Genomic DNA, 72089 nt, shown 5'->3' with positions numbered 1-72089 from the left:
GCCTATGCCCCAACCTCTAGTCACGATGATGAAGAAATAGAACAGTTTTATGAAGATGTTGAACTAGCAATGAGAAAGGTGCAAACTCAGTATACTTTAGTCATGGGCGACTTCAATGCAAAAGTGGGGAAAAAGCAGGTTGGTGAGCAAGCCATTGGCAACTACGGCATCGATTCTAGAAATGCAAGAGGAGAGATGTTAGTAGAATTCGCGGAAAGGAATAGGCTCCGAATAATGAATACCTTCTTCAGGAAGCGCAGCAACAGGAAGTGGACCTGGAAAAGCCCTAATGGAGAGACAAGGAATGAAATAGATTTCATACTCTCTGCCGATCCAAGCATAGTGCAGGATGTAAAAGTGTTAGGTAAGGTTAAGTGCAGTGACCATAGGTTAGTGAGGTCTAGGATTTCTCTCAATTTGAAGAGAGAGAGAGTGAAATTAGTCAAGAGGAAACAGGCCAACCTAGAGGCAGTAATGGTAAAAGCAGACCAATTCAGGCTGGTGCTCGCAAACAAATATGCAGCTTTAGAACAGGAAGATGAAGATAACATAGAGCTAATGAATGAAACCGTAACTAGGCTGATCTCAGAAGCAGCGATTGAAGTGGGAGGTAAGGCACCAAAGCAACCTGTAGGGAAGCTCTCCCAAGAAACAAAGGACCTAATAAAGAAACGACAAAACATGAAAGTGTCCAACTCAAGAGATCAGATAGAATTCGCTGAACTGTCAAAACTAATCAACAAGAAGAAAGTAAGGGATATTCGAAATTATAACGTGGGAAAAATTGAGCAAGCGGTAAAATATGGACGCAGCATGAAATCAGTAAGAAGAAAACTAGGCATAGGACAAGGCAAGATGTATGCACTGAAAGATAAGCATGGTAATATCATCAGCAATTTCGATGACATAGTAAAAGCAGCAGAAGAATTCTATACTGACCTGTACCGTAGCCAAAACAGCCAAGCTTCTTCCATTCGAAATAGTGATGAACCGGATACAGAAGCTCCTTCTATAACTAGCGATGAAGTTAGAAGGGCCTTGAAAGACATGACCAGGGGAAAAGCGCCAGGAGAAGATGGAATAACAGTAGATTTAATCAAAGATGGAGGAGATATCATGCTTGAAAAGCTTTTGGCCCTTTATACGCAATGCCTCACAACTTCAAGTGTACCAGAGAGCTGGAAGAACGCCAACATTATACTTATCCATAAGAAGGGAGACGTTAAAGAATTGAAGAATTACAGACCCATTAGCTTGCTTTCAGTATTGTATAAAATATTCACCAAGATAATTTCCAATAGAATCAGGACAACACTTGATTTAAGTCAACCAAGAGAACAGGCTGACTTCAGGAAGGGATATTCTACGATGGACCATATCCATGCCATCAATCAGGTAATCGAGAAATCTGCGGAGTACAATCAACCTCTCTATATGGCTTTCATAGATTATGAAAAGGCATTCGATTCAATAGAGATATCAGCAGTCATAGAGGCATTGCGTAATCAAGGAGTGGAGGAGGCATACGTGAATATCTTGGCAAATATCTACAAGGATTCCACAGCTACCTTGGTTCTCCACAAGAAAAGTAGAAAGATACCTATCAAGAAAGGGGTCAGGCTAGGAGACACAATCTCTCCAATGCTATTCACTGCATGCTTAGAAGAAGTATTCAAGCTCTTAGAATGGGAAGGATTAGGAGTGAGGATCGATGGCGAATATCTCAGCAACCTTCGGTTTGCAGATGACATTGTCCTATTGAGCAACAAGGGAGAGGAATTACAACAAATGATTGAGGACCTTCATCGAGAAAGTGCAAGAATTGGGTTGAAGATGAATATGCAGAAGACAAAGATAATGTTCAATAGCCTGGCAAAGGAACAAGAATTCAGGATCGCCAGTCAGCCTCTAGAATCTGTAAAGGAATATGTTTATCTAGGTCAATTACTCACAGGGGACCCTGATCATGAGAAAGAAATTTACAGAAGAATAAAATTAGGTTGGAGTGCATACGGGAGGCATTGCCAAATCCTGACTGGGAGCTTACCACTGTCGTTGAAAAGAAAAGTGTACAATCATTGTATTCTACCGGTGCTAACATACGGGGCAGAAACTTGGAGGTTAACAAAGAAGCTCGAGAACAAGTTAAGGACCGCACAAAGAGCAATGGAACGAAAAATCTTAGGAGTAACGTTAAGAGACAGGAAGAGAGCGGTGTGGATCAGAGAACAAACGGGGGTAGACGATATTCTAGTTGACATTAAGCGGAAGAAATGGAGCTGGGCAGGCCATGTAATGCGTAGGATGGATAATCGGTGGACCATTAGGGTTACAGAATGGATACCAAGAGAAGGGAAGCGCAGTCGAGGACGGCAGAAAGTCAGGTGGGATGATGAGGTTAGGAAATTCGCAGGCGCAAGTTGGAATACGCTAGCGCAAGACAGGGGTAATTGGAGATCGCAGGGAGAGGCCTTCGTCCTGCAGTGGACATAAATATAGGCTGATGATGATGATGATGATGTATGTATAAATAAACTAATTCGCGCAGGAAACCCAGTTTCTGAGCTCTTTACTGCCATCGCAGTAAATATAACGTGGTAGTAGAGGCGAGGCACACGTTATAACTTTAACAACCTGTGTTATCATAACGTGTGCCTCGGTTTCTATCCCGGAAGAAGATAAGGCGGTCGAATCGCTCTGCATGGTCCGAGTCACCTTGCAACCTAAGGGTCGGCCCTTGGCACAACAGCGTGCGACGCTGAGCTAAAGTTTGCTCAACGTGACTTTTTACGGCTCAAGAAACGAAAGCGGACAGGAGAAATGAGCACGCACCCCAAACGCTTTGTGGTGTGCGTTCGTTCATTCTGTGCGGCTAAGTTTCCTGCGCCGTTTTGCTGTCAAAAAGGCATGGCGCTATAGTTAAACTCGCGCGTATGAGAGTCGCCCTGGAAGAGTCAAAGCGTCCGCATGCGCATATACTACACTATAAATACAGTTAGGGTTGTTCGTTTTCGGGTAAAACCCGATTTTACCCTATTTTTACGCCCCGAACATGTTTCAGGAGAATCGGGTTCAACCCGATTTCGCCCCGAATTCCATTTTTTTTTTTTTTTTTTTACGCTGCACCGAGCCTGCGGTGCACACGCGCTAGCTACCCTGCCTCGGAACAACGAAGTATTAGATCCTGTTGGCTTAAGTGAACTCCAGTGGCCTATAGTTCACTTCACAAGTTGCGTGCAGCACTGAGGACGCCACACGGCTCTCAACCAACCACCCAACGAGCGCGCCTAACTATGAGTTAGTAACTCACCCTGACAGTATACGGAGGCCGGCTGAAGAAAGGAGACAATAGCCATTTGGGGCGGAATCGCCTCAGCTCGCCACGTGGCTTCGGCCCTGCTGCACGCAACTTGTGATATGCACTATCAATCCCCCTTCGACCGCGCACAATAGAAGGGAGACGGGGCGACTGCACCATTTACGTGCAGATTAATGCATGCGATAAGATAAGAGGTTAGTCTCTTAGGGGAGAGGGAACTGACGATGACGCGAATCATGCGTCTGATTGGTTTAGACGCATGATCTTCATTGTCACTTCACACTCCCCAGGGGGTTAGTGAGTGCAAAGCCGAACATAGGGCCCCCGTAGGCGGCACGGAAAAGTTCAACGCTGGAGATGGGAAGAAAACGAAGGTTACTGGATGACTGGTGTAAAGAGAATGAAGATCTCCAGATCGCAAAGAAAGACAATGAAGGCAGCCGCACGTTAGTGTGCAAATATTGCAAAGCCGAGATGGACACCGATCCAGCGAAGAAGCCCTACGAGCGAATACGCGAGCATCTAGCGCCATCCCGTCATAAGAAGTTCAGGATGTCGACCCAGGAAGCTGAGAAGGCGGGAACATCTCAGCAGACGCTCCTTGATGTATCCTGTAGGCAACGTGCGAAAGAAACTGAAGTGAATGGCGTAATCCATGACTTCGTTCGTGCCCTAGCGTACAGTGGAATCAGTGTATACACCAGGTGAACGGACCTCTGGGAACTTCGTACGCAAATACTGCAAGACCGCGAAGACCATGGCAACAGGACAAAGACTTAGGCTGAAATACCTGGGGAAAAAATGGGGGCAGCTTGTACTAGTGGTGCAAGGCTGAAGAAACAGCATAGTTGGAGGTCGACCAATGTTTACGAAGTTTGCTATGTATTACTGTTATGCTAAGATTTTAACGAAGTTTTGCAATGTAATGCTTCCCGTCGACCATCTTCTTCCTCGGGGGTTACGTACTTCTACGGCCGGCCCATGTTTGTTGGCGGCGCAAACGATGTGCTCGGCGCAGAGACATTAGGCAATGTGCCGCCGTCGCGGCGTCACGGAGCTTTATACGAAGGCCGCGAACGAAGCGGCGCGCAGTGACGTCATGACTTTTTTTTTCTCCGCCTACACGACTATGAAAGCTTGGCGATGTACGGGAAGCAGCGGTGCAGCGTGGCGCGGCCGGGCGCAGACATGCCAGGTGATTGCTAGGCGACGAATAGTGACGTCAGAGCTAGGCGCAGCGCGGCGCGGCTAGGAGAAGCGATGCGGAAGTCGGAGCGGTGACGTCACGACACCTCTTGGAAGCTCCGCGAAGCCAGGCGCAGCTGTTCCAAGTGGTTGCTAGGCAACGCAGTGACGTCATAGCTCAGCGGAGTTTCTGCGAACGATTTGTAGCCGAACCTGGAGCTTAAACAGCTACGCTGTTAAAATCTTTTGACAAGGGCACGGTGAACATCCGCGATGATATGTGAGCTGTGAAAAGTGAGTGTCATCGTCGACGAATCCCCAGACACCACTCGAGTACCTACCATCAACACTCTCCTGTGCTACTGTAGCCAAAAAAATATAAAGAAGGGAGATTATTTTGGTAAATGTCGACAGAGTAAGTGCTTCGAACAGCTACATGGTGACCAGGGTAGTTAGCAAGGCTTTCCTGACTGTTGTTTGTTGGCTGTAGCCACAGACTGAGAGGAGTACATGCGAAAAATGGCGAGAAATCTGACAAGCTGGAGAAATCCACTTCCTGCTAGTGAAAGATTTAGCACATATGATTCATGTTAGTGTTTACTATGCCAGTTCTGCACCATGCATGTCTGATGTTCGGTTTGTAGTGATCAAGCTTGGAGCGTTATTTAGGCACGCTATCAAGCTCTACCAAAAGTACACCCAAATGTCTGCTTCTAATTAAAGGCCTCTTTGGGTGGATGTATCCTGATCTAAAGAAGCCACCTTCTGTTGTCCCGAATACATGGCAAAGCTTCTACGAAGCGCCAGTTGTTGCAGAAAGGTATCGTTAACAGAACTAGCTGAAAGCTCGCATGATAGCAGCAAAGCAGAAACTATTCGAGTGATACTTTCTGAAAACGTTTATGCGACGGCAATCCTGATGAGAGACGGTCCACGTTGAGACGCCCAGAAAACGCTTGAAAGCGGGAAAACTTCTGATGTCCCGCTTTGATGCATTGGTAAACGTCAAGCTGCAGCAGATTGTCAGCGAGCTTTTAACTGCGATCGGTAAAAGCAGTCAGGCAAGAGCTGTTTTGTCTATGTTACCCAAGAGCAACGCCACATTAGTGAAAACATGTTCCGAAGAGTTTTGCACGAAACTCGCCACAAAATGGTACTGCACTCTTAACGGAATGTTTCATAAAAAGACAAGAACCAGCTGAGGTTAGGGAAATTGGGAGCCGTCATGGATACATTCCAGAAGCGTCTGCTGAGCCAGTCATTTTATGACTGCCGACCTCTCTTCATTTCCGTCACCGATGACATGGATTCGCTTTACGAGGATTTGAACCAGTACTTGCTGGAAGCAAGCCACACTAACACTGCTGTCGAACTCATTGAGTATTTGCATGACTCTAACGCTCGATACACCAGGCTGGCAAATGCTGCACTGACGTTGTTTTGCCTAACTAATGGAAGCTGTGTTGTCGAGAGAACTTTTTCTCAGCTTAGAGAAAGTTCGGACAGGTCTCGGATGGAGACCGACATGTTGCGCATGCAGATGGTAATGCACATTAACAAGGACGTGTAAAACATCGTTGACTAGTTTCTCGTGAATTCTCTTTACTGTCAATATTACTTATTAATTTCCACAAAAACGCCGAACTTCGGAGTATTTGCTAGAAATCCCTGATGTCCCCCCGATTACCAGCTTGAAACAGACCCCAAGTTTTAACGCGTGAGCGTTAAGGAGCTCGTGATACCCTCCGATAAAAAGAAACCCCGAGTGCAAAGTAATACTTTGCACATTCGTAAACTTAACCCGACAAAACGCGAATTTCGGAATGGTTCCATAAAAAGCCGATTTCTGCCCGATTATCAGCTTGAGAAATAGCACCCGATTTCCCTCCCCCTCACCCCCCCCCCCTTTATGAACAATAGAAAACCCGAAAACGAACAACCCTATACATATTACACGATGCAGATCACTAAATTCTTAATTGGCGCGATAAATTTCATGCATATACAGAAAAAATATACGAATATTACGTCTTCAGACGCGGACGAGACGATGGGTTGGGTGTCCATGGCACGGCGACTGAAGGCAATCTTGCCGCCGTAGTCAAAGCGATGGCTGGCGGCAAGAAACAGCCGTCTTGATCCCATGGGATTAGAAACTTCCCGGCTCAAGATAGAGTAGCTCGGCTCGAGTCCTTACGATCGCGGAGGGCAACGACAACCACGATTTGATCTTGGCTCTCGCTGGGGCACCAGGTGGCGGGGGCGTATAGCAACGAAAGGGTTGAGCCTGCGGTGTTTGGCCCGCAATCGCTCTACCATCACACGGTTATAAATATGTCTCGGTGGAAGGATAGCCATAGGCATAGAACTTTTTTTTTCTTTCCTGTCGCACTATCGGTCCTTAAATGCTCACTCCTTTGGCTGTCGTCAAGATTCTGTCTTTTCTCGACGTACTGTGGAAACATATGGGCACCCTGCTCACCGGAGAAGCGACACTTGCGCTAATCGTCTCAGTCCTTGTTATCGATGACTGACCGACAATTGGGGAAATGCAAGCTAACGGCTGGATACTTCTTGGTTTAATCAATGAATTCATCCGACCTCCATGCTTTAAAGCAAGAGCAGAAGCTAAGGTTTAGATACCTGACGAAGCCTTCCGCTGCTGTAACAGTTCGGCACGGCGGCCGCATGTAACATATACGAGCGCGATCGTGCAGAAAGGTCACAACGCAAGATAATTCAGAAGTCATACGCACGCACAAACAGGTTGAGGATGGCATCTGCAGAACCGTTCAATACAGCTCGTTTGCAACGCATTACACATAAAAATCTTAAGTAACTGACAGACAAAGAACTCAGGCGCACCACGGCTAGCTAAGGGTTATCTACAATCAAATGTTGTTGGTTTTTTTTTTTTTTCATTGTTACGTGCACACAATGACAATAGCAAAACAGTATAAGCTGTCAAATGAAGGTATACGTATTATCCTAGCTATTAACCATTTCCAGTGCTTTCTCCTAGTTTTTAACATTGCCAAACCATTTCACAGAAACCTTCGTTTGGTACAAAATGGCCGCCTATACTATCTACGTCGGCACTCTACGCTTGCTGACAACTGGAGGGGCACGTAGCTGGCGGCAATTATCGGCCGACTGCTGGTGGTTTCGGCCAAGTCCACATAGCGCTAAATTCTTATCGCCGAACTTCCACTGATTGGTAGTTCTTAGCGATGTTAAGTGGCAGTCCGTGCAGTCGTCTGCAAACAAGGCGCGGCTCCTTTTGCTCTTGTTAAGGCCTGCAGCAACGTTTTGCGAATGCTGGCTTCAGCACCATTGTCAAACAGAAAGCAATGGTGCTCAGTGGAATGAATTCGTTCAAGGATTTTCCCCGTACTGTTGATATTTTATTGGTCGTGCTGCGGTTGCGTGCGCGTATACCCGTGAGAAAATGGTGTAGAAAACGTGACGCAGGTGAAGCAACACCGGCCACACTTTACTTGCTTGCTTAATTATTTCCTTACTTATTTGACTTACTCACTTTACTCACTCAACTAACCCACGCACTAACTTGCTTACTTTTACGGGGTTTAAAGTCCCGCACTGCACAGTGGTTATGCGGGACACCATAATTGGGGGCTCTGGATTATTTTGACCACCTGGCGTTTTTTTTTTTTTTTTTTTTTTTCACGCGTGGCGCCCAAAGAACGGATCGCGAGCATTTTTTTTTTTTTTTTGCATCTGTCCCCTTGTCGGAAGTCGGCCGCCGCGGAGGGAAATCGAACCCGCATCCTGGTGACCTGGAGCGAGAAGAAACAGAGGTATTATTCGGGATGGATTGAGTTCTGACGTGTCGGAATTTTGAGCCAATCAGAGAGGCCGTAGCCGCCAGACGAGTCAATCAGAAGTAGATGACAAGATGGCGGATGTGACAACATAGTGGAATTAAACGGTACGGAGTAACACAACAGGACAACCGACGCGTCTCTATTTTTTCTTTCTTTTTTGTAGTAACCATACGAAGCCAACAAGCAACGACGCCAAGGGAAGCATGGGAACACTGAAATCTTACTGAGCTATAGCAAAAAAGCCGGCCAACAAACAGTGACAAAAAGGACAACATAGGGGAAATAACTTGTACTTACTAATTGAATTAAATGAATAAATTTATGAAAATGGATGAAAAAACAACTGGCCGCAGGTAGGGAACGAACCCACGTCTTCGCATTACGCGTGCGATGCTCTCACCATTGAGCTACCGCGGCGCCGTTTTCCCATCCACTTTCTCGGGTATTTATGTTTTACAACTAGAACTAACCTTGGGAGTGTTAGCCAGCGCCACCACTCATAAACCTAGGCGGCGGATGTGGAACATCCTTTCTGCCGCAGGCGTCACGAGTACGTGATCTTTTTTGGGGTGAAGGCAACTGGTCAATAAACCCACATATGCTACCTGAAGGCATCAATGTTGCCAAGGGGTAATCAATGGGTACAGGAAGCATACGTGAATATCTTAGCAAACACCTACAAGGATTCCACAGCTACCTCGGTTCTCCACAAGAAAAGTAGGAAGATACCTACCAAGAAAGGGGTGAGGCATGGAGACACAATCTCTCCAATGCTATTCACTGCATGCTTAGAAGAAGTATTCAAGCTCTTAGACTGGGAAGGCTTAGGAGTGAGGATCAACGGCGATCTCTAAGCAACCTTCGGTTTGCAGATGACATTGTCCTATTGATCAGCAACAATGGAGACGAATTACAACAAATCATTGAGGACCTTAATCGAGAAAGTGTAAGAATTGGGTTGAAGATGAATATGCAGAAGACAAAGACAATGTTCAATAGCCTGGCAAGGGGACAAGAATTCAGGATCGCCTGTCAGCCTCTAGAGTCTGTAAAGGAGTACGTTTATCTAGGTCAATTACTCACAGGGGACCCTGATCATGAGAAAGAAATTTGCAGAATAATAAAATTGGGTTGGAGCGCATACGGCAGGCATTGCCAAATCCTGACTGGGAGCTTACCAATGTCGATGAAAAGAAGAGTGTACAATCATTGCATTCTACCGGTGCTAACATATGGGGCAGAAACTTGGAGGTTAACAAAGATGCTCGAGAACAAGTTAAGGACCGCACAAAGAGCGATGGAACGAAAAATCTTAGGAGTAACGTTAAGAGACAGGAAGAGAGCGGTGTGGATCAGAGAACAAACGGGGGTAGACGATATTCTATAGTTGACATTAAGCGGAAGAAATGGAGCTGGGCAGGCCATGTAATGCGTAGGATGGATAACCGGTGGACCATTAGGGTTACATAATGGATACCAAGAGAAGGGAAGCGCAGTCGAGGACGGCAGAAAACCAAGTGGGATGATGAAGTTAGGAAATTTGCGGGCGCAATTTGGAATACGCTAGCGCAAGACAGGGGTAATTGGAGATCGCAGCGAGAGGCCTTCGTCCTGCAGTGGACTTAAATATAGGCTGGCGATGATGGTGATGGTGATGCTACCTGAAGGCATCAATGTGGCCGGATTCGAGCCCTCGTTATGTAATGAACGAGAAGAAAGGGAACCGAGGGGCCCGATTTTTATATTTTTATTATTCCTATCATAAAAAGCCAACAAACAGTGACACCAAGGTCAACATAAGGGAAATAACTTGCACTTACTAATTGAATTACAGAAATAGTGTCACTGTTTGTTGGTTCTTATGATATATATATATACAAAATTGCTGTAATCTTATTTCTATCGCCCTCCTAATTATTTATCAATCGCTCATAGCGGGTACGATCCATGACAGAGGCTCATCATCGTCATCAGGACCACGGTCGGCACTCGCGGAGTGTTAAGGTAGGTTTCATAATGTGTTGCTTTGCATGTTACTGAGTGCTTTCTTTTCATTTCCTTTTTGTTACACGCCATGGTTGCCGAGTGGCTTGGGCGTTGCGTTGCGACGCAGGAGGTCACGGGATCAGATCCCACGGCCGCGGCGGCCGCATATCGATGAGGGCGAAATGCAAGAACGTCCGTATATCGTGCATGTGGTGCCCGTCAAAGAGCCTCAGGTGGTATAAATTAACACTTAGTCCCCCACTACGGCGTGCCTCATAATCAGATGGTGGTTTTGGCGTTAAACCTCAGAATTTTTTTTTTTCTTCATGACCGTGGCGATGAAAGCGAGTTTGTGTTCAATGTCGAAAGCCTTACACGCTTTGGAAAAATTGCCACAGCGCGGAAGACGTGGACACGAAAAAAAAAAAGGAAACTCAGACATAGCGAGCTCGAAAGCTCCATTTTACGAGCTTCGTGACTGACGGGTTGGCGTTACCTCACCGTGAGCCTCCATGCGTGTAGATATACACTCATATATCCTTCCTCCTCCTTTGTCACCACTGCGCGATCTTTCGTTTGGTAGCCAGTGTTTGCGTTGTCCTTCTAGTTATCCTCGTTTCTGCGTACTTTGTGCGCCTACCTTTCCGTGCCGCGAATCTCTACTAAAATGCGCATCTTATTATCGTATACATGACGTTACATAAGACCATGGAGGAAGGAAACCCAGGAGAGGCCCCAGCCAGCACAGACGTATTGGAGAGAGTGTGGCGGAAGTCACGTGCTATTTTTCGCAAAGGAGCACTAGGACGGGTACCCCAAATGTCAACGTTGCCATAGCAACCGCGCTCCTGAAGCTTTCGCTGCTGCTCTCGGTCTCTGAAAAATAAGATTCTTCCTCCGGTGTCTTTCTCGCAGCAAATTTTGTTCGCGAGAAAAGCTGACTTCGGAGTGTGCTGTGTAAACTTGAAAGTTGTGTTTGAGGCCTGTGAGTGTGAGTGTCCGCCAGCAACAGATACACTCAAGCAATCACGGCGCGGGTCTTCGTTGTCGTCTTTAACATGCCACGGAAAAACACGGGAGCGCGTCTGCTTCGCTAGTACTGCTACAGTAGGCTTTGTTTTGGCGCACGTCGGCAGCACACACTTCCGGCGGCTCGTAACAATGCCAGTTCAATGTTCGCGCCCATCTGCTCCGGTGAACTGCAGAACCCCTGATTGGAAGAACAAAGAGAGATGGAACACCAACATGGCTGCACTTCCGGTTTCAAAAATGTGACGTCAGGGCCTCTCCTGTTTTGTTTCTTTCCTCCATGCATAAGACGGAAATAAATAAAATGATAGCACAAAAAAAAATGCCGCTTTGATCGTGTGGTTACGAGGGACGTCATGAGCTTGCGATAAAGAAGAGGCTTAGAAGCCATGGAAACCTCTACGTGTTCCAGTTAGTCCGAGCAGTCCTACGGCAAAAAAAAAAAAAAAAAAAACATACAAAATGGAGGATTATCTGGCAGGCCAAAGCATGGCTTAGCGCTATCACGACGCGGCCACTGAAATGCGATAGCACTGATTGCGGCCATTGCGCCATGCCTCTCGCGTTGAAACCTCTAGCAGCTTAACATATATCTAGAGGGGTTTAGGGCTTAGTGTACCGCATAGACTCGTGTAAGGGCCGCACTTTTTTCTCACTATTTTGACGAGGTGCGAAGCCTCTATAGTAGGTTTAGCGACATCTGGAGGTGTTTGGGCTCAGTGTACCGTATAGACTCGTGTAAGGACCGCACTTCTTTTTTTTTTTTTTTTTCACTACTTTCACGAAGTGCAGCCCTTGCACGGGACCGAATGTCTTGGGGAAAAAATGTGCCGCCGCAGCCGGCGGCTTGTGCACATCGAATCTTGTGCGCACCCTGGGTCTAGCCATGTATAGTAGCGGCACGAGGAAGTACGGAGCGCGTGCGCGGTATCGGGGTACCGAACGCGATTGCTTCTCCGCTGGAATTTTTTTTCCACCAAATCTTGGGTTGCCAAGTTAGGGGTGCAACCCTTACACGGGTGCGGCTCTTACACGAGTCTATGCAGTATACACTACAGCGCCAGGAGCATTCTGCGCATGGGCCATATTTTTGTTGCTCTAGCATTCAAATGTCCTCACAGCCCTCTCAGGTTGATTGATGTAAAGCTGAACCGATTGACACAGAATCACGAGCCTAATTACGGAGACCCCTGCAATCAGAGAAAAATAATTTTGTCGCAGCGTGACCGTACAGCCTAGAATAAGAGCTTGTTCGGCTTTGGTCGAACACTGGCACACGTGCGGTCACTCGATGTCATGCCGCATGCCTAGGTGTTAATGTTTTTTTTTCTTTTTTTCTTTTTTTTTTCTTTTTTTTTTTCGGCAGACCGCCGTCTACGGACTTGTACTTGCCATTGCACGTTGATTGATGTAACGTAAGGGGGAGTCAAAATAACCAGAACGTTAATAACCACGGAACTATAATTTGGATGTGGAAGTCAACATACAAGAAAAATAGATACAACGTACCATGCGTAATGAGATTGTATAAATTTAAAAAGAACCACTAGACCGTACGGAGACAGGATCAGCGGTTTGAAATGTATAATATATTTGACCTGCGGGGACGGCTCTTTTTACGGAAATTATAGATACCAACTATTCTGTGTTTAGGTTTGAACATCAAACTCATTGATATCTTCTCCACTAAGTCCCTAAATCTTCTTTTATTATTATTGTTAATTTCGACACGCTGTTCGCACAACGGGGTGTAATCTTTCTCTTATCTGCTGATGTGTTCGTTGCATGCCTTATAAGGAATGGCAGTCTCGTCCGGGTGATAGTTTCGTACACCTTGATGATTTATTCTCGGTGGTAATGTTTTTACCCTGGCAATTTGTTCAACATTACTATTTTTCAACTCTTGACCCTAAGGTACATTTCCTTACAGTTTCTTTAACATGCTTCAGAATGTTAAGAACGTTTCACTGTTTGCATGTGGATTGCGTTACTTAAATAGTTGTAGATATTTGAATGCTACTGTTACTGACTATTGTGATTTTTGACAGTATCCAGTATGATCTGTTAGAATGTATTCTACGCGCGTGTATGTACACTGTCTGAGTGTTTACAAAAATTGAGCGTTGTAAATAGTTCCACGATACTGCCCTGTAAGATCTTTTCGGGCCAGTCAAGCTACTTGTGTGACTTTTAGCCCTAAATGACCTTTCAATGTTTTACTGGGAAACAAAATCTGATTTGATTGATTTGATTTCATTGATACAGAACCACACAAGGGATGAAAATACCCTTAAAGGCAGCGTTATGTCAGCAAAAAAAAAAAAATTTTCGACTATCTTCGTATTTTGTCACAACTTTCCAAATCAAAACAAAGCATCTGTCTGTTCTACTCTAGTTCAATAACCATCATTCTCAAATAAATTACACCTCAACTCAAGCTAAGGGACACGCGTATTGAAAATCACTGGTCTCGCGCTTAGTTCTTTTTCTTCAAAACTTTCCTTGCTTGGTTACCCCCCGTTGGGTCTTTTTTTTTTTTTTTTTTTAAGGATTCGTTTCAGTCCCCCTTCTTTTCGTCCTGTGTGCTTGGCTCGAACGTAGCGCTGACGACGCCTTGCTGCCGTTGTCCCTGGAATTGACCACTCAGCGCAAAAGGTGATAAGAAGAAAAGAATATGCAATTACATGGAACATTTCAAAATACAAGCAAAGCTTCGACTTTGCTTCACCTTGCCTTTCAAAGTTTTCGGAATAATTCGGGCCTTCAACAGATATTTCTACTTTGAGAATACCGTCAACATTGTTTCTTTTGCTTCCTACACGTCTCATACCCCAGTCACGCGGGTTATTTTAGATCGCAATCGAGCCTGATCCATATCAACTTTCACAATCATGATTGGCTCCTTTCCCCAGCTTGCGCTAACGAGCCAGTCGCGATCGAGAACTTTGATCCGGATCGGGCTCTATAACGATCGAAAGTGGCCCGGTATTATATGTTTGTTTCAAGCGATGATTTCGCGAAATTGCCACAGTTAGTTGCAGCGTTTGTATGAAAACTTCCAGGTACCTGACGTTCACAAGTTACCCCTCCCATCGTGAGACCGCGGAAGAAAGATGCATACGTTGGCGACGGGCGAAGGGTTTTTGAGCCCCGAGGTAAGACAGGAGGCAGCCGACTCTCCAAACTACCGGTTAGAGCACGTTAGGTTAGTTTAGGCTGTGTTTTGTTGTGTTACATTAACCTAGGTCAAGTTAGGCTAAGTTAGGCTGAGTTATCATTCGAGGTTTACTCTGTATATAGCTTTTTTGTGGCAGTAAAACACGGCAAACCGCATAAAGTCCCATGTCGAAAAGTAACTTTACCACTTGTCCCACATATTGGCCAAACTGCTTGAGCTCCGTCCTCTTAAGCCTACAGTGAAAGAGGGTTAATGCGTAAGTGCGGAAAGAGTACATTACTTGGCAGGCATCGGTTGACGAACTAGAGTTGACGTCGTTGTGCATATTTCAAACAACCTTTGACGTAACTGGCCGCTGAACCTCTAATTGCTCAGCGCGAATGTCCTCGCTTGCCTAATTACGGCTTACTGATCCTCTCAGTCATTGCATCAAAGGCAAGTACGCTCAGAAAACGGAAGGTATAGATTTCGGGTATAGCGCGTAATACGAAATAAACGAATGATGTACAGTGCACAGGAACAGAACAGGGAGGACAAAGAATAAGGAATAAAAAAGAACACATCGCCTATTACATTTCTAGGAATTTCAGCTTAGTTCTAATAGCTAAAAATTTCAAAGTAAATCATTCAATATTGAAAATGTATCCTTCTTCACGGCCTTATTTCAGAGAGGCAACGGTATGTGGAAGAACGCAGTTAGGTAATAGAACTAGAGTTTGAAACCTTTGGAAATTATTACTTTTTACTAAACCTTTAAAAGCTAGAAGGAAGAACAGTTTAACGATGGCAACTTAGATAACGTCATGATAATCTAACATAACTTAAGGATAATCTTTATTACAAATAACGTTCATATGTACGCACGCTTAGGCACTCGGACATGCTCCGAGTGAATTAAGGCACAATTTCCCAAAAGCAATCAATTATGCACATCGATAATATGAAATTCACTTTCCCTGAGCAGCAATGAGGTGCCACCAACACTCATTTCATCACCGCTCCGGCGAAGAAAGTACACCCTTCTGTATTATAGTAGCTATCGTAAGACAACGTTTTTTACTATTTCCGGCGCCTTGTACTACATTCACTCCTCGCAGTGCGAAGCGTGTGAGCAAGCATACTATCGCGCCCTATTATTATATTATTTATATCGTCTATTCGCAAACAAATAAGAGGCATCTGTAGATCACTTGAAGTTCACATCTTACCGAGACCCGCTCGCCTTGTTTATATGTCTCTCTCAACATACGTTAATAAAGTTCTGGCTACAAAGCTGCGGTTCAGTTGCACTGGAGGTTTAGAACAACAATTACATGTGCAGGACTCGGTAGGCACTAACACAGTGGCGGGAGGGGGGCGGAGCACACGTGGCCCCACCCCGGTAATATCTGCGTTGGTATGCGGCTCCTACCCTCCCTCACCCTCCCCGGTGAAATGAGAGCCTTCCCACACCCCGAAAAAAAAAAAAAAAAAGCAATAGTGCTGCACTACTACTACTACTACTATAGTTGGACGCATGTCCATGAGTAAAAAATTGGAATATCGGGCGAGAGTACAATCTTTCCAAAAAAACATAACATGTTTACACATACACAAAAATGTATTGCACAAGTAAAAAAATGGGCTAAAGGAAATACACAACCGTAAACAATAACGAATGAAAAATGCATAATGAAAAAGCAGCAAATTAAAGTAGCGCAAAATAAGAACATCAATTTAGTTTCCGTTGTAAGGAAAAACACAATTCAGTTGAGAAAATAGGCGTATTGGTATCCTGCGTGCTGCAAGACAAGTCCATTCTCCGTAAGGCTGTCCAATATTCTAGGCAGCGTGTTATTCACACGTTTATTTTACCGTAGCTCGTTTCAGTTTTTATATCAATGAACTAATGGAAAGTATTATGCCTAGTCCATAAAAGTGTCGAAATTTACATAATATCGGGGTTACCGGAGCCTCGAACGGCAGCAGAAATGCTGGCCGTCGTACAACCGTCGTCGTCGTAACGCCCCCACGCTGTCGTCGTCACGGCGCCTTCGGCTGCGTCAAAGCCAGCGAGCATTCGGGCATTCGAGAGCAGCGTAGTACTTCAATCGTGAAGGCTTTGAAAGACCATTTGCACTGAAATGTCATGGAGAAAGCAGGGCCGTCAGACCCCAATTAAGCGATTCGCCGAGCTCGAGAGCGAGTCGCGATACACAGTACTCGTAACCGTCCTGCGAGTATTATTATTTTTAACAGCGGAGCTGTTTAAGCCGGCCGTTATTTCGTACGTTAGTCGTCCACAAAAAATGTGGGCCGATCCTGGCGGTAGTGCAGAAAGGGTCCAAGCGCAATGATGGCACATACCCCTGTGAACTAGCGAAGCTGAGTCTAGCTAAGCGTGGTTGGGACTACTTAATCTTAGTCATGTCATTGATAGCCAATTGATAGCCAATCAAGAGCTAATCGATCAATAATCAAAAAATTCCGGAAAATGCTGGGGATGACTTGGTAGTACTTGGCCTAGCCAAAATACGTAGCCAATACCTTGCGCTAGACAATCAATAGCTAATCAGTAATCGGTAAATAATCAATAAATTTCGGAAAATGCTGGGGATATGACTTGGTAGTGCTTAGCCTAGCCCAAATACGTAGCCAATACCTTGCGATAGCTAAGCAATAGCTAATCGATCAATAATCCATAAATTCCGGAAAATGCTGGGGATGACTTGGTAGTGCTTAGCCTAGCCCACAAGCCAGGACTAGCTAGGTGTCCCATCAGCTCCGCTGTCTCTTTAGCATTGCGCTTCCAGTGCAAGCTACGCTAGTTCTTTTTTTATTTAAGCTGCCACGCACACTCAACAGAATTCCAGCGTATTTCATAGAAGCTAGCTCTGTGTTTGGCAATCACTATCGATGCTTTCCGTCGGATTCTTTTTTCCTGTCATTACCGTTGCTACCGTACGTCGCAGATGTACGGCGCGCGGGTCGTCGTGTCGCCCAGCAGCCAGTCGGCGGGCGGCGGCCGCAAGCTCGTCTACTTCATCGAGGAAGCCCCGAGGCCACCGCCGGGAGCCCTTGTTCCGCGCGTGGCGCTCTTCCTCATACTCGTCCTCTGGTTCGGCACCATCTTCGCGTCGGTGGCCACGTTCTGGCTCTACCTGTACCCCAAGGACAAGACAAGCCACGTCGCGCGCGCCGTGACGTCCACGGCCAAGGCTCTGTCCTCGCTCGCGAGCACTGCCGCCAGCGGGCGCCTCTGATCTCCTGTACAAGCGCTGCCTCGCCGCCTCCTTTGCGGTGTGAATAAAACTTTCGGTCGTTATGTCGATCTTTTCAAGGCGAAAGCCTTATATGTCTCATCGTTCAGTCGACCTTCAACGACCTTGAGCGAAAACCATGTCCTCGGACGCGAAATCGCACACGTACAATGCCGAATTGGTGTAGTAATTTAGTTACTACACCAACCCGTCATCCTGTCTTACCTATAATGCAAACGCTCACGCAAGAATTCTGATATTGCGCGGGTCACCGTCGTCATCGTGTTAATCACGATAGAGTTAATTCACGGACTCCAACGCACGAGCTTCGGTGGGAATCGAACCCTCGAGTTTATGAAAAAGTCGAACCCACCACCTTTGGCGTTAAGGCGAGAATAGTTGGGTTAAGGCGAACTTAATTAAGGCACAGTTAATTAACATAGATTGCGCTGCTGAGCACGAGATCGCGGGGATCGAATCCCGGCCGCGGCCGCCGCATTTCGATGGAGGCGAAATGCAAAAACGCCCGTGTGCTTGCGTTGTAGTGCACGTTACAGAACCCCAGGTGGTCAAGATTAATCCGGAGCCCTCCACTACGGCGTGCCTCATAATCATAACTGGTTTTGGCACGTAAAATCCCACAAAGAAGAATAATTAAGATAGAGTTAATTAAGACACTCGTACCCACGACTCTTGGTGGGAGTCGCGCCCTCGAACTTTGGTTCTAATTAGGGCGAGCTTAATTAGGGCACAGTTAATTAAGGTAGCGTCAATTAAGGCACTCGAACCCACGATTTTCGGTGGTAAAAAAAGTAATAAGTATCAACGTACTCAAATGAGAATGTCAAGTAATTTAATTAATGTCTCTTGAGCGCGCAGGCTTTCGCTTTCACCCTTCTTGGCGTATGCTAAAGTGACTCATTTTTTTTTTTTTTTTTTTTTGAAGGATGTTGGAACTATTTGATGCATGCTTGGGAGTAAACGCTGGGGCTACGAGTGACGGCGTGCATGGTGCAGGACCTCGGGTTATTTAGATCGCCCGGCGGGGTTCTTTAACGCGCTTTAAAAAAAAAAAAAAACTTTTGGCTGTCACTGACTTAACGGTACTTTTCCGCGTTTCTGCCCCGCCATGTCACTGACGTCAGATAGGAATATGAGCACCATACCGCAAGAGCATTCGCCATTATCCGTGCTATTTTCTTCCGTTTTCACAACCAAAAAATAAACCGTTGTGTTCGTTTTACAATATCCCAGAAGAAAAAAAAGAAAAAAAAAACTGACGCTGCAGGTGGGTCACGTCCGGAAAGGTCTCACACTGAAAAGGTTAACAGGGTTCAATAAGTTGCATTTCGCTCCCATTGAAATGCGATCGCCGCGACCGGCTGGGAATCGAGCATACGTCTGCTTAGGAGAAATCCTGAAAGTAGCACCACTTTGGAAATATATGCAAACTTAAAATGTGCTACGAAGTACATTCGCGTTCCAGTGAACAGTCTCCCAAAAAGTGTGCATCTCTCAGTTCGGGACAATCTTGACTGGTACGCCCGTAATTTTTTAGTGGATTTGTAAAACGACTATCTCCGATGCGGTGCTACAGTCTTGAGATTTATGCTAAGCAGACAAGACGTCACTATTCACTGACTGGCGCGCTCGCGTACGCTAAACACACCTCGAGTTTGGCTGTTCACCATACGTCATTATACGCTTCAATTTTAGTTAATTAGCGAAATTATCACTGAATGCTTTCGTGCTGCTAATATTCGCCTCCACGTAGCCTATCTGCAAAAAAAAAAAGAAAAAAGGCAGCGGACTATATATATGACAGATTTTTTAAGTGTTCCGCATAAAAAGAAGCACCTGATAGAGCGCATGTGCTCTCTGTCATGTAAAGAAATAATGAGGTGTTGAAGTGGAGAAGCGAGCGCAGCCGGCACCGTGCTTTTGTTATCTTCCGCTGCTTTCTACACGCGAGAAATTAGAGCGCGACTAAGACCCTTAACGGCACTCCTCTGTACACAGTGGCACGGAATCACTACCCACAGCGACAGCTGTCAAGCACACTGTACCAACCAAAGTGAATGCGCCAGCCTGAGTAATGTGATACCGCACTGACATGTGGCGATTTTCGTTGCTTGAATACCGACGCTTAGCGGTGCTTTATAGAGTTGTTGACCTGCATAAACTGCATTGTGATGGTTAAGAACGCGGTCTGACTGTTTACAGTCTTTGCGTGGGTACTTGGCGAAATAGCCTCTCTTTAGCACGACATTTGTGTGCGCGCGTGTGTGTTGTGTGTGTGCGTTTCACGTATATAATAGGTGGCACCACGATCCTTCCATGAACGTCACCTCATTGGCTCCGCCGATAAAACGGCACAAACGCGCCAATTTTTTTTTTTTTAATTCCGTAAATTCATTACAATGTACAGTCCCAGGCTCCCAGCGGAAAAAGATTAGCCCAAGTGGCTGTCGGCTGGAGCGGCAAAATCACGACACGCGGCACAAGTACAGCACAAGTGACTGGTGGCCGGAGCGGCACATTCCATCTTCCAAAGAAGGGGTGGCCGTCAAAAAGCGTGTCGTGAATTTGCCGCTCCGGCCGACAGCCACCTGGGCGAATCTTTTCCAGCTGTACTGTACCACGAGTGCGGCTCGTACGCGAAATTCGAAAGAAGGAAACCTTGCCCTTCCTGTTAACAACCCGTCATTTGCTCCACCTGCAACCACATTTTCTTCCCGACAAATGAACGCAAATCGAGACTCGAAGAAATGCTTCACCAAACTGAAACAACTTAGCGCTGTTCTTTGGTGCTCCTTTAAGCAGGCAAGTACCATTATACCGGGCTACAGTTACCAAAAACCGACTCCGTGTTTGAGTTGTTGTCAGTGCTTTTATTTACATTCTCTCGGTGGCTGCCGAAAGGACTGGAAACCGACGTCTATTTAGGCTCCCTGCCTTCACGGCTTTATTGTTCCCGGGTACTTTCGGCTGCTGGTTCCGAGGTATCGGGTTCGTAGCTACACGAAGGCACTGGACAGCAGGCCGGAAACGGAGCTTTCCTTCCGGGCTCTGTTTTGCATTGTGGCCCTCGTGTTTTGAGTGGAACGCACCTGCGTTTGAGATTTGAGTCAGCCTGCAACCGACACAATCTCCGACGACGTTTTCTACTTTGTTGTAGCGTAGGCAGAACGACAGACACATAGAAAGGCACAGTATAGACAACACATTCTTTGCATCAGCGCGGAAAACGACGGCAACACTAAAGAAGTCACAGTTTCGCCCGAAAGGCGAAGCATTGATTGCGATAACAAATTATAACCACATATATTAATTAAGATTAGTAGTTTTATTAACCGTGTGAACTGCTTACTTTCCCTTAATAACATTCGCTCACTAACTAAATTAACGAGCCCGGTGTCACGCACCCACAGGCAAAGCATGAACACATCTAACTCTCTGCCGGAACGCTGGCGTTATGAAGAGCGGCAGCAGCGGCGAGCGAATTCCAATTCGTGCTGCCTCTTGCTTCAACGCAAACTAGGCGCCCGAGACCACAGCGCACACGAAGTCATCAGCTATCTCGAGTCGGCTAGCCTTAGAAACCACCGCAGATTAACTTTCAAGACGTGCGCGGCCGGGCCGCGCCATGCGCAGCCGCGGGCGGAGTAGAAGCGGAGACGCACGCTACTCCCTCCCCCTCCCCCGCCTCGCGCGCACATCTCCCCGCGTTCCTCCTGTGCGCGCGCCACCATCCTTCTCGGCTCACCCTTGCACGCTCTTCCTCGCACCTACATGATATATACGGCGTGCGGCCGCGACCTCATCGTACTCAGACTTTATACGGAACCTCATGGCGACGACGACCGCGGAAATTCGCCTGAAGTGTCTATATAATTGCTATCGCAATAAAAGGAACACAGGACGAGCACTGTTCCCAACTGAAGTTTATTAAGAAAAACGCACAAAAGGCAGCCACCATCTGGGTGCGTGTGCTATTAACTCACATGGAATAGATCACCAAGCATTTTCGTCTCATAATCTATCAAAGAGATATACGGTTTCGATACGCAATCATCATGCATCTTTTATATATGAAAGGCTTCGGTAAGTTTCGCAGAGCCTCTGTAGAGTGAGTGTCCCGTTCTGGTGAATTTGTTGACTTCTTGCTTACTGTTAATCCGGGTTCTTGTAATGTTATAAGTCTAGACGTATCAGATGTATTGTATTCTCTCCCACATGACCAGTCGGTGACGTCTGCAAAGGAGTGCGTCACTGAACACAATGATGAGGATGACTTGTAGACAGTTGCTTAGTAAGAGTTGATACCCTTTTAGATGATTATTTGGTTATGTTTTGGAGGGATTGTGTCACTTTTCATTGTGTCAACCTTTCCCGTGAGCAGCCCAAAATTTCCCATGTGAGCTGCCCAAAGCAAATTCTTTTCAGTTTATGGAATTACGCTTTGTTTTTTTAACCAGAACATCTGGGCTGGTCATTTGCTCCTAGGTTAAAAAAAAAAACGCTTCACCTTGCACTCGGCCGCGCAACGCTTGAAACAGCGAAGCTGGGCGATCGTAGCACCGCATTTTCCGGAAGTGCTCGCGAACTTTACATCTCATTACTCATGATGATAATAATTTCTTTTCGCGCGTCTCGGACTTACGACCGTCACTACGCGCTGCATAGCGCAGCTTGCAACACCGACACCGCGTTCCACCGCGTTGCAGTGCCGACAACCATTCCAGCAGATCCGCTCCGTGAATGCGTCTCTCTCTCATTTTCTGTGATCTCTGTCCCGAGCAAAGCACGCAAAACTCCTTTTTCACCTCGCAGAGCACGAGCGTGCGAACGCGCCAGCTGTGGACGAAGACGACGACGCTCGAACGTAATCATATGGTTCGCATAAAAGCATGCTCTGCAAGCGTGGCTGTATATAGCCTAGTGGTTACGCGGGTTCGAATACTGCCTCGGCCAGTTTATTTTAACGCGACAGCGATTAGGGCCCCGTGTCACAGAAAATCCGGCGTCGGCAAGCGGCGTGTGGTGGAGAAAATATCCAACCACATTGACCGCGCAGGCCCTCCACGTGGTGCAATAGCGCACCGTGTCGCAAAAAATCCGGCGTCGGCAACCGGCGTGTGATCGCAGGTGGCGGAGAAAATCATCCAACCACATTGACCGCGCAGGCCCTCCACGTGGTGCAAGTCTTTGGTGAATCAAAAGTGAATTTCTCGCAGTGAAATCTGTCAGAAAAATGGTAAAGTACGACTTTACCAATCGGCGTCGGATTGCAATTTGAATGTACAAGAAAACCTCCTAATTATGCTACGAGGAAACTCAAACACAAACCACTTTCCCAGCATTTCTACCAGACCTGTGCGCGTCGGGGCAATAGTAAACAATTGTTTGTTTTATTTCTTGGTACTTTCTTGATATCAACCTCGAATTACGGCTGGCTTAAAAAGCTTCGCTGTTAAAATACATATTTTTTTGTGCAAGTTTTTTTATTTTTTCTTCACATGAACATGATTACACAGATATCTGGACCGATAGCCAGGGAAGGCTAGATTCCGGTCCAGTGTTAAAATATAACAGACAGGTCAGGTGCAGGTGCAGACAGGTCAGGCGCAGTCAGGTGCCATTGAATTCAATTACCCTTTCGCCATATATATACATTATAACACTTTGGTAAATTGAGCGTCATAAGTCATTCGCTGGGTCATTCTAAGAATATGAAGAATGACATTGCTTATCTACATTCAGCCTTCACGAAGTCGCTTGCCCACACAGTTTACGACAGTTTTCAAGAGCAGTTCGGCCGTCTCAAAGACGCAGGTTGTCCTGTGCTTGTGCTGGCGTAGCTAGGCGTCTGAGAGACTTATCAAAACGTGAAATCCCGTCCATCAAGCGAAACTGACGTAACTGGCGAAAATAAAAGAACGCAGAAGATTTGCAGTCAAGTCATATGTCCACGGACTATTTCATCGCTTCAAGAAAATTGCGGAAGTTTTAAATGTGGACATCGTTTTTTTTTTTTTTTTTTTTTCTGCCAACCAAAACGTAAGACAACCGTACACCGCGATTGAGAGGATGGCAGATTAGGAAAACTGCTGTTAGTTGCTCTGTAAAGCATCGAAACCCTTTTGTTTCTTGGGCCGTTGGCGTCGCTTGCGAGTTCCCACTCTCTTGTGAAAAAGCCTACTTTGGGCAGAGTGGCAACTGCGTGAACGAGCACCTGCGTCCGCACAATCATTGAATTGAAGTATCGGCATTTACGTGCCAAAACCACGATCTGCATGATTACGAGGCACGCCGTAGTGGCGGACTGCGGAATAATTTTGACCACCTGGGGTTCTTTAACGTGCACCTAAAGCTAAGTGCACGGGCGTTCTTGCACTCGTATAAAGGCACACGCACAGCTGTCAACCAATACGAACAGAAAAATAAACAATATTTACACGTTCAGCATCTTTTGCGTAAAAACAAAGGCCAAGCACGTTGTAAACACAGCGTAAAAAGGACATACACGGTTACAACTAGTGATGTCAAATGAAACTCGTTTTCTTATCACGAGATGATAAAAAAAAATTATAAAGAAAGATAGGAAAGCGCCACATGTCGGATGTTTCTTTCGTGAACTGCCAACAACTCAAAGTGTTCAAGGAAGCCTATGCGGTTCTTCGAGCTTCTTAATTCACAATCATAATGGTGCGAAATGGCCACAGATTATTTGAACATTCTTGTGCTACTTAAGGCATGTCATACGCTTTAGGTAGCAGCCTCCAACGATACGTGGCCCAGAGGACTAACCCCAGCATGATCCGCGCATGGACTTTCGCGAAGTATCACAGCAAACTGCTTATACCTACTGCAGTTTGCGCTGTATCTTTAATCCTATTGGGTTCTCCGAACGGATTTCCGCAAGTGCCACTCACGCGCCCTTAAAAAGGTTGCTCACCCTTCAGAGACGACCTCCTTTTTCACAGCCAAGCACACGTAGGACATGCAAGGGTCAATGCCGTCAAAGAATTCTCTGTCCTTTATCTTCACGACTCCGTTCTTGCTCGCTGTCTGCAGTAGGCAGTATCCTTCGAAAAGAGTGATATGCACCGGAAACTGTCATGCATTTGCAGTACTGCGGACAACAAAAACTTTTCCTTTGAAACGTAATGATGAATGATTGGATATATAAAGACCTTGTGTGTATCTCATTCGAATAGACGACAACTTTAGGTGCGCGGTCTTTGAACCAGTACAATCCGGTAATCATATGCGTATTTACCGGACGGGAAGGGTGCCCCTTCCCTTCTCCCCCTCCGTGCAGTCGAAATACATATATACATAACTTGCAACTACGTCACACCGCGGAACTCTGGGATACGATCTCGCAAGGCGCCGCCATTACCGAGCACACTGCGGCAGACGACACAGCGCCAAGCTGTGCGGATTTCTCATTTCCCGTCGACGCCGTACGTCGCAATGGCGATTTGTGAAATATTTGGCTGCAGTACGAGAAGTAAGTGCAAATCGCATGAAAAGGGACCAGACTCGGCGATGTACTGTTTGCCTGAGGTAATAACAAATCAGTGCGACCGCACAAAGGCGCTGGCCGAGAATCGGAGAGGTACTTGGCTTGCGCGCATCAACAGGAAGGACCTCAAGAATGGTTACCTGCAGAGAAACAGTCAAAACAAAATATCCGTCACAGCCTCCTTCATTTTCTGTCAGCAATCACATGAAATCGTTTTTTTTTCTTTTTTCTTTTTTTTTGCTATTCCTCACAACAGTTGTTCATTCTTGTGTTCGGCTGCAAAGCAAAGAAAAAAAAAATGTGGTGACTGAGCACCACAATTGCTGTTTGCAGTGTTGTTGGCTGACACGAAGCTGGTAATGATCATGCACAAGTCTTGAAAGCAGCTGTCGTGCTCCCGTTGCAGGTAATCCCAAGTAATTTAAGGAAAAGAACAGGGACTCAGGGGCAGTAAAAAATACAGTTCGGCAGTAGACACACTAAAGCTGCTTTCCTGTAACGGATAGCAGGGAAACAGGAGTGTTTTTTTTTTTTCTTTTGCTTTCACTCTGCGTTGGCTCATTTCTGATCCAGATTGTGAAATTCGGTGTACGTTATCCCCGCTCGGCGACATCGCCGCGAGGCCGACGCGAGTTGAAGCTTCAATTTCACTTAGGCTGATGTATGTCGATCCTTTATGTGGTTATTGCTGTTTTTTTTATCACAGCTATGAAATGACGAGTGCATTCAGCTCACCTGGCTAAGCAAGACAACTCGCTTAGACGGCAACTTCTTCGCAATGAGGTTCCGGACCCATCCGCTCGTAAATACGTAGTTGTGCGAGTCGAGCGACTTGTAGCCTTCATCTGATCTAATGAAACATAACACTAGATAATTTATAATGTATTTTGTTGATAACACGAGATAATTTATAATGTCAACATGGGTAACCGGTGGTAGCAGGCTTGCATTAACAGCGGCTTGCGCTCCAACTGGTAGCCGATATGGATCCACGCCATCACATAGGGCGATTTTTTCTTTGTACCTGGCCCGCGTTGGTCCCACAAGTTCATCAAAGTATGCAGGACAAAGTCCTGCACAATTCTCCTTCACCATGCGCGCAAGGCAATTGATTAAAGCATACGCACAAAGCAAAACGATCCGCCGCACGGACGTAAACACAGCTCCGCTGCTCCGGCACCACGACGTATGTGCTCGGTAATGGCGGACGCAAAACCGGAAGGCAGGAACTGACGTCACGTGCAACTTATGTATAGGGGGGGGGGGGGGGGGGGGGGGAAGCAAAGTTTCTTATCACGCGAACAAAAATACAAAGGAAATCCTCGTAGCCCGAACCACTCATTGCGTAACACGAACCACAAATTTATAAACTTGCGCGAGAATTTCGAAGTGCGTGTCACCGACCGCCTTCCTCCCTTATCAAGGCAACGCTGACAGCAAGATCGACCGGCCTGCTTGACATTACAGAGATGTAATCTAGTACTTGTATTCATGGTTACGAAAATTCAGCGCGAACACAAGGGACAAAATGCACGACACGAGCGCTGTCTCACAACAGAATTTTTTTTTTATTGTGATCTTTTATAGATTATTTATTTTCTTGGCCTACGTCATTTTGTGCACTGTTTAACCGTCGAATTACAGGCACAAAGGCCTCTAATCTGTACTAAAGTAGAGATCAGTGATAAAAGCAGCGCTAAAGGTTTCTTAATGTGGCCAAGGCGGACCGGGAACTGAAGTGAGAACTGCGTTTTTCGTTGTGCGTGGCGTTAATCTTCAAACCTTAGACTTTGCCGGCTTGCACTCTAAATCATTCGTGTTTTAAGCAATCTCCATGTTATCTGTAATGAGCTAGCATTTCGCCAAAACGGAATGGAATCATTCGGCTTGCCTTCCTCCACGCTCACAGGTATGATGCCATTTGTTCCGTTACTGGGCATGGCGTAAGCGGCCACCAGCGTCAGTGCGAAGCGGTAGGCGGACACCGGCAGCATCTCCGTCGAGTACGCGTGTTAGCAATACGAGCGAGGTCTCGTATATCTGTATGCGAGGCTTTCCACGGTAGCCACTGCAGCGCAGGCAGCTACCTTTCAGTCTGTGAATAGAACATATGGGAGCATCGCTATGGAAGGAAGGGCCGCGCACTATTCAGTGAAAGAGACGAGTTCGATAGGATATTTAGCTGCCGCTTCGCCACCGCTTGCGTTTTTCTATTCACGTACAGGGCGATACGCAGAAATGCTCTCAATATTTACAATATTGGTAATATAGCCACTCGGGTATTGACAGAGAAACGTATTGTCCGCCCAATTCTTTGAAAGTAAGCAAGTGTTACACGATTGTAAAATTATTACAGATAGCACGAGTTAAGTCGTAGGCTCGGTTTGAGCGTTGAATTAAATTTTATGCGTAAGTGTCAAATGACCCATTGAGCGAAATGCAGCTCCGCTAATGTGAAACCTGCGGGTGCGAAGCATGCAATGATGCACCGCTAATGGGCTCATGCTGCCTTAAGCAATGGCTCATGACCACGTAAACGCGGCCTCCCCATTACGACGACAGAAGAGAAGTGAAATTCTACGCTGGAATGAGCGGCAACGCAGACAGCTGCGGAAGACGACGACGAACGCGGGAGCGCTCGGCAGCGCCTTTGCAGAGGGAGGCGTAGTATGGGAACGCTGGAATGATGAGCGGCGTCCGAGCCACCTATGGAAGACGATGACGACGAACGCGCGAGCGGTGGCACGAGCGCGTCTCTGCGACCACGTGACGTGTGCAATCACGCACGCACTAGGTACACCCTTACTAAGCCAGAATCGGGGAGCAGCCGTGGCCTCAGGGAAGCGTGCTCGTCTACCACCCAGAGGCCTGGGCTCGATTCCCGCCCATACCAAAATGTACCAAATTTTCTATTTAAAGCCATTAATTTACTTTGCTTACAGGAAATATGTGACATCACTCCTAGCATTTGTTGACGTGATTTTATTCTTTGCGGCATCGGCCATTTTTCGGCACAGCGCGGTTTCGCCAAAGGCACCACCAACATAGACACCTAAGGCTTTCGCCTTAATGCACTTCTATTCCGGGATTTTACGTGCCAAACATAATGGTTATATGCGGCCCGCCCGAGCCCCCGAACCCTTCGCAAACACGTCTCTTGATGTCCCGCGCTTGTCTTGCGTTACTTTCCCAATCCTACTCAATTAAAGAATGAATCTCACAACTTTCTTTAAGTGAGACACCCAAACGTTACACGCTAAAACAGATCAGAATGTCGTAGTCGGCTGCGCTAAACGCGTTATCGGTCACTTCTACAGAAACAAGCGTGAAACTGCTTTCGGTGAAAAAATTCTGGCAGTACCTACCTGACGACGACTGCGTTAATCGCATAACTACGTTCATGCGATTAGCATACAAACAATGTAGCGACACCCCGCATTGCCACCGCAGAAGCGCGCGTCATGTATGAGCCGTGTACTACAGCCGGGCTCCTCTCGCGCTTCCCTCTCTTATACGCCGCGCTTTCTAGAGGCGCACGCGCAGTCCCTATGGCCACCGAATCGCAGCGGTGGTGCTAACACTGGGAACTAATCTTTCGCTGGCAGATCCCACGCTCTGCGGGAATAAAGCAGTGTACGTGCGGGGAGCCTACCAAGCAAACAAAACGACCGTGAGAGCACCAAGACGTAGGTGGCTCTTTCATGACCTACATGACAATAATGTCACGAGTTCCTCAGGAGTCCATTTAGCTAAACCTAAGAGACCTTAAGGCGAAAGCCATATACCCCTGACACACGGGAAAAAGTAGGAAACCCCTTTTGTTACTCCGAAGGACCCTTTGCAGAATCGTTTTGCGCCGATGACACACGGGACCGCACTAACTTCTTTAGGTGGTTCCTCAGATAAACGCCGCCAAAAAAAAAAAGCGTCGTTAAAGCAGCAAGAGAGAAAACATTTACAAAAAATTGTGGTTGATCCCTCTTATATAGGAATCGGTATAGAACACGAAAGTGAAACGTGTCTTCAATGACATGCGGCGGCACCACATGCTACTTGCTCGAAAGCTACAACGCGCCGCAACCGACTGCGCTTACGAACGCGCATCCAAAGTGCATCCGAAGCGCAAGCGACGCGCGATGCGCCGCTCGGTTAGCACGGTCCCAAACAGTGTCGCCGTCTGGTGGCCTCCGGCGGAAGGCATCACCGGCGGTGCCAGCGTCTCCCATTAGAAACGCCCGGCGGTCGGCACACTAGTAAGTATATTCTAGGCACTATAGTCGTAGTGATGAGACCACCGAAGCGTTCACTGTCGGTGCGCGTTAGTGTCATAATGCAGTACTTCTCTTTTCTGCTCGTAGGCGGCGGCACCGCCCCGAGCAAGAGCGCAGGTACACGGAGGAGTGTTAGATATATAAGGCGCGTCTGTGTAGCTCTCTGCAATTGCGTTTGTGGCGCAATGGGTTACTGTGCATGTAGATTACATGTAATTATTGTAGAACCTAAAAACATTTTTTCCTCATTTTTGATGGCCTATAATGCGCATTCGGAATTCAGCATGGCGGCGCTATAGCGACGTGGTGCGAGCGTTTCAGGGTATAGCTAGAGTAAATCTTTGCTGTTTGACAAATCACATTACCGCTAAAGATTAATACATTTTCCAAGGTAAAAAAAAAATACTTACAGGGCACCATAGTTATGTAACACGTTTTCGTCTATTGATGAGTTGGGCACGCTGTATGCGAGAGTACACCTTTTCGCTTGAAAAGTAGATGCACAATCTTCTTTCCCGCAAGGGAACTTTGCCGGGAGGGAGATATCCTTTGTAGTGTGTCAATGCACTTGAACACCTTTCCGGTATATGTCCCCTTACTTAAAGGACTTTAGAGTGCCCGTTTGTCAGGGGTATTAGTCATGCTCATGACTTCAACCATCAACCTTTAGCCTTTTCCTTCACTGAGTACCACATCTGAACCCATTCCATTGGTTTTTTAGTGCAAATATTTTTTCGCTGAGTCATTCTCATTTTTGCTCAGTCATGGTCATGACTATGACTTCTACCACAATCCTTTAGTGTTTTTTAGTTTCCCCAATCCATTGCAGTGGTTTTTGAGTGTTAATCTCTTTGGCTGGGTCATTGTCATGACCTGTCACTTATGTTCGTCATACACTCCTGCCATACTATGTGAATTTTCGTACCTACCAAGTTAACAAAACGACCATAGAGCACCAAGAAGTAGGCGGCTGTTTCATGACCTACATGACACGCATGTCATGACATCTCATTTATGTTCGTCATATACTCTTGTCATAGTTTGCCAATTTTGGTACATACCAAGTTAACTACCAAGATAGGAGTGACAATGTTATTGTCACTCCTACTCGTATTACTAATTCGAGTGCAACATTAATAGACCTGTTCATAACAAACTTTCCTTCCGATTCCGTACTTTCTGGCACTATTTGTACCGCTATCAGTGATCACCTACCTATTTATTTTATGGTACACCAATCCTGCTGCACAACCAGACAGGCTGCTTCTGCTATATATTATAGGGCTGTAAATTTAACCTCTCTTTCGCGCTTTCGTGATGAAATTGAGCAAACGCAATGGGATGACTTATTTTCTATCCCCTGTGCTGACTTAGCTTACGACTATTTTATCCGAACGATCTGTTCAGTTTATAATAAACATTTCCCACTTCAGGTTTTTAAAAACCAAAGCGTGCCCACAAACCTTGGATGACTATAGAGATTCTAAAAATGATGAAGGAGAAGGATAGGCTATATCATGCATTCTTAGTTAACCGAAATCCAGATGCTTTGAGGATGTTTAAAAAATGTAGAAATTTGATCATTAAGTTACAACGGCAAGCAAAACGAAATTATTATTATACCATGTTTGAGGGCGTCACAGATGTCAAACAAATGTGGAATAAATTACACTCCATCATATCTCCAGGTAGAGTAAGAAATAGCTTAGAAGAACTTGTAGTTGACAATGAAGTTATCAAAGGCAAGGAGTTAGCCGACAACTTCAATGAATACTTTACATCTGTAAGTGAGAGCTCACATCAAGATAGCGCCTTTGATTACTTACCCGTGCCGCTAAAGGAATCAATATTTCTTTGCCCAACTGATGAAAATGAAGTATTAAGAGTAGAAACATTAAGATGAGTAAGAGCGAGGATATTAATGGTCTGAAAATGGAGCCGATTAAATATATTATTGATCTTATTAGCCCATGTCTGACACATATTTACAACCTTTCCTTACGAACTGGCATTTTCCCACAGAATATGAAAAATGCTAAGGTGACGGTAATATACAAAAGTGGAGATGAAAACATTCTCGGTAATTATAGACCAATTTCAATCCTTCCCCTATTCTCCAAGGGACTTGAAAAAATTATTAATCTTAGACTGTCAAACTTTCTTGACAAACATTCCGTCATAACAAAATCGCAATATGGATTTAGATCAGGTTTTTCAACAGAAAGTGCTCTACTGTTTCAAAAAGAGTTGATTCTTAAAAATATTGAAGCTAAAAAATTCACACTCGGCATATTTTTAGATATGTCCAAGGCCTTTGATAGAATTATTCATGAAACATTATTAGGTAAGCTGCAGTGTTATGGAGTTCGTGGTGTTGCCCTTAATCTAATTCAGAACTACTTAGCTAACAGACATCAATGTGTATCGATAAGCAGAATTCTGTCTTCTATGCAACCTGTTAAATACGGAGTTCCCCAAGGCAGCATATTGGGGCCGCTTTTGTTTGTTATATTTATTAATGATATTGTAAATGTTGACCCTTCAGCCCAATACATAATGTATGCTGATGATACAAGTCTTTTCTTTTCAGGAACAGATATACATGATCTCGTGAATCTAGCTAACTTGACACTAGATAAAATATGTGGCTGGACACTTAACAATTCTTTACAAATTAACTGCTCAAAAACTAAAGCTGTTCTTTTTCGCTCTAAATCCCCGCTTTATGAGCTCACTCGTTCTTATAATCTCATGTTGAATAATAATAAAATTGAATTTTCTTCTACAGCAAAATCTCTAGGTGTAATGTTTCACGAATATATGAAATGGGATCACCATACGGAACTTTTACAAAACAAACTTTGTAAGGTCTTGGGCGTACTGAGAAAATGTCAGCGTATATTGCCAGTTCCTCAAAAGCTTTCGATATTTAAGGCACTCTTCTCATCTCATCTACGTTATTGTAACTTAATTTGGGGTAACGGAACACAGCAATCCATAAATAATCTTGCTATCCTACAAAAAAAGGCCATACGTTCTGTTGCAAACCTTCCATATAATGCACACACTTCAGAACTATTCGTTAAATATAATGTAATTAAATTGAGCGTGCTATATGAATACACTTTATTACTTTCCTTTAGATCTGATATTGTGAAAAATCGCGATTATATACACAGTGTAGCTAACTTGCAACTAAATCCTTCTTTGCGCCAAAACAGACACTCGGAACAATGGTATGTGCCACGGCCACGCACAAACTATGGCTTTCAAACTTTAGGTTATTGCTTGCCGAAGACATTAAATAAATTCAAGATTTCTTATGAAAATGTTCGCACACTCTCTAACACTTCTGTTTTAAGCATGCTGTGTTAAATATGTTCATTGCTAAATTTTACTTTTTGTAAATATGTTTTCTGTGGATATCATGTGTTTCTCATTTGACACCGATGTTGAAATGTACTTTTATTTTACTGCCATGCTGCCATAGTGAACCGGGGACGTGGGGCTAGTCAAGCTGTTTTTAATGCAGCTTTTTTTCCCTCGTCCCAACCACTTATGTGAAACTCCATGTATGTGGTAAAATAAATGAACTTGAACTTGAACGAAATGACCATGAGAGCACAGAGATGTAGGCGGCTAGATAGATACTGTCAAGGTATCAAATGTTCACTAATGCTTCGCATTTAATAAAAAGATTTGTGGCACAGTGTTAAAGTGTCCGGACACTGTGCATGAGGAATCCGTGGAACGCGGGTTTGATTCTGCCCAGAACCGGAGACATTTTAGTTCTTTATTGTAGAGCGGCGTATGGCGACTAGATAGACGACACATTGGGCTTGCTTACAGTAGGCTAAGAATGCTAATCGCATGAAAAGAAGCAAGGTACAAGTGTGCCACAAAAATAGAAAAATGTCCTTCTGCAAGGGTATCCTATCCTAAACCCCTGTCCCATCCTTTTTGTGCGCTATTGGGTATGTGGTTGTAGGCTGCTTTGGAATAAGTGGGTTACCTGCTGATGCATTTCAAACATTCAGGTGGAGACCATGCAATTCGATCTGCACCATGAGAAATTTACAATACAGAGATAGCTTGAGTAAGGCAATTTCATCATAACAATGTTTACTGTATAACAATTTTGTTAATTGCGTTCGAAAGAGTGGATAGTTTTTGGGTATGTAACTTTCAGCAAAACCCTGTAAGCGAGGCATAAAATGCAGGCAAACTGTAGTTTGTGATGCTCATTTAGTTTGCATTAAATCGCTTTATTACGATCGCAATTATATGCCCACTCCGGGCGCATTCCGCCGCCGTCTTTGCCGTGATGTTCTGTATAAAGTCCAAGTGCGATAAAAAAGTCCAAGTGTGTGCGAGTGAAAGCGTGCGAGGGTGAGCCGAGGATGATGGTTCAAACTCACGTGTGCAAGGAAGGAAGGTGGGGAGGAAGCGCACCGTCTTCCATCGCGCGGAAGGCACTGGGGGGCGTTCTACTCCGGTGGTGGCTGCATATGACGTGGCCGCTATTTGAAAGCGATCTGTGATGGGGACCGTCTAGGTGCGCTGAGGTCTGATAGCTTCGTGTGCGCTGTGTTCTCGCCGCTTAGTTCACGTTAAAGCAAGAGCTTACTTGTAGTAAGCATTTCTAAGACTACCGAATGAGGAAAGCCATCTGTCCATCACATAAGGCAATTGCTTTCAAGATAGGGCCCGCAGCATCCTTCCTTTGACCTTCCTGCTGCCTCTGAGTTCAACGCGAACTAAGCGGCGTCCCTATTGCAGATCGCTTTCAAGATAGGGCCCGCGTGTCTCGCTTCAATGCGAACTAGGCAGCAAGAACACAACGCACACAAAGCTATCAGCACTTGTCGAACTGTCCCCATCACAGAGCGCTTTCAAGATGGGGCCCGCGCGTACGCGCCATACACAGCCGCCACCGGAGTACGGTTGATCACAGTTCGTAATGGTTCGACACGGAGGAATAAGGCGCTAAAGAGCGATAACGGCTTATGATTATTGGAACGTCATTAGCGCAATTGGCGCCACCACCTGCAGTAGTTTGCTTGCGTCAATTCACCTTCCGCCGCTGCCCGCAGCAGTTCGTGTCGCCGAAGTGCTTTCGTTTATACTGGTTTCACAACATTGATAATGACACCGGGCTGCATGGAGATGAGCAAGTGGCATAACGCTTAAGCATACTTGGACAAGTTCCAGAGGAGTTCCTGCGCGATTTTTCTTTTCATAGATTTCGTGTACCTTTTCTTTTTGGCGCCACACCCGGTAGCCAGTTTTAAATGTTATAGCTAACGATGTGGCATGGGAACATTGTAGTAAGCATTTTATTTTACCAACGAACACACACACAAGTTCATAGTGGGGCAGCTGCTCATTGTTACATTTGAGTATTGTTAAAGCAGGTAATGCTATAAGTGGGTTTGACTGTGTTTCTTTCTGTCTAAATAAAATGTTTAAATGTTTGTCTGCACTGCTTTTCTCGTGCAACCCAGTTATAACAATGGGATTTTCTTAATAAATCATATTCTTGTAAGTGGGTTCGAATGTAGTTGTGACCTACTCTGGACGAAAATGGCAATTACTGCATCTGAATGAGGCATTAAATACATCGCATCATAAGATGTCACCTTTATGGCAAATTTAGGCATGTGCAAGTGGGAAGTTTAGCTGAAACAGTCATCGACATTTGGCTCTTTTATTACAGTAGCATTTTGTACTGTAGAGGCAGCTAGGAGAACGGCACCTTTATGAGACTCGTAGCATGACTTTCCAATAAGGCAGCAAAGTCATGGAACAGGCATTTTATTTCATCCATCCAAAACCTCTGAACAAGCATCCAGCTTCAACCCAACAACAAACACAGCACTAAACATCATGCATATTTAAGTTATTTTTTTCCATACATCCCATAACACGCTTTCATCAAGGTTTCAGTAGCATGTGCCAAGCAACACCATGCAGAGATATTCAGTTGCTTCTAAAATAAAGCCCAACACAATCTGAGCCTGTCTAGAAAAAAGGAAAACATGGTTAAAACACATATATTAATATCCTATAGACACTTATCTCCAGCTCAAACAACACACTGTTGTCAAAGCAGCATGCAAAAGCCATAACACAGCGGTGTCAAAAAAATAATCAAGTGAAAGATGAAGGCTGTCACTGAAGAAAGAGACTTGTTTCCAGCAAACCGATCCTTCATTTGATAAAAATCTAAAACAATAATTAAAATAAATTTTCCCTCAACATTCACTTGCTGCACATTACATATGTAATGAGGCAGACTACCTTCCAGAAAACAGAGAGAAATGTCAAATATAAAAATTTACAGAGGATGACTTGGCTCAATGCACAAGACTGCATGTGTGGATCAGTGAAGATTAGGCGCTCATGGCTCGCTCATTGCTGAACAGCAGATCGAGCACGAGCAATGCACCAGTACAGAGAATTAATAGCAACAAAGGCAATGACCTCAACAGACAGTGCCACAGTGTTTTAACATTTGCAAGGTCATCGGCTGGCTACACTCACTCTGTATTTCTGGCCTTTCAATGGTGGGAAGACAACTATGCTGCATGGGACAAACTACTCAAGTTTGCAATCTGCGAGTTGCAGTTACCAAGCAGCTCTTAGTAGTGTAGTTCTCTCCAGCTTGTAGAGTACTGTGGAAAATCCTATGCTCGCAGCTGCTGTTCCAAGGGATGAATACCCAAGCCTAGGTGCTATTAACGCCTCAATGGGTGCGAAATTCTCACATCTAGATAATGGCAAAGTACCAACAAGTAGTTAAGTGGTCTTACAGATTGTGAAATTTGCAGGAATTACAAGGTGCACCGCCTACACAACCTGCTGCAGCAAGAGCGCAGTAGGACTGACCGTAACCAACACCCCTTAATTTCTTACTTCTCCCAATGTTCCGCCATAAGTTGAGGACCATGCTTTCTCTGTTCAAGGTTGTATAGCCCTGTCGAACTTTTCTTGCAGCTGTGCCTAAAACATTATTTACACTATTTCAAGACTTGGACCAGCCTTAGAAGTTCAAGCAACTAGAAAGTTACATTTCACAGCAAAATGCTGCAGCCTTAATAGAATAGTGAAACTACCAGTATACAAGAAATAGTGATGTCACAGAATGCAGCATTAAACATTTGAGTGCTGGCCAAAGCTGAATCCCCAAGTAGTCATGTGCAATCAAAGGGGCAAATATAAAGCTCCCTTTGTTTCAGTTTATTAGAGACAAGTGCAAACAATCCTTACAGATGTGTCCCAGCACTATGTGAGACTTGCACTAGAGCTGTGCAATTCCAAGACTAGTAGAGACTACACGATTCATGTAGTAGCTGCAGTACTCCTTTCTTAGCATGTGCGTTTTCTATTATGCTTTTGCCTGATGTGCCCCCTAACAGGACTAATGTGCCCCCACTGAAGATGCATCTACAGTGCACACAGCCAGCTCAACTACATCAGGTGAAGGATGAGGAACAAAATTCTCCAACACGAGTTAAGACACCGCAGAGCATCCCACAGAAGATACATTATGTGCGCCAACATGCAACCGACATAGTGCAATGCACAATGACAGGAGAAGCTTACAATGAGGCTCCTACTTCAATTTTTCCGAAAAGCTCATTGCACATCAGAGCAATGCATACAGCAAAATGCAGGAACTGTGTAAGTAGTTGGTTCGCTACAATAAATACTCAGCATCTACACTAAGCCCTGCAGATGGAGCCATTTCTCCAGCTTTTTTAAATAACTCTGGCACTTAGTCACTTGTGTCACCAAAATTGTACAGGGTTACACCCCTGTGAAAGACTGCAGCAGAGACAGGGGGGTTCTGCTGGCAAGTGCCTTTGATGAACACCAGGCACCTTATTGCTCCACGTGTTATTCATTACTTATTGGTGATGCGTTCCCATTTGAAAGCTAATTCAGCTTCAGTCAACATGTTAAAAAGTGTCAGGCTGCGACTCCTAACACATTTGAAGTAAGAACCAACAGTCTTGCTGGCAATATTTCCCGTAATAAAAAAAGGCATTTTCCAGTTTGATGCAAGAGGAAATGTGAATCGATGCCAAGTGGCAGGACATTTCCACTTGACAGCTGTTAAAGCATCTGCATGACTGAAAGTGCAAGCTTGCGAATGCAAACACATTCACCATCACAACAGCCCCACGAGTTATTGCACTCTGGGGTCACTGGCTGGAATCAGGTTCGCACGATCGAGCTTTTTCCTTGAGAACCAAACAGGAGATGAAATGCGCTAGGGCAGAGTCCCCGAGTGTCATACATGGCGCGCACACGCTGGAACCTCTGTTGCTGTTCTGCAACAGTCCACCGTTTTCGAGCATGGTGACGGGCCAATGATCTGAGAGGGCCATCACCACCGACTGCAAGCGATGTGGGTCTTGCACGGCTCTCACTTGCTCGGTGCTAACGCCGGTGGCAGTACCGCTCGGCACCCGGTGCAGGTGCTGCCCGGGCACCGAGTGCAAACGTCACACGGCTGTCTCCTGGCCATCTTCTGCCTCCGTGTGGTTCGAGTTGATGCTACGAGACAAGTGAATCACCGCGTCATTCAGCCACACAGCATCCCGCAAACAGGGACACTGAATAAAAGCACTAGATGAGGCTGCACTGGTGGTCCACCGTTTCATGACTCTCTCACAGTTTGCTTGGCAGAAAAAAAAAAGGTCATTAGTAGAGAGGCCAATAACTGCAGGTGGAGCTTTGTCTTGCTAGTGCATTGCAGCACTAATGATATTGTTGCTTGATGTTAGGGATATCATGGCCTTGAACACAGAGTCGCACATCTTTTTGATGAAAAGTTCTCTAAACATTGCCATGGCGAAATATCCTATAACTAAACATATATATATATATATATATATATATATATATATATACACAAAAGGCAACCCCTATGGTGTTTCCGGCCAGGTGCCTAGATTAGCTGAATTGTTGCACACTTGAATAGGTAGAGAAAAAAAAAGGTTGTTAGTAAATGTCAACAATAACTTCTTCACGGTTAGTGTGGCAGGTTAAATATCACCAACATTTGACGATACATGCATCATAAACTATGGTTTTATTTATTCACGAAAAACTGCATGGCAGAGTGAATTTTGTACAAACTTAAACCTAAGAAAACATTGTCGTACAATGGAAGAAATCACCATGCAGTTTCTAAATGAGGCCATGCCATATCACAGAAAAACTTTTCGGAGTGCTGTCCACAGTAAATGTTTTTCATAAAACAAGCCAGGCAGCAGTGCACAGAACAAAACGATCTTGAAGGTTGCCGGTAAAGCTATGTAAGACAGCCAATTTAACTGAGGGCAACCTGAATTGTGGAAGAATTGTGCAGCCCATTCAGTCACAATTTTTGCTTCTCTTGGCATAAAACAAACATCAAAAGATTTCTAACAGGTTGATTCAATCATTTCTTTAGTGTCCACTTAAAGCTTGTCCACAGGTACATCAATGCTGTCTACTGGGAATACTACCGTCAATTGAATGTCACACAGCCGAGTCATTTTCATGCATTCAAGCCGATGGAAATGTTGCTGCATCTGCAAAGGCATGTTCTGCGCTTAGACCATACAGCCCACACACAATTGATGTGCACGCATGAGTACAGATATGAAATTATGGGTGCTATTCTTACTTTCTTACTACCAGTGCAAACACCAGCAATGGAAATACCTCGCTATACTCGCGGTCAACTTTCTGTGGTAATGAAGGGAAAGCTAGGGAGACAAAACGTACACAAGTGGGAGCTCTTCTGAAGAAAGCCCCACATTTTCATCAGCGTTAGTTTAAGCTGGGGAAGAGAAAACAAACACTTTAGGTACAAGAGCAAAATTAAACGAAACACACTGCTGAGTGTTATATTTGGACCATTTTTCTGCTTTTCTTTTCCGCCTATGAGCAAAGGTGAAACCGCCAGACAAAAGAAGCTGCCCTGATTGAGTATCTGCTCCAAGAAACCATAAGCGCTGTCAGACACTGCCAGACTACTTGGTGTGTTTACACATGTGCAGAAAGCTATCCGCGTGTACAGAGTGCCTGACACAAGATCAGCACGCATGATCCAATGTTGATTAAGCATCACTTTATGACACTGCTGGATTTGTGTGAACTACCAGAAGAGAAAACCTGCACACGCAGCTACTTTTGCATTGCTTTAAAAGCACCGTGCTTCCATGTCCAATGCATGAACTGTAAGCATGCTGAGCAACAGTGAATTCCCGCATCCTCACCGATAGCGGCTAACTGTTCAAGTTGTATGATAGCACTATAGCATCAAGGGTGCTTTCTGCATTTCGCTGCAACCAAAATAGAACTGTGCCCGTCCTGCTTATGTGTCGCTTCTTCATCCGTGTTTCTTTCGTGCTGCCCTGCCTATACTTCTTAAAGAGTGAACCAACAAGCCCAAACGAAGGTTTTATAAAACCATGACCGTCGCAGTGAAGAATCGAATCCACAACCTCATACTGAACGCCACTAAAGCATAGCCACTGAGTCGCCACGGTGGGTCCTTTAGCGACACTATAAGGCAGTGCAAGCACTCTGTGAAGCTCGCATTACCTTGTGTCTTGCGAGAACTGCTCACTCCGCCTTGCCTGCAGCCACTGTTGAAAGGCATGCGATTGGGAGGGGGGAACTCAAACAACATGTAACGCAACAGTGTAGATGCAAAACCTAAGTAACAGGCACACGCTCCTGCACCTAATTGTGACGGCAACGGTGTATTATTTATTGAATAAGCAGCAACTAGTCACACTTTCCTCTTTAGTTGCATTCGCAATCATCTTGCTAAGCGGCAGGCTTCAATTTAATTAGATATTTGGGTTTCACGTGCCAAAAACAATATGATTATAAGGCACGGCGTAGTGGAGGACTCTGAATTAATTTTGACCACATGCTCCTCTTCAAACGGTACTTAAATATTGACGCGTGTACAATATAAGCACACAAGCTTTTTTTTGCATTTTGGCGCTATTGAAATGCGGCCACCGTGGCCATGATCGAACCCACAACCTTGATCTCAGCAGCACAACACCATAGCCACTGAGCTACCACGATGGGAGAGCTGTTAATTCATGATCATCTACTTACAGCATGTACAAAGACAAGCACAGTAAATCTAAAGTCTGCCATGACTGTGTTCAGGCCATTAAAGAAGGTAGCGATTTCACTGTAATGGAATGGTGCCGCCATCTGTCTCTGCTATGGTGAAAGACAGCACGTGGGGTGTCAGGCAGGGTGCTTTGCTGTAGCAGTAACAGACAATGCCACCATTCCATTGCAGCGAAATCACCATCGTTTAGTGCCGTCACCACAGACGATGCACACTTCAGATTTATCGTCAAAGAAACAGGCAAGTAATGCATGCAAACCTGGTATTAAATAAGTAGCTCCTAAACCTCCAATTCTTATAAGTATATATTGGCCAGCATGAGAGGTGCTAAATAATTTACTATAATAGCTTTTCTATGAACCAGTTTCAGTTTCGCTTCCAAGGGGGGTGTATGTGTCATGACTGACGCAGATGGTGGTCACGGAGAACCTGGTGTGACATTTCAGCACTCGCTCCCGCTTATTCAGTCATCTGTTAAGCTGCAACATAGTTTGCTGCACAACAGGTAGCATTATAGCAGAGGGCTCACCTAGTCAGAGCGAAACAATGCCTTTTAGGACACTGAAAGAATACCTTTCACTCCCGCTCGCTCTACAAGTAACTGCAAGAGCTCATTTTTCCACAAGTTTTTCTTTGCATAGGAATGTTAATTCAGTGCCATCATGCTAAATAGGACAATTTGACTTTTAGACTGACCCCAGAGCTGTGTGCCTCCTGCACGCCCCCCCCCCCCCCCCCACCCCAAGAAAAGGCCCTTAATCTCTGCTGTGCTACCATTTATTGTTCACTGCTCTGAAAACATTCCCTGAAACACTTGGTAAGTGCTTCTAGGAAATCAGAGTAGGACATGCCTCTAGTACAGCTGGCATTCCACAATGAAATGGACATGAATTAGTAAAACCTGCTATGCCCTGTCACAGTGAAGACCACCATACCATGCATGTTTTGTTGCAAAAGGAATGAAGGAAGCGAAAGATACTCACTCGTCCATGATAGACTCTGCATACAGGCCATGCTGTCGGATGTAGTCGATCACAGAGTCTTGAAGGAGGTACTTGACACTCTCCCCCCGCTTCAGTGCTCGCCTGAAAGTGGGTGCCATTATTGCTGCTGTCATTGACACTTCTTTCCATTAAAGCAATGAAGCCATTTGGTAGTTAGCAGCATGTGAATGTACGAAATGCTTATAACTAGCAAATGCAGACATCACTTCCATGGCAGTAAGCACACGGGTTGCGCCAGTCGCATGGGTGCTTACATTTCTCATTGCCGCTGTCCAGGCCGCACATTATTTCTAAACGACAAAATAACACTAAAAATCACTGAAAGTGAAACTATAGAGGTTGCATGGTTTGTTGGTCACATGTTGTCGTGACACTTCAACACAGAATAAAGGGTCACAAAACTGAACACGCATGCACAAACAGGCCAGTGGGAAGTACACAAAGCTCACCTGACTGCTGTGGAGCTGATCTCGTTGGGGATCCACTCAGTGACCACATGAATGTGACGCTGCAGAGGAAATGCGATCATCGCAGTGTTAGCAAGAAATTTTAGTCAAGAGATGTGAACCAACAGCAACGTTGTAAACATAGAGAAATTAACCGAGTGTGCAGCTTCAAACAAGCACGAAATATAAAGGGGCACTAAAGCACAACTGCAGTGCTGTCATTAACAGCAGAAACTATTTTCCAACTTGGCTACGGGCAATCCAGAAGATTATTATACAGTCAACTTCCATCAATGCAACCATGACGAGACTGAAGAAATTGATCAAATTATCCAGAGAGTCGAATGACACAAAATGCAAAAAATACGCCAAAATGCATTGGTGATTAATTTGGCCGAACTTGCCGATACTAACATGCCCCCAAATCAAACGTGCACCCACTTTCCCAAAGTAGAAAACTAATGTAGGAATGACATTAAAACTCCTAAATAGAGTAGAAATCTAATGTGCACCTGATTTCTTAGCAAGAAACACTGCTGCACAATGGCGGCCGGTTTCTTAAAGTAAATGTTAGCCAAATAGTTTTTTTAAAGTCAACTACACCGCAATAGATTGTGTTTTGCGGTAAAGCATACGACCGCTGCAAAGGCGGTTTTGGTTTCGTGTCTGACTGCGCCACACAGACAATTTCGGACCCAATTTTTTTTTAAAAGAAAGGTGCGCGTTAGAATCCAGTATATATTATAATCAGACATTGTGACCTACGCTTATTGCTTGTTTCTTTATTAAGCTCCTCCGAGACACATGCAGCCACTAAACAGGTCACTATCAGAGTCGGGCGCATGCGTGCTGACTGGTCAAGTTCAAATTATCCAGAAAATGCCAATTTTAGGATCGAAGTAAGTTCAAATAATGAAAGTTTGGGCCCATAGAAATGCATGGGCACCGGCCGGGACCTTCGATCGGATCTGAAAAATTGAATTAACCGGAGTCGAATTCACGGAAGTCTACTTAGCAGCAAAGCAGTCATAGCGACAAGTGAGCCACAAAAACATATTGCTACAGCAAAGAGGCAACAGCTACTGGTACTAAGAGAGGCTGAGGTTCTGCATTGAGGTTCTCCTTCAGCATTCTTTAACTATTTTACGGCAATTGCAGTTATGAGCTTGAAACAGAGGTTGTTCCATCCATCCATCGTGTTATGCTGTGGTGTGTGTTGTCATTATATCGTTGTTGCTCTTGTCACTGTGTTCACCATCGTGTCGCCATGGTTGCATAGAGTTAGGGGAGTTAGCGCAGGATTGCGGGAGTTTCGCATAAGGCTGGGAGCATTAGAAGGAGTAACTACTGAAGCACTAAATTTCATTAGAGCCTAAAAAATAGTTGAAGACTGCTGGTATCTTTCTACACCTTTCAATATTTTAAACCAGACTGCACAAGCATTCACAAGGCGGTAAAAGCAAGCCCTTGGACTCGAAAGCATTAATAATAAACAAACAAGTGACACGTAACCATAAGCAGAGGGTGGATGGTCGGCAAGCATTTGCATGCATGCATAAACAATCAAAATGTGCAAACATCTCGCTTAGGCTGAAATGAAATTTGAAGATAGCACGTGTTACTCTCCAATACGACTAGTATTTACTTAAAGTGTTTGACTTTTTCTATTTCATTCAATTCTTCCTCACAGGCAACCAAGAAAATGGTGTGTTGCTATGTAATGTAAAATGAAAGCCAAATAAATTATGAGCTTATTGCGGCAATAATTCCATACTCCATCAGCAAGACAATCTCTGTTTTAGTGATGATATCACTTCAAAAGTCAATGAAAGGAAAGAAGTGCAGCAAAGGCTACATTCACTTTGCTCAATAGGTAAGCAGAAAATTATTGCAGTGACTTATTGCAAGTGCATGCATGCTCTCACTGACTTCACTACTTCTCTTCCCAAATGATGCGCTCACTGCTCAGTGCTGTGCTGCCAATAAAGAGTAGGGACCAATAATTTACTCTTCAGTGCTAAAAAAATATCATCACTTTCTAACCAGCTCTTTGAAATCCGAAGCACTGCCCTGCCACTAAAATAGTTTCGAGGGGCTACACATGCAACATAGCAGACTTTAGACATGTTTTAAAAAGACAATAATTTCATTGCACAGAGTCAATAATTTCTGTCATTTGTAATTCTCACTCATGTCATTACTCAGTGTTATAAGCCTCAATTGTAACATGCAAACCGATTGTATACTTCCAAGAAATCAGACATCAATGCCCTTAATTGCTCACTGATATGTTCCGTTTTTCATGGCATGGCATGGCATGGCATGGTTTTGTAAAAACCCGCAAAGGACCACGCAGGAAGAGCAGGTCGATGAGCAAACATGGCGTTTTTATGGAACAACAATCATGATGACGATGATGATAGCAGGTGAGCGAGGAAGAAGTTTCTACACACTCCCTGCCACGACATGAAGGGGTATTTTCGTGTCCTTGGCACAGAGACAGTCCGGTTACACCATATCAGAACAATTGGGAAGTTCCAGCAGGCCAGATAAGGTGAAGGAAACCTGGCATGGGCGGCGTTGTTCACTGGTTCGTGTAAATTCACCTTGTGATCGGTATTTACCACGATCTCTACGATGTCCTTGTTGCCTTACCGAATGCACAGTTGCACTTTGTTTCGTTGTGTCAGTTCTTGCGTGCACACGTAGTGGTGTTAGACGACGTTGCTCAACGTTGAACATCAGTAGCTGCCGCTTAGTATTTTGTGGTCGTTGCTTGATCTTCCTTGAAACAATGTGGACGTCGTCAAGAGGTGTCCAGCGTCGACAAAGCACTCGGCGAAACAGAAACCTTGTCCTGTCTTTGCACTGCTTTGATTTTGCGCAGATGATATCCGGTCTCGGTTGCATCGTTGTTCTTGCTTTCATGGATATCTGCCATGGTCGGACGTTGGTCGTTTGTGCCATGTAGGATTCGTTGAGAGTTAAGTACTTGGTTCTGACAGCGGTAGATAGGGCTGTCGGCAGACGCTCTTCTACGTAGATTGCGCAGTGGCGATGAACCTTCTGTTGTCGGCACGTGTACTGGCTGAAATTGACTTCGCTGCGGTTCACGCGTGCGCTTTTGTGGTCGTCAATACAATCAGTTTGCGTTCCCTTGCCTAGACGGGACCGTGACTCTTCGGTGAAAATGAGGTCCTGAGGTCCTCGTGGACTCCTGGACTGTTCAGTAGATACGTTGTCGAGCTGCATCTTGCTATTTGAACCGTTCTCATGTCTCGCTTACTGTACGAAGGCTCTTTCGGTATCCCTGTGGCTACAAGAGTTACAACTTGTCCGTCTTTGTGCTTTCGACACGTCTCTAAAGTCCAAGATGATGACATCAGTTGATTACTGTCTTCGGCTCCGTCATACACGTCTATAACCATGTTACTACGGGTTTTGGACACGACAATATTATCTTCAGTAGGTACTTTCATGTCATTGAAGGTTGTTGCCTTTATGCCTTTCCTTCGTTTACCTTCTCCACTGCAGCCATGGCTTGTAGCTTCTGTCTTACAATCTTTTACCGGTTGTATGTTTTGCAACGCTTCAAGGCACAAAAGTAATAATATGGTCATTCCGCTTCCAGTGATCTGTGGCACGTCTTCACTTTTTACACTCTGTCTCATCTCAATAGCAAGGCTGACTTTAGATTTCAGCGTAACCAATTTATTCATGTAATCTACCTGAATAGTATATTCTTCATATATGTCATCGTCAGAGATCAGGACTTCGATCTTTTTGTCTAGAAAACGAAGCTTCTCCTGAAGCATTTCGAGCCGACTGCTCATGAGGTGAAGTTGAGCCGTTGTGGCCTCACTGAGTGCCGTGTCGAAATCATTGAAAATGAAGCTTACCATGGTTCTGATACGTTCCCTATCCATGATCAGCTCGGCCTCCTTGTAGAAGGTGACTGTCGGTGGGTGGATGGGGGCCGTCGGTAGCGTTGACTCAGCTCTTCCCGGTGAATCCATGCATGGGCTCGTCGTCAATCAGTCCTGGGGGCTGTTCGTTCGTTGATTAATACAGCTCCCGGGTTTCACGGCACCATTTTGTAAAAACCCCGCGAAGGACCACACAGGAAGAGCGGTCGATGAGCAAACATGGCGTTTTTATGGAACAACAATCACGATGACGATGATGATAGCAGGTGAGCGAGGAAGAAGTTTCTACACATGGCATGGCATGGATATGTTTTTCATGGCAAGAGAGAGAGCAATAGTGACCTGTTTTCACTTGGAAAAAGAAAATGTACTGCAGTGAGCTACAGTGCTCCGCGTGCAGCCCTCATCATCACTGCATGGAGGCCCTGTTAGTACTAGAGATCAAACTGTAGGCAAATGTCTATTTCTTCCCGAGCACTAGGGCTACCCCCTTCTGTTGTATGAGCACGAAATACAAATTACGAAGTGGTTTAGCACTTAATTTATTGTGGTTAAATGCCTATTTCTTTCCTTCATGCCTATAAATGCCTATTTTTGATTTATCTTCTGAAAATGCTTTTTTTTAGCACTTTTCTTGTTTCGAAACCACCTTCAGTTATATTCTACACAATAGCTTGCAGCATGGGCAGAGGTTGTTGCTAAGGGCAACAAAAATGGCAATGTGACCTAGCAAATAAACGATTGCGTAGCCAACATCAGTTGAGCTTTTGACGGCCTCCCACCATCTGCCTGACTCCGATTAGCAATGCTGAAGAAAAAGACCACGAAATGTCTCCTTCAGCAGTAGGCACACAACTCCATGTTTCACTGTAGGAGGGATTTCAGAAAGGCGCAGAATTTTGAGAAAGGTGTACTGTAGACTACAGCTTATAAAGATTGTTGATTATAGAGTGTGATGCGTGTGTGTTAGGCAGAAGCACGCAGAGTCCGCTCGTAGTGCTGTGGACTACAGTTACGTGGTCCCTTTTCTTCAGCGCCTCTGCTCCTTTGTGATCGTACAGAAACAACAAGCTTAAGGCAGTTTATATAAAGTAATAAACTGAGCCACACACGCCTCCCTCCCCTGCTTATTTGATTTAAATAAGTACTTTAAGGACATACATGCTTCTTTGCTCTAGGTCTGTGAAAAAAAAAGAGAAGCACTGTGTGAAAATACTCATGGCAATGAACAAAAAGTTGTTAAGGGAAAGTGCTTGCTAACAGTTCACGAGTCTTGAAACAGCTACCACACCACAAACAAATTTAATGCATCCCACATGTGTTCCAGCAGCTGTCGAAAAAGTTTGCGCAACGTTGTAGCTTTTCTGCAAGAAATTTCAGAGGTTGTTACGGGCAAACACTAAAAAATTCGAGATAGCACAAAGCCATCAAGTATACTAAAATATGAAAATGCTCCAATCACCTTTCTCGCTGTTGAGCGCTCATTTGGAGCCAGAACAAGCTAATAGTGTGTGGTAAGAGACACAAACTTAAACCCCAGACCTGCAGATTATAATCTGTTACTATTACTTAAACTTTTACAATGATCTGTAAACGTACATTACTCAACACTTTTCTCACTTGAACATTTGTTAACGAATGATTTTAGCTTCTCATCAACGGTTTAGCAGCTTTCCTGGTGTACTTTGTGCTTTAATGCAAATAGTTTTCCTAGCCTCTTTGCCTATTTTCGTGGTTGGCAGCGGTCGGTGGTCACAGGTCTGTGGTTGGCAGTTTTTATGGTCGGACTTGCAATACAAAGGGGCAAAAGAAAGGGCTCGCACTCTCGCGCAACCAACTTGCAGAGATTGGCAGGGGTGAGGAGGAGACTAGCACAACAGAGTAGCAGGGAGGTGAGGGAAAGAGAGGGTGCGGGGCGGGAACTGTCACTCACTCGGACCTTCGTTCGTTTGTTTCATCACCCACCCAACCTGTTCGCTCACACATTCGGGCTGTTCGCTTACACTGACAATCATCATCCATGGTTTCTGAACAATTTTTTTCGTGCTTGCAGCACTTGGTGCGCCCGTGGGAGCAGGAAGGTTTGGCTATTTAATACAATACCTGATTATTGTATCTGAATGTGTTGGCTGCAGTAGGCAGATTGAAAAAAAAAAAAAGAAAAAAAGTGGATTCTTGTTCGCCCAACAAAGCCCTGTGAAGCGGTGGCTTGCTAAATAAGGTTCCTGCCTTTCAAAACTCACAGTGAACGCTACATCTGTTTTCTCACTACAAAAATGGGCTGCGTATATTCAGTAAATAAAGCAGGTTGGGCTAGTGAACAATTTATAGTTTTTATAGTGCCTCTTTTGATCCCTATTGTGCCTAAAATGAGGCTCTAAGTGCCTATTTTAGGCGCCATTTTTTAAACACCTTGGAGACTGCAAGAGCTTAATTATACTGTCTAGAATATACTATAGCCTAATGAACTTGCAGAGTGGGCATAAAGCTACTACTTCTGCTGCAGCAAAATCTGCATAAAACTGGATTAGAAAATTTTAAATGTCAATGAAGATTGACACTATTGTAGTTTTTGTTTAGTGCTCAAATCTAACGCACATGCCATTGTTGAGTAAATTTTCCTGGAAAAAGAAGTGCGCGTTTGAATAGAGTAAATGCGATAAGTGTTTTTTTTTTTTTCTCTGACAGGTTCCACTGACACAAATGCACGCAGTCATCACTCACCCGGTGCCGGTATAGGATGTCATTCTCGTAGATGATTCGTGGCAAATCGTAGCCAGAGCGAGTCACGACCACCAGGCCATACTGGGTCAGGATATGCTCTATCTTCATAATAGAGGGGAGGTCCAGAAACAAGAGGAAGCATGTGAGAGAGGTAAGGCCACTTATTTCTACAGTGCCGTTGCGAGCAGCGACAGCAATAAGCAGATGCACGCATTCTTTTTTTTCACAGTGGGTCATTTGCAAAAATGTTCTGCACATGCACAACCCAGGCATTTTGCAACGAAAACACTTTCACAACCCCAGTCTATTACAGTCAAAACCTACATAATTCATTTTATAACAGTTAGAGAGGTCTCTATCCTTCATTATGCATGAAACGGAGTGACTGTATAAGCTAGAATATAAGTTTAGATATTTTCTTGAAAAAGCAGGTTAAAGGGCCCCTCCCCTCACTAGGCACATAGCAAATTTTGGTTAAATGCTGTAAGTTGTTACATGCCCTCTTGGGAGCATTCTACTGCAAGAATTTTTCAAATTGGATCATTAAAAGCCGAAATATTGCAATGTTTCAGTGACGTGAACCCATGATTTCAGGTGGCGAGCATCACCGCCAACAATACACTCTCTCCACTTGCCCCGTCTAGCCTCCACAACCAAATTTCCTTCCCTGCGTTCTCCCATACCGCAGCTGGAGAATTGCATGACACATACAGCACGGGTCCCGGATTTTTTTTTTCTCGCGCTTTTTTTTTTGTTCTGCGCAAACGCACTTCTGCTGACGGTCACATGCGCGATCTGTTGCGCTTATCTTGTTTCGTGCAGCACGCGCTGTGCATGAGAACACCTGACTAACAATATAAGTCAGTGCTACACAAACACTGACGCAGACGCAATGGATCACAGAGCATGATCGCGTGCTGGAACACAGTAGAAAATGACAGTTTCACTCTCAGTGCACACGACTGCACGACGTGGGAACAAGCAGACAAAATGGAACTACATCTCTCTTGCTATGGTACGAACTAAAACAGACACACAGACATTCAGTTTGTAGGTTATATTATTTCTCTAAACTTTAATTTGTCTATTCAAGCAACAGATCAAACGAATAACTGCTGTTGCCTTAATAATTCTTGAAGTCACATGTCAATGAGAATGACGTCACAGCATGGAGATGTACGTGGCACACTTGTGATATAAGTCACTTTCTGGCTGGGAGCATGGCACCCATGGAAGAAGGGCAAACAGGGTTTGATTTGAAATTTCAGCTCTTTCTACGGTGCATAGCAATGTAATACTTAGCAGACACGATTGTTAGCGTGCATTGTATGCACTGCGCTTGTCAGCTCACTATGGCCAGATCTGGTGAGGGGCCCTTTACAGACACCCCTCATAAATAGCGATCTTTAGCAGAATGTGAATCACCATTTGGCAAACTATGGTGTGCATGCCGGAAAACACGTAGACAAAGCTATAAACATATCCAATTGTGATTGCTGTAGGCTTGTGTGGATATCAGTTTTCAGGTTCGAAATGAAGTCAAATTAAATAGTAATTAGTATCAAATATCTTGAAATGAATAGTTTGAATAGTGAGATTTGCATAAAACCTTGACAGAAGTGCCAAATGATGACAAATCTAACAAAAATTGGTTCACTTGCGAGAAAGGAAACTGGTTCACCTCTGAAGCCAGTTTACTGTTAAAGTGCTGTTATTCAGATATTTTCATGCAAAAATGCAAGTTCAACATTTATTACAACTCCAGCAGCACAGATTTGTTTAAAATCTCTTGCTCACTGATGTGCTTCAGTCTACTAAAAATTTGTGGCGGTTCAGGCTGCGGGAGCATTTTATGATCACCTGCCATGCATCGTCGCAATTCTGTGAAGTGCTACCTTGACTGCATGATGCCTACTGTTTAAGCTGTGTTACACAAATTCAGCTTGAGACATTCCGTCAACACGCGAGTTTAACCCGTTCCGTTCAGTAAGTGCACATTTGAACTTGATAGGCAATGCTCGCTGCTTTTGCGGTCCTCAGCCTTGCCTTCCCACCACAGTTCACCATCTGTCACACCAACCTTCCTTGTTTGGCTTAACCAGTGCTCTTCTAGCAGGTGTTGGTCACCAAATCTACTGTTTAGTGCTGCATCAAAAGTTTTCAGAAACATACCGTGTCCCATGACAATTGCCCCTTCAGACTCTAGGCTTCACCGCATAACACAGCCGTATTGAGGCAAAGCTGACTTTCGGGAACACCGACATTATGCAACGCGTTGTGCTTTCAGAACTTCCAAGCAATTGGCGGGATTACAAAGGCAGAGTTGGCGCCATTGCTAACAGTGGTGAATTGTTTCAATCAAAAACACGGCACCGAACAGCAACAAGTTCGATAGCAAACGTCGAAGCCGCTAGGCCTAGCATAGCCATGGTGGCGGCTATGGCTGCCAGCGGATCTACGTGTGACAGTGCCGGTTCGAGGTGGCGAGATAATCGAAATCGCGGCGGTGGTGGCTTCGATAAATGCCGTTTCGGACCTGCGGACATGGCAAAAAGTCCAGTCGGAGGGCAAAGGTTTATTGCGTCCGAAATTTCAGACGTTCTTATATCATGACTCTATGGGGGATGTGGCGGTGCCGCAAAGGCGTCCGAAATATTGAACATGTCTGAAAATCAGGCATTTCGAAAATCGGTCGTTGACTGTACTTCGAGTACTGGAATTCAAGCTAAAGCGAATATCGAATAGCACAATATTCAATCATCGATGTTCTAATTGAGTATTCAAGATTCAATCTATCAATATTCAAAATATGAGAGGCATAAAAAACATCCAAACACACTGCTGCATTGTTTGGCAGTATTTGCCTAATTCTAACGAACCCCCAAATCTCTTGGACACACAGTTTTCATGGGTTCATCGCACAAAACAAGCTGCACTAAATCTAACGTACACCAGATTTTATTTTTTTTAAAAGCAACATTCCTCTGATTCTGGCAGTCACAAATACGATGAAACTTTTAGTTTACCTCCACAAATTGGAAATTTATTTACATCTTATGTCCATCCCAGTCAATCTCAAATAGCTTTTTACAACATTTCACTCTCTGTGCTGCTGTGTTTGATATTTATTCTGCATTTCTTGAATGACACCACAACCATCACAAATGGCATGGTGGCCTATGCCAGGACTAACCAATTCGAAGGTTCATCGTGTGATGCATGCTGGTCTCCAAAGCACTGAAAACACATGATGTCACCACGTTGCCGCTAACTTAACATGTAAAATACCTTTTCTTTTGAGTGGGCCTTCGTAATTAAAGCTTCAAAGCGACACGTCATCACCATCCTATGCAAAAAGTTATTCTGCCACTACTCTGTGATGACACTGGCAATGATGCTGGCTCTGATGGCAGGCTGTTGCTAACGCTGTAAATACAGTCCATTTTGAATGCAATGGTAATGTGCAGGCAATTTATGGACCAATTGAGAAAAACCTGTCTATCAAAACTGAATAAAACTGACAAGCAGTCATTATGATCTGCCATTCTCGCTTCGAAATCCACTAAAGGTAGACCGAAAATCGGCATTTTCGGTGCAGATACAGTGGAATCTCAATGATACGATCACGGCTAATACGAATTTCCGGATGATACGAATTTTTCTGTGGTCCTGGTCGAGCCCCATTACTTTGCAACGTGCTAGAGAACGGTTGTTACGAATTGATGTTCGTCCCGCGTCAGTTGATACGAATAAACGCCGCCCCACCAACGGCCGCGAAAGAGAACAGCGCGCAGTCACGCGCTTTCTCCCTTTCTCTTTTGGTGCGGAGGCGTGGACGCGGTGCCGGACAGCACGGAGGCCGCGACTGGGTGCGAAGAGTTTGAAGCGGTGGCGCTTTTGTTGCTTTTGTGCTTTTCCTTCTAGTCGCAGCGAGCTATGTCTACCGAGATACGATCTCGGCTGATTCGCACGGCCGTACGCCGAGGCACGGGAGCCTCCGTTGGCATGTCTTCCGTCGACTGCGTTATCGGTGCCAATGGCATAGCGCGATTGTCTGTTTCGCTGCCGGACTCACATGGTGCAAGATAGCGCGGCACGTAATCCACGGTGCAAGGTAGCGCGGACCCGTTCAGTCGGGTGCACCTCCGCTTCTCCCGCTAATCGCCGTATTTTTCTTGTCGTAGGAGGCTTGCGCTTCCGTATTCCGAAGGCGTGCTTTGTCCAAAATTTCTTCTCCAACGAGCGACGATCCATCACTAACCTGGGAGCTCTCAGTAATCCGAATTCTGCGTGTCAAGTGAAGACGCCGGCGTGGTTTATGAAGCAGACAACTGCCGTTGCCATCTTGCCCCTGTCACAGCAGCAACCAATGGAGAGAGCCTTTCAGCACGGCAGCCAATCGGAGGCCCGCTTTCATCGGAGGGCCCGTGTGACTACCTATCGCAGACCCGCGCTTCTTTTTTTTTTTTGCGTTTGTTACAAGATGGCGACTACGGATGAATTAAGAAGCGGAACGGCGAAACCTTGAGCTTTCGAAGGATACCAAGATGGCGGCGCTCGGTGGCGGGAAATATGAGATATGTCTCCGTGAACTGCAGTGATTTTGTGCAATTTAAAGCTGTTTTCTCACCCTGTGCACTGACGAATTAATATTTTTCGAGCACTTTTAGTGCGTTTTCAGCCTAACCATTTTGATACAGCGTAGAAGGCGTTGCAGATACCGAAACGCGTGGTTTTCAAAAATCTATTTTTTCTCGCAATTTTTGCGATCTGATTCCCGCATTTGGCTAGTTTAATTGCGTTTTGATGATACGAATTTTGGCTAATACAAATATTTTTCGTGACCCCGTGAGATTTGTATCATCGAGATTCCACTGTAACATCATCCATTGATTAACTGTGACTCCAGATGGAGTCACAATTACGGTTACCAATGGAGTTAGGTGCATGCGTGCTGAGTAGCAAGTTCGAGTAATCTGGTAACGGCCAATTGAAGATCAAAATAACGAAAATTTACCCCCAGAGAAATGAATGGGCATTGGCTAGGACCTTCAGTCTAGACCGAATTAAGTGAGAAATTTAATTAGCTGAAGCTGAATTAACGGACGTCTACTGCATGATGTGTACAGCACAATGGTCACAGTAGGAGGGAAGGACTGAGACATTACAGCACAAAAAGAGGAAATTGAAGCACAGATTTGTGACACACAACTAGAGCATTATGATCTCTCTAATACTTCCAGGAAGTGCTGCAGTATTTTTGCCTGAGGTCAACTGCAATTAGCCTCTCTTTGTCTCATGTGCAAGACATATTTACAATTTTGACTTGCAATCTGCATAACTAGTGTGAAGCTCAGTTCACACTTGAAGATAAACTGATCACGACCAGTCTCGCTGGTGTTACGGATCGCCTCCGTGAAGAGCATTAGTGTCATGCGGACAAAACAACAACGCCATGTTCTTAAACCTATGCTGCAAAGAAGTAGGACAATTTGGACGGTTCAAAATGCCAATAACCTTGTGTTTCCAGCGCAACCGCCTGTGCCCAATGCGAAAGCCTTCTTCCCTTCTTTATAAGACGTGATGTGTGTTGACTTGACGCCTGCTTGTGCAGATGCGCAGCTCGTGTGTGCTTCAGTGACCATTCCCTCCCTCTTCTGGGTGGGGGCATTCCCAGGAAGCTATAAAAAGTGCCCATCTTCAAGAAATTTTCTCTAAGAAGCGACTTTTCTCTTTGTTACAAGCAGCTTGTCAAGCTGACCGCCCTTCATGTAGTAATGTTATTAAACGTTTTGTTGTTTGATATGTTGCCTTGTCTATGCCTGGGCTCTCTCCACTGATTAACCTAATCAAACGGCAAACCACTGATTCAGTGTTACCCCATAGGATTTGAGAGCCTCTTTCCAACCCTGGCAAACACTTGAAATCAGACTTGTGACACGACTACAAACCAATTAGATCCGGTGTGCACATACCGTATTTATTTGAATCTAGGCCAATAGCTTTTTTGAAATAATCATATATGAAACTCTAGGGTCGGCTTAGATTCGAGGATTTTGAAAAATGCGACAGTTTTTAGCTGAAACTGGTAATATGGTGCATAGTTAGCGCCATCTAGTAAAGTCAGTATCTCAGCCGCTACTAGCCGCGCCAGTAGCCAACTGAAGCACACAAGGGATGTCACCATTTTGACCTTTGTCGTATCAGTATGGTGTAGCATCGGCGCGCAGCGTGGCGTTACCGTAATGGCACCAAGCAGGTGATGCCACTATAGTGCCGCTTTCTAACGAATACCTATTTACTCGAATCTAACACGCACTTTTAACACGACCCTACATCTGTGTTACCATATAGCCGTCGGCATTTCAACATGGCCGCCTTGCACGCGCATCGAGCCTAGCTACTTTCTAGCCTAACTACCGAAGCTTCCTCCTCCGTGTGCTGCAGTACACGTGCTTAGGCAATAGTCTACCGTCTGTTTGCACGTTCTCTACGTCTGCTCTATCAGCATGAAGTACTGAGTTCATCATGATGCCGCATTTCAAAGGAAAGTGATCATGTGTGCGGAGACGGACGGAAATCAGGCTGCACCACGGGCGTTCGGAAAATCCGAAACTTGTGTGCGGGACGGCGCAAACAGAAGGAGAGGATTTTCGCCAGCAAAGCAATGCAGAACGGTTTCAGTGGACCGAAGCCTGCAACGATCCACTTCGGCGATACGATCGCCTTGGCCCTATCTTGAAAGCAATCTGTGATGGGGAAAGTCCGCGGCGCGCAGTGTTTTCGCTGCTTATAGGTCGCGTTGAAGCGAGAGGCATGCTAGCATGAAGGTCAATTCACTCGCTGCGCTTCATCACTCACTCGTTTTGACAGTTCGTTTCCGCGGTCAACGAACGAGATGTGATCATGTTTGCTTGTAGCGCGTGACACCGTGCTTGTTAAATTATTTAGTAAGCGAATGTTGCAAGTTTATACGGCCGATAAAACTGCTATCCTTACTTCGTATAGCGGTCTACTAATTCACTATCCCATTCGATGAGACTGTGACTTTTTTATTCAACGCAACTTCAGTGCATCGGGAGAAAATCTGTTTTTCCAAATGACAGAAAGTTGTATTTGTTTGAAAGCATGAGGTGCGCGGTACTGTAAAGGACTTTTTTGTCGTCACCGAAAACGGGTGCGCGTTACAATCGAGGGCGCATTGGATTCGAGTAAATACGGTAAGATTGAAAGCCTTATGTTTGATGGCATTAAATGTACAGACATTTTGTTGCATCTTGTGAGCTCAAATGATGGTGGTGCCTTTTAACAGTGGTCAAGTTGGACTCATTTCTCAGCGCAACAAGACTTTTATACAGAGGTAACAAAGATTTATCCTTCACCCATTTTCATTCGTGTCCTAAATGTTCCATACAGTTGTCCCTTCTGTCCTGCATGTAAGAAACAGCTTTCACATTTCCTAGGTGTGAAGAAACAGTGGACAGCATATTTTCTAGTGTTCATAAAAAGAAACAAGAAATTGAGATGGAGACAGACAGACAGTGCGACACACACAAGAAAAGATGTCATACTACCAGCAAGGCCAGAACTGTTCTCTTACAAAGCAGACAGCATGTTACCGGGTGCCTTCCATTGTGCACGCACACACACACCAACAACCCATGCATGCACACGTGCGCTAACACATACATGACAAGCTGCACAAACTTCAAAGGCACTGCCTATGCTACATAGGATGTTGCGAAAATGACTCACGTCTTGCTCGGACCAAAGCCCCGGCACACGGAATGACTGCAACAGGTCAGCTCCGCACAGCAGCATCACTTGAACATTCAAGGCTGCCTCTGCAAGTGGAAACACACAGATGATGAACCTATGCAGCAGGATCGATGGATGGATGGATACTATGAGCATGCCCTTTAAATTGTGGCGGTGGCTTGTGCCACCAAGCTCCTTTCTTATTTTGCTAAATGTCTTACCTATCTTATTTCGTTTACTCGCCAAAAAAGTCCCAGTATCAAACATTCTGAGCCATCACTGGGAACTTCGTTTTTGTACACCTCCGTTGTTTGTGGTCTACCTACTTGACTGCCACCAATCCTCCAACCGCCTTTTACTAATCTCTATTGCAAGTGAAGATAATGCACTCTACTGTCAGCGCAAGGTCATGTCGAAGGCTAGATGTAGGTCTTTTATGAGTCCACGGCACCACCTTCTGAATAAAACAGACCTCTTCGTGGCTGCTCAACGCAGTGCTTATTTAGGATTCATCTGTATCAGGCGTCAGATGCATCCTCCTTAGATACCCAATTTTGTAAGGGTAGAATGGGGGCCTAAGTGTGACGTGTAAAGCCGCCTTAAGTATCCCCATGTACTGTTCCTTGCCCAATCACAATATACACATTACAACCTACCAAAGCACAAATTGCGTACCCATATTTCTCTCACCCAAAGCCCCGCAATGCCCCTTCCACACCATTACCCATGTTAACCTGTTTTGCATTGTGTATGTGCTGTCCCGTGTTAAGATATTCCGCAAGAAAGCCGGCAGCAATACAAATGGCCAGAGGATAGACAAAGGAAGTTTCACTTTAAAAATAAAATAAACAAGCTCACTTGCCCAGACAAACAGCAAGTTTTCTATGCGTATAAACTGGTATATATCGCAAAAAAACTGGCTTTTATAGGTCCCGTGCTGGTTTAAACCAGCAAGAGCAATTTAAGGGGGGAGGAGGGGATGAAAAATAACTTTTTTGTTTCTTGGCAAAAAGGGTGGAAATTTGGCACACACACTGTACATTGCAATAGAGAGGCAAATCTAAAATTTCATTAAGATATCTTCATTAGTTTTTGTTTTATAAGAATTTACAAAAGTTTAGAAGTTCCTTGCTCGTGGAAAGCCTGGCACAGTAACGAAACATGCCACGGAGCTGCCTTTAGTTTTAATCTTTGCTCAAAAGAGCACTACAGGGTACAATAGTTTCAAAATTTTTTTAACGCTTTTATTTTTTTTTTACAAAGAACATCATGTTCACCTTCACTAATTGTACCAGAACTTGTCACTCACAAATTACCATGTAGAAAAAACAGTAAGCCATCAACAAGATATTGAAGACTGTCATACCCTCAAGCACACTTTAGGGAATACATTAAAACAAACGGGATCAAAATCGGTCGAGCCATTGTTGTGCTATGCTTTCCACGAGCGTTGTGACCGACAAAAAAAACACAATTGAGAAAACGGGCTGCAAAGTTTTGCAAGCAGTGCAGATTTATTAGAACGCATCAGGGCTGTAATATTTGGCATCATTGCTGTCAGGCATCTTCTTGCACTTTTGCCGCTTCGTTTGGTGGGCGTTTAAAATTTCGTATCCTGGCTGGCCCATCAAATTGAGCTTCCGTTCAGTTGCGGACACCGCGCGAAGGGAGTCGCGAACGCTGCATGCTCGCGCTTCTGCAGTCACCGCTGACACTAAACACGGCTCGAGGCGCGTCCAAATGATGCGCCGTTCGAGCCACTATTTGTCCGGTGAATCTTCGGTTATCCCACTGTAGCTCGTCGACGGTTGGGCTCGCTCGGAGGCGGCATGCCCGTGTCGCACGATGCATCAGAAACTGAGTACACTGTCTTTGCCGGTGATGGTGACCTTCGACTCGCGTTGATACGATCTCGACTGATTCGCGTGGCCGTATGCCGAGGCACGGGAGCCTTCGTTGGCGCGTCTTCCGTCGACTGCGTTATCGGTGCCGATGGCACAGGGCGATTGTCGGTTTCGCTGCTGGAGTCACACGGTGCAAGATACCGCGGCACGTAATACACGGTGCAAGGTAGCGCGGCACATTCAGTCTTGTGCTCCTCCGCTTCTCCCACTAATTGCCGTATTTTTCTCGCCGTAGGAGGCTCGCACTTCCGTATTCCAAAGGTGTGCTTCGTCCAAAATTTCTTCTCGAATGAGCGACGAGCCGTCACTAACCTGGGAGCTCTCAGAAATCTGAATTCTGCGTGTCAAGTGAAAACGCCGACCTAGTTTGCAAAGCAGACAACTGCGGTTGTCATCTTGCCCGCTGCCGCAGCAGTAACCAATGGGAGACGCCTTTCAGCATGGCAGCCAATCGGAGGCCCGCTTTCCTCAAAGGGCCCATGTGACTACCTATCACAGACCGCGCTTTGGTGTTTGTGCATTTGTTACAAGATGGCGACGACCGACAAATTGAGAAGCGGAACGGCGAAACTTTGACCTTTCGAACGATACCAAGATGGCGGCGCTCGGTGGTGGGAAATACGAGATATGGCTCGGTGAACTGCAGTGATTTTGCACGATTTAAAGCTGTTAAACAGTTTTTTTTTTTTTTACAGTTCGAAAACACAATTTGATTATGAGACATGTGGTATTGCAGGACTCTGGATTAATTTTGATCACCTACGGGTCTGTAACTTGCACCCAAGGCACTTGGTTTATTGGCAGTCTTGGTTAACAATCTTGGTTCATTCTTTTTCGAAGTTTTTCATCGCTACCTCTAGCGATGTTTAATTTCATCTTACATAATGGTTAATACAAACAGTACATGTGTTTCTGTTAAGGGCAATCTACTTTTACCTAAAGTACCCAATAATTATGGAAAACAAGCTATTCTTTTTTTCTGCTATATCATTATAGAACTTCCTACCTATTCACTTCCAAAAATGTAATTCCCTTTCCATCTTTAGGCCTCAACTAAAGGACGACTAGCTACTTGGAACAGAAAAGTTGCTGCAACAATCAACTGTATATTGTTAAGAATGCCTATATCTACTTTTTTTCAAAAATTTTTTCTGATTCCCATAGCTACAAGTTTTACCATGCTATTCGTTTTAGTAGATGGTATGTGTCAGTTCCCTATGTATATACAGTCAAGCCCACTTATAACGAACATGAGCGTCACGCGGCGTCCGTTCGTTATATCCCGAAGTTCATAGTAAGTGAACCACAGCTAGTTGCTTGTCAAAACACATTTTTTTTCTTTCAAAAACGTCCATGATGCTTGTCTGTTTCTGCAGTGCATATCCGATGCTAGTGGTCTCCAGCTTAAAATATTTAAAATAGACGCGTGCTCTTCGCCAAGGCCCTTGGCATAGACGAGTTGCCCGAGACCCTCTATGTAGCCCATTGCTACAGGTGTGCTTATGAGTGCTGGCTCTGAAGTTTCACGGTCATCACATTCCTCCGTGTCGTTCTCGTACCGCACTTCACGAACGATGCCTCGTATGTGCACGGTTCTGCAATGCCAGCGTCTTCATCAGCAGAAATAAAATTATCCCAGTCAATGTCATGGCCCCCCACGTCGGACTCGATAATGCGCTGCCACAAATGCGCCGCCGGACTCATCCTCTTTGGAAGCATCTGGCTCGGCATCAGGTACTACGTCGACGAAGCCGGCCTTGCGGAAATAGTTCCACACGCAAGTGGCCGTCACCTCCGCCCAGGCCGCCTTCACCATCTCAACGGCTGAATACAGTGAAATTCGAAGCGACAAGTTGGCGGCCAGGCGATCAACAGCGATGAGCAAGCGCTCCACAATGCGGTGTGTATACGCATTCCATCTATTATGCGGCAGGAAAAGTCGAGTCACTGCCATCAGAGAAGCTAGAACGTGGTGTGCTGAAAAGTTAAGCACCAGCACGCGCCTGCCTTGCCTCGGCATGTTGCGGTCAAACTCGCCCAGCCACTCTGCGAATAAATTGTGCGTCATCCACGCCTTTGCATTGTGCCTGTAGCACAAGAGCACATAGTTCTGAAAGCAACACGGCTTCTTTGATTTTCCAATTACAAAGGGAATGCACCGGTCGATGCTATCCATATTAGTGCACAGAAGTGTTGTAACGTGCATTTTACTATTTGCCTGCCAGCGCAAGAGTCCCCTTTCATAGCATGCTGTCCGGCAGCATCTGATAAAATAATGCAGTTTCGTCTGCGTTATACATGCCCTGCTCTGCGTAGCTTGCAATAATGGATTGGTTTGTTACAAGCCAAGTGGGAACGTCCTGATCACCTGCCAAAGCTATCTCGCCAACAATCGATTTAAAAAGTTGCAGTTTCGCCCCAAAGGCTAAGCATCGATTGCAAAAGCTAACTAGTGGACAGCTATATGACTTAAGGATAGTAGTTTTATCGGCCGTATAAACTTGGCATACTAACTGAATTACCAAGCATGGTGTCACGCGTGCACAAGCAAACATGAACGCATCTCACTTGGTGACCACAGAAATTCGCTGTCGAGACGAGCGCGGTAGCAGCAGCGAGCGAATTGACCTTCGTCCCGCCGCTCGCATCAACACAAACTAAGCCACGAAAGCACAGCTCAGGAAAGAAGCACTCTGCCCCTGCCGCAGATGGCTTTCAAGATACAGCCGCCCGGGCGGAAGCGCCCGGCGTAGTACGCGGCCTCCCCTCTCTCTACCCTCCCCCCGGAGCCTTGCCTCCCAGCGGGCGTGCGCGGAGACAGCGCACGTAGGCTGGGAGAGGGCGTGCCAGCGGGGAGAGGGTAGCTCGCTTGAGAGGGACACGAAAACGGGTAGTTCGCCTGCGAGGAGGCTCGGAAAAACAGTTTGCGCGTGCAAAGAGGTGAGAGGCCGTCGTTATATCTCGCATCGCAGTGCCGGGTTTACGCCGTGCGTTAGCTGTAACCGATCGGCAGGGCTCGAAGACGTTCATTGTTCGTGCGATTTTGTGCCAATGAAATAATGTATATTTTGACGGTCACGCACGTTTCGTTAATTTTAAGCGAAAGTTCATTTTAAGTGGGGTTGTTATATGCAGGCTCGACTATATACATATATATATTTTGTACTTATCCTTTCTTCTTCCTTTCTTTATTTCTCTAACTTGTTTTAGTTTATTTTATGATTTTTTATCTCATCAGTGTACTCACTTCGTCTTATATCAGCTTAATTATTTTCAAACTTTTCTCCAATATCATATGTATTTTCAGGTTTGCTTTACTTTGATCTGTTTTTTAATTCCTCGCAAGGGGTCACACCAAATCTGAGTAAATCTGTCTCTGTATTAATTTACTATATAATATAATTGAATTGAACTGAAAATGAAAGTACGCAGGTATTTTTGCATTCTGCCCACATTGAAATGTGCCCGCCGTGGCCAGGATTGAACACCCAACCTGTCGTCTGGGCAACACCACAGTCAGTGAGCTACAGCGGTGGGTAGGAACAGTGTTAGGGTGAAGCACACCTTTAATACACCCTTCGAGATCCATGGCCGTATGTGGCTGCAGCCGCAGAAGTCCATTCCTCGATAAATGAGCAAAAAAATGCGCAGGGGCGCGGTGCTCACCATTCAGGTTGTCGTTGCTCTGCCGCCTTCGTCGACGCTTGGGGCCCGGTTGCGTGGGCAGCCCTTCAATGGCTATCCTCTGCCGGTGGTGGTCCAGCACGCGCCGCGTCTCCGTCCAATTTTCCTGCTCACACTCCCACGTGTCTAGCCTGGCAGAGGTCAGATGTGCAAAAGTCAGATGAACGAATGAGCAGAGAAGTTGGTGGCAGACATTCCTTCAATCGGAGTGATGAAGCCTTGGCTTCATCGCTTTGCTAAAGCAGTCAACATCATTTTGATCAACCTGTTTTTAATTCCACTGCAAGAAAAAGGCCTCTCTGACACATCTTCAATTATTGATGCACAACTTCAACCGTACATCTAATATGCTTGCGAATTTTCGAACATCACCATTTCATTTATTCCTCTACAGGCTACCAATTATGTTGACGTTCCTTTTTCCCTCATTCTGCTACTTAAAAAAATGGTTATTTGTTTTATGTATAATTACATGGCCTGTCCAATACTGCTTTCTTTATCAACCTCAACTAGACTATCATTATTCTCTTATTTGTTTGCCTTTGTATAAGGCATGGCCACTGTTGAAATCTCGTAGAACAATATGTTTGATAGGTTTTACTTTCGTTACAACAGCCACATTGTTGCACTTCTTACAAGTACTGTCTGTGCATAAATATGGGCACAAGGCACTCTAAGCCATCATCAAATAGTGTTTATTTTTCTCTCCTTTGACATTATTGGTGACAAACGAAATAAAAAAGCAATAAATCAATCTGCCAACACTTCATCGTTAATCCCACATAAAACAATGTGATTCAATAATGATGTTGGGCAGTTCCTGTGCTGTTGCGGTATTTAGTTATAAGGTGTCTTGAATGTCAACCTGAAGGCACTCGAGTGAAGGGTGTGTCCTTTAAGAAACTCCTCAATGCAGGAATCACTAAAGGGGGCACTGCCACAGCACACAGTGCCAACTACTTTGGCTATTCTTCGACACCAGGAAAAATGTATGAGTGTTCAGCTCTTCACTTTAGAGGTCCAGGCAGTGCATACAGTTGAGGAACACTTAGGAGCACAAGATTAAGACCTGAAGATCATGGCCATACCGACTCGAAGCTGTGCTTCGTTCAAGGAAAGAACACGACGTTTATACACACAAAACAAAAACATAAACAAACAGCAAAAATCGCACAGCAACTGTGTGACAGAGCGAACGGGGCAAAGATAGAGTATGCAAACACACACGAAACAAACAAAAGATTATTTGCCCTTGGAACAAAATAAGGAATGTGATCTTGTCTTATGCCTGGACTGCTCGCCAACTGTACCACTATGTAAGCTGCACTGAAGCTTTCTTTTTTCACAAGGCAGGGTTTCCTTATTTGTTGAAGCAGAGACTAATTCAAGAATCGCAGTTAATTTTAGCAGCTAAACGAAACTTTGTTAACAGAAACCAATGTACAGCTACCCGAAGAGAGCATAATTACATACAAATGTGCACTGCGCCATTTATTTTCACAACTCAACCTAACTGGCGACTCTTAATGCAAACAAACAGAAAGAAATAAAAAGCTTCCACGAGGAGTGTCGTGTCTACTCCTAAGGATCTACAGTGAATAATGTGGTGCGATTACACATAGCACATTCGCTTGCACAATGTTGCCAAGTGACTGTGTGTCAAGGTGCAGAAACTGAGAATTAAGAGATTTAGATTAGCAGACACGAATGCCCTGCGTAATTAGGCTTCTTGGGTTCCAGCAGGATTTGAGCAGAGTCTGAGTTCTTGTGTATGCAAACCTGCTTGCATCTTCTAACCTAAATCTCAAATGGCAGGGGCACAGTGATTACCTTAAAGAACAGGAACTGTGCACTTGTTGTAAAATGAACCGTACAAGCTGCCCAAATTGTTTTCAATATCCGTGACGTTTTTACAATATGCCAAACACTTACTTTACAAAAAGTACAAGTGCACGTTTAAGTAACATTTGATCAGCTGTCTCAAACATGGTCCTGGAGAAAAGCTCAAGATGTGACAATTTGCAGCATTGAGAGAGAGAAAGCACGTTATTGAAAAGCGGAATGTTTATCAGGAATATGTTCACCAACATGCAACTCTGAAGGAAATGGAACAAAAGGAAAGGAAGGCCTAAAAAGAAGGTGGGCACAATAATGACAAAAGAAAATAAAGGGTGCAATTCTTGCGAACTTATTGAGAGAATACGGGTTCCAGGTGATGAAAGCAGGTGTTTCATGTTATCATCAACGATTTTTACAGGTGTTCTGTGTTATTCTAAACACGTCCTAAACAGCTGACTTCATCACTCAACTTTTTCATTTTTTTGCTGATTTAAGACTGCCTTGTGCAAAGTGGTGCGAGTGGAGAGTGTAAAGGGGTGCACCACTCTTCTCTACATTTAATAAAATAGGCAAGGTGCCGTGCTTTCAGTAAAGACAAGGGCCTTGAGCATAATGTGCCTTTCACCGTGATAAGGCACCAGGCAGGCAAGGTGAGGGTGAGATAGAATGCAGGATTGGTGCCAACTGCTACAAGCAAAAGCTGGTGTTTTCTCCTGTGGGTAAGTTGCTCACTCCTTCCTCCATGAGACCACAATTCTTTAGTCACTAACCTGACCCAGGAGGAGGAGCCTAAAGCCAGGGACAGCATTCGGCACCGATGATTCGCAGGCGCCAGGCCAGCCTTGCCGTAACCGTCAGACACCGGGGACACCAGGCCACACACCACTTCCATGGAAGGACCAGCGAGGTTGTCCCGGGCTACCTCTGCACCGAAACAGCAGAGGTACATCAGGATACTAGGCATGGAAAATCCAACATGGGAAAAAGGGCAGGAAGTCATGTTGATACAAAGCATCTTACCCTATACATGGTGCACAAACTATCTGAGACCACAACTTCAGGAAGAACAACATTGCAGACAAAATTAGATACAGGTGATTGGAATTTCTTACTCTTTTTTTTATTGCTGTTTCTGAAGACTGTTGAACAGAATCATCTACACCCTAATTAACTGGATTCGGCTTCAAAAATGGCTCTATGCTCGGATCAGATAGTGCTTGCTGATGTCGGCCAGTGTTTACGCAACTGCAGCCTTTGGTAAGTGTGGCTGGTGGTTAGTCTTCCTCTGATGTGCACCAGTCATACATAAATGTAATGAATTAGAAGAATCAGGAGAGTGGCTAGAGCACCTTGGTTCCCCTTGTTTTGCTCGTTCATTGCATAGCAAAGGCCCTGACGTTGGCAGTCTTGATGCCATGAGGGGCTGGTCGCCTGCCCCTAAGTTTACATACATTGTAACGCCTGCAGTTGAAAGGATTTTCCACAGGCCGTGAGTGGAGCAGGCTAACGCTCCCAAGGTTAATTGTAATTTATTTATTGTCATTTATTTTAGCAAGTCTGCACTCGGTGGCATGCTAGGCAAAACGGATCTTGTATGCATACACAAATACCCAAGAAAGTTGACAGGAAGAAGGCTGCCACAGCAGCTTAATCGTAAAGCACAGCAAGTAAAATGTGGAAGATGGTGTTTAACTTTTCGTTATCATTTCCCCAATTGAAATAAATATAACAGTTAATTTCACCTGCGCTTTATCTGGCTCCATTGTCTGTTTGCTTCACATCATTGAAACTAATAGATAACTATAGCAGGTTTATCCATGGACAACCAAAACGCACCTCCGACAGTGATGTGTCCACAAGTTTACACCTACCTATTCTTGAATAGCACAGGCTATTTGGGAGAAATGAAACCTATCACTTAAGACTAATACTGCCTGATGTCCTCATGCACAGAAAGCTTGAGAGTTACGTCGGCCACCTAATGCTTGGCAGTTGTTGCCATCATTGCTTTTGTCCCATTGACCTTCAGCTGGTGAATAAAATCATCTGAACGACACCTGACAACTGGCAGTGCTTTGTCAAAGAGGACAGTTTGCCGTTTGAAGATGTGAGCCCTGTTTGCACTCCAAGAGCCAGAGATTTTGCCACATTCAAGAAGGCTGCTACTTTCTCCAAGTCCCTGTGGCCAGCAATAAAGGCAACTAGGACTGAATGCGTTTCGTATGCTGTGTCAGGGTGTAAGCAGCAGCCCTGGAATAAATGTGCTCAATAGGTGACGGAGGACTTGATGAAGACGTAATACAAAGACAAACTGAAACTACTGACGTCTGTGGCGGTTCGAAGTTGTGTCCTCAAATACCTCATGCACTCTGTATATCTAGCACTCGCGCGCTTCCCACCTTTCACCAGCCCCTCAGCAATGTTGCAGGCCTAATAAGAATGTCTTCAAAACACAAATTTCTGCTCAATAAAAGAGTCACTAAAAGCAAACATTCTATCAATCTAGATTGTTTGTTGGGTTACCATTCAATAAATGTCATTGTTTTCAACAAAAGGACACAACCTGACTGCTGACGAATTAGAACTCAAAGGTCTACAAAATTCTTTCGCAGTTCAGACTGTCAGCAATGAACATGGGCTCTTAAATAGCTGCAGAAGTGATTTTGGAGAACAACCTCTGCTAGGCACTACTGCCTACTTCACGTTCTCATAAAAAATGCTGACACGGTGGTGTGGACAGGTAACAACAATGAATTGTGGCGGAATAGGACCTGCTCCTCGCTTTCCCTTTCCTGTCAAATGTTTGTGTTTTGAAACCAAATAAATAATGAATATGCAAGAATTCATGAAGCGAAAAAAAAAAAAAGGTTGTTATGCGCCTACTCCAGAAAGGCATCCAGAAAGGCATTGGTCCAGTGTTCATTCCCTGGGCTGGGACGAATCTTTCTCTAAACTGCGAAGCTTTCTTTCCAGGCAACCAGTTCGGTTTTCCTTGTAGCTTTGAGCTACTGTTGCATAAGCTAATTTTTCTCTTGGGAAGCACCACAGGGGTATCCCGTCAATTTACTTTCAATACACAATTTTTATCCACTCAATCTCTCCCTTTCGTAAAGCTTTTTTCACCTTGTAGATTTTTTTTTCCCCTGTTCATGAATTCTTACATATTCCGAGAACCGATCAAGTAATTCTTGCTGTTGAAGTAACAGAAACTTTCACTTAACAAAAGCGCAATTTAACTAAATTTTCATTTGCACATACACCTTTGTTATATTAACCCCCCCCCCCCACCCCCTTTTGATTGTAACATATTCTTCTCTGCTTACACAAAATTTCACGAACCAAAATAATGTTCCAGCACAATCTGGGTTAAGCACGAGATCACCAGATGTCAGTACAGCATGGCATTTTGAGTCAATACCAAGGGCTGTATTTTGTAGAGATTATTTTTATTTTACCCCTTCATCACTGGTTCACATGACGGAATGCACTGCTTCAACAACTCAGTGAGATTGCGTATGAGAAATGGATAAAATCAGAGCAAAAGAATCCTTACAAAACATAGCCCCAGTATTTTGCCAGCCAGAATCACGATGCATACACGTACAAGTCAAACACTTCTGCCAGGTTTCCTATTTGTGCCTGCCCGTGTAAGCAACACAGGTAACCCCAATAAATCTAAAGTAAAATATTGGGCGCAATGCACCTGCTGCCCAGCACGAAGTTCATTGCAAATTAGTGCCAGTGGCCTATTTACTAATGTAAGGTCCATATACACTTTTTCTGATAGCTTGACAGGGTGCGGGTCTTCGGCGAGACAGGTTTTCACCAACCTCGGAACACTGAATTGGGCAAAGCAGCTGCCACACAAAAGGTGCCACCTCTGATGGCACAGCAGGGAGTCTTTAATTCAGTGTTCTTATTCAATATTCGGGAGTGCAGGCTCTACAAGAGTAGGGTAAATTTGGTAGAACGCCATTTCGCATAGCAAGAGAATAGGTATTGCACCCCACGGATGTTCGTAAAATGAACAAAGAGAAACATCTCTTTCCCTCTATTCTCAGTTATTTTAAAATATTTTTATGACCGACTTTTTGAAATTGAAGTCGCAGGCGCGGTATGCTTGCCAGTAGACGACACAGAACAGTATTGCGCGCTACACTGCAGTGGCATTTCGGGCTCATCGCACCAGACAGAAAGTGAGAGAGATCGAAAGGGAAAGAGAGAGAGAGGAGAGCGGCGAACGATAGGAGGCCAGTGTCCCAAAGAGATTGCACAACATTGGCCAGGCCGCTTGTAACGATCTTCAGCGCGTCGTCAACCCCGCTTCCTCCCACGTATATGTAAGTACGAGTGCTCATTCAACGCACGGCGATGCGCCCCTCGTAGCCCGGCGAGACAAAAGCCATTAAATGACGAATCAAACGTTAATGGAAGACAACGCGAGTTTCTTCTGCGCACTTTCTAAGGCCATGAATTATCTTTTGACAGGAGAGCCTCACGCCTCGTAAACTACTTTACCGCTACACACCACAGCTGCGGCCATCGATCAACGAGTGCAAAAGAAGATAGGCACACGAACAATAGAAGCCTCTAACTAGAAATGCAGCGGTATCGCCGTGACATGTGTTGAAACCCACTGAAAAAATCTACAGTTCGCAGGAGATGACAATGTTATTCACGAAAACACTGGAGAAAGGCGCTCAGTCAACCATCGAATCGTTAAATGTTGAGCGCGCGTGAACCAAGTCATCCGAACTTTCTGTCCCGAACTCTGTGGCAGGATATCTTTCAGGGAGCACAGCTGGGGGTTCAGTGCAAGAGAAACGCGATTAGGAAGATCCGTACGATACCGGTCACAAACGATATCGTGCGCATTATGACAGAGTGCCCTCAACTTCACACAGCTCGCGATCGCTGGCGGCGCGAATGTGACAGGAAATGCGTCGTCGACGTACCGAACATCCTCAGGTGCATGTTGGTGACCGGATTAAACGAACCGCAGGCCAGGAGCACCACTTTCTTGGGTGACGGCATTGCGGCGTTTGGCAGAATGCGGCGGTCGAAACTCCTACTACGACGGTGCCGCGGACGAACGTCGTAGACACTGTACGGTCGGGCCAGGGAATATAACTACGTTATGCCTTCTCGCAGAAAGTTTAAAGGTTCTCAGCGGCAACCAACGTTAACTAGTACACGACGCTACAGCAACTCTTCGCACCGGTTGCACATCCCTCGTCTTCTGCTTCTGCTCGGTTGACTTGACGTTGGCTTAGGATTGGCTCACTCTAGGATTGGCGCAAGTACGCGAAACAACAGCCGAGCTACAGTGAACCTCTTCTAGTTCACTGTAGCCATAGAGTTTCTAAATAAAAATATAGTAATATGAAACTCTATGACTGTAGCCGAGCCAATGCCAAATGGCTCGGCATGGCGATCATGACGTCATTCTAATTTTTTTTTAAAACCGCTTTCACTGCGCAATTTTGCATATGGCCTCCAAGATTAGTAGTGCGCCTTTTTTTAATCGCGGAGGCCATGGTTTGCCACCAAAGCGTCGTGGTCACTGGCCGTCGCCAAAATTCCGGCAGTGCTGCGATCGATTCGCGTCTTTCGCGCTCCACCTGTCGTCTGCTCGTTGTCTACTATGCTGATCGTCTCCGAGCGACGGCGTGGCCTTTTAAATCGAAGCTTTCTATACAGTGCCTAAAATATATTCTAGGCACTGTCTTACTGATTCGTCCGTGAGCGCCGAAAGCGCACTGCAGGAAAGCCAACTTACACAATGGAACTATCTGCGCACACAATCGTTGTTGTTGTTGTTGTTGCCTCAAATCGTAGAGTGAGTGAGTAAAAACTTTATTGAACATAAATAAATAGAAACGCACGCTGGTTGGGGCCTCTATTCCAGGGCTCCACTGGCACAAGCGGCTTAAAGTCCCTAGATGTCCTGCTCTGAAAGCAAAAAAAAATATCTAGGGACATTACAGCGGCTCGCCGGCCCTCGTCCGCAAGCCATGCCTCCCACTGCCTATTCCTCATGAGTGGATGTTTCATGGTGTTTTTCACTGGTCGATCTGGAGCGGCCGCCGAAATCCTGGAGCGAGTGCTCGCAATTCACCAACCCTAATGTGCCAGCGGAGAGCGAAAATGCTCCGCGCTGGATCGTACCGGAAGTCTGCGCACACACGTCACAAAAATCGACTTCCGCTCTGCATGTTTCTATGGCCACCAAGATCGCCGTCCCCCAGCGAGCGGAAGTGACGTATGCTTCTCGTCCTATTTCCGCCCGAATCCGCGCCTCGGCAGCGGAGCAAGTGAGAGCGATCCGGCGCGGAGCGAGTTGATCTGAAACGACCAGTGGAAAGCGCGAACCCGCTCCAGCTCGACCAGTGAAATTCGGATTCGCAGCCGTGGAGCAAAGAATCTTGCTCCAGATCGACCAGTGAAATAAAAGTTGGCCGCATATCTGCTGCTTCGCTGCAAATGACATCGAAAGACGATAGTCTTCTGCCACCCCTGATAAGTAACACCCTCTCTTGTCCACCCTCCCTCCCCTCACGCTCTTCCCCTCCCCTCTCACTCCTCCCATGATGGATGCAATGGAGATTTTGCTGAATTCAACTCAAATTTACCGCGTTCGCCCTGCTCTCGCGCCATCTGTTGGGACCTTTTATTACCGTTGACTTAAAGCCGGCTGCAGAGCCGCGGCTTCAGTCGGCTTCTTTTAACACGTAGCGTTTCCTACACCATTTCTAACGCATTCGACGCCATTTCTAACGCATTGATTTTTCATTTACTAACGCAAAAACCAGTACAATATGTATTCCTAATTAAATGAACGCTACGGATTACGGTTATGTGCCTCAAAACTCTGTACTGCTAAATTAGCCATCCTATACTCCGTTTCATACATCAGCCAGGTGCAACGCTGTAAAAGCTGCGCAAGAAGTACGGCCATTAAAATGTATTACTCCGCGCGTTCCGTCTATGCAGCGGTCTATGGTTCGCTGTGCGCCAGCGGCGTTTGCTCGCGCGAGCTTGCACGTGAGGTTGCAGCGATGGGCTGCAAATAAAACGCGCATAGCATGGCATTTTCAGTGCAGCTTAAGAAACTAGGGTCTTTAGAGTTACGTATCTATGTATTTTCTATTAAAGGAACACACCTCCTAATACTTACCTAGTGATGTTGCGCCTCAGATATGCGTAATATTTACTTTGTGATCGATTACGTTCACAAGTATGAACTGCCGTACCAGTTTAAGTAGTGTGGGCGGTAAGCAAGTGGTCCAATTTTGGCCGGGTGGCTGAATCGGGTGACAGACAGACAGACAGACAGACCAAATTTTCAGCGTTTGAGTTCCCCAAGAAAGACTATCGTCTTTAAAAGTATTATTGTATTAAAGTATTATTGGGCTGTCTATGTACGGAGGCCTCTTGGGACACTCCCATGTGATATGTTTTAGTGTGGGTATTTCTGTGCACCACGGGCACTCGTCAATGAACCTCGTGGGGTCTATTCTGTGTAGGTGGTGCAGGTTGGGGTATGTATTCGTCTGAATACGACGCCAGTCCCTTTCCTGTTGGCTGTTCAAATTCGAGGGAGGATGTCCAAGACTGCCTTTGCTGTGAAAGGATGTCGCGAGAATTCGGTGGAAGGTCGTCGCTGGGCCCTGCCGTTGCTCGAGCAATGCGGTCTGCCCTCGCGTTCCCGGCCATTCTCTCGTGTGCTGGACACCATATGATAGTGTGGTGCCCTTCTAGTCGATTGCTGAAAATTTTGATTGTTGACTGGGGTACCGTCCGATTTAGAAACAGGCGGCAAGCTGCTTGTGAGTCGGATAACAGCCGAATTGGTTTGGCGCTCGGCGTCCTGAATGGCCAAGGCGATGGCTGCAGCCTCTGCCACGCATGCCGAGGAGGTTTTGAAGGATGCCGTTGTAACGTTGTTCTGACACGTAGAGACTACGGTGAACGTGTCGGAGCTGGTTCAACTCGCATCTGTGTAATACACTACCGGTCCCATGCCGAAACGTTTGTGAAGAGTCTTTGCCCTTGCTCTGCGTCGT

The 72089-nt window shown here is 45.2% G+C and overlaps 3 protein-coding genes across 4 annotated transcripts in view; 1 reads left to right on the top strand and 2 right to left on the bottom strand.

The window, feature by feature from the left end:
* LOC119431645 (ninjurin-1) overlaps window positions 1–6649 on the bottom strand; it is a 15931-nt gene extending 9282 nt beyond the window's left edge. The window contains exon 1 of the mRNA XM_037699125.2: window positions 6533–6649. Coding sequence (XP_037555053.2) covers window positions 6533–6649 — 117 coding nt within the window. The remainder of the gene's footprint in view (window positions 1–6532) is intronic.
* Window positions 6650–10279: 3630 nt separating this feature from the next.
* Window positions 10280–17828, top strand: LOC125940873 (uncharacterized). The gene is made up of 3 exons (XM_049657512.1): window positions 10280–10353; window positions 14427–14519; window positions 17494–17828. Exons 2-3 carry the CDS (start codon window positions 14478–14480, stop codon window positions 17782–17784), a joined length of 333 nt encoding a protein of 110 aa, XP_049513469.1. The 5' UTR covers window positions 10280–10353; window positions 14427–14477; the 3' UTR covers window positions 17785–17828.
* Window positions 17829–35381: 17553 nt separating this feature from the next.
* Window positions 35382–69337, bottom strand: LOC119466131 (nicotinamide/nicotinic acid mononucleotide adenylyltransferase 1). 2 transcript variants are annotated; one of them, XM_037726621.2, is made up of 8 exons: window positions 68979–69325; window positions 64794–64947; window positions 62167–62315; window positions 56594–56682; window positions 48839–48940; window positions 42192–42250; window positions 41722–41823; window positions 35382–38145 (listed from the first exon to the last, which is right to left on the bottom strand). In XM_037726621.2, exons 1-8 carry the CDS (start codon window positions 69055–69057, stop codon window positions 38094–38096), a joined length of 786 nt encoding a protein of 261 aa, XP_037582549.1. In that variant the 5' UTR covers window positions 69058–69325; the 3' UTR covers window positions 35382–38093. The 2 variants fall into 2 exon arrangements, with proteins under 2 accessions (XP_037582549.1, XP_049513468.1); XM_049657511.1 differs by lacking the exon at window positions 35382–38145 and adding an exon at window positions 38165–40229 and having other exon boundaries at window positions 68979–69337.
* Between the last annotated feature and the right edge of the window lie 2752 nt (window positions 69338–72089).

This window comes from Dermacentor silvarum, chromosome 10 (assembly GCF_013339745.2).
Source record: "Dermacentor silvarum isolate Dsil-2018 chromosome 10, BIME_Dsil_1.4, whole genome shotgun sequence".
Classification (NCBI taxonomy): domain Eukaryota; kingdom Metazoa; phylum Arthropoda; class Arachnida; order Ixodida; family Ixodidae; genus Dermacentor; species Dermacentor silvarum.
The sequence above is the reverse complement of the archived record's forward strand: the minus strand, read 5'-3'. Positions and strand labels throughout refer to the sequence as shown.

Bases quoted from the DNA above. Each gene is read 5' to 3' on its own strand.
- LOC119466131 (XM_049657511.1), bottom strand. From the start codon at position 69,057: ATGCCGTCACCCAAGAAAGTGGTGCTCCTGGCCTGCGGTTCGTTTAAT. The intron at 56,683-62,166 runs GTGAGCACCGCG...TTCCACTTGCAG, and splicing joins GAGCAACGACAACCTGAATG to AGGCAGCCTTGAATGTTCAA. The intron at 42,251-48,838 runs GTGAGTGATGAC...TTTCCTCTGCAG, and splicing joins ACATCCTATACCGGCACCGG to CGTCACATTCATGTGGTCAC.
- LOC125940873 (XM_049657512.1), top strand. From the start codon at position 14,478: ATGCATACGTTGGCGACGGGCGAAGGGTTTTTGAGCCCCGAG. The intron at 14,520-17,493 runs GTAAGACAGGAG...CGTACGTCGCAG, and splicing joins AAGGGTTTTTGAGCCCCGAG to ATGTACGGCGCGCGGGTCGT.